This window comes from Panthera pardus, unplaced genomic scaffold (genome assembly GCF_024362965.1).
Source record: "Panthera pardus isolate Hobbes unplaced genomic scaffold, ASM2436296v1 HiC_scaffold_24, whole genome shotgun sequence".
NCBI lineage: Eukaryota > Metazoa > Chordata > Mammalia > Carnivora > Felidae > Panthera > Panthera pardus.
Window position 1 is genome coordinate 7,540,365 of NW_026526810.1, and position 72,089 is coordinate 7,612,453.

The 72,089-nt window shown below is 44.1% G+C and overlaps 1 long non-coding RNA gene across 2 annotated transcripts; it reads right to left on the reverse strand.

The window, feature by feature from the left end:
* Positions 1-2,149: 2,149 nt before the first annotated feature.
* On the reverse strand, positions 2,150-53,618 carry LOC109273369 (uncharacterized). 2 transcript variants are annotated; one of them, XR_008416987.1, is made up of 8 exons: positions 50,466-53,618; positions 49,764-49,920; positions 49,081-49,128; positions 44,426-44,582; positions 42,600-42,658; positions 42,317-42,484; positions 23,143-23,228; positions 2,150-2,995 (listed from the first exon to the last, which is right to left on the reverse strand). It is a non-coding gene; the product is annotated as an uncharacterized LOC109273369 (long non-coding RNA). The 2 variants fall into 2 exon arrangements; XR_008416986.1 differs by lacking the exon at positions 50,466-53,618 and having other exon boundaries at positions 49,764-50,448.
* Between the last annotated feature and the right edge of the window lie 18,471 nt (positions 53,619-72,089).

Sequence of the window (72,089 nt, forward strand, 5' to 3'; positions counted from 1 at the left end):
ACGGGGCTCTGTGCTGACAGTGTGGGGCCTGCTTGGGATTCTCTCCTTCTCTCCTTGCCCCTCACTCACTCATGCTCTCTCTCTCTCTTTCTCTCAAAAATAAGTTAAAATTTTTTTTAAAACAAGAAATAAGGATTGTAAGGCTCAGTTGGTTGAGCGTCTAACTCTTGACCGCCACATGGTTGTAAGAAAAGTCACAGACAGACATCTTCGGGAATATAAAGACTACATGATCATAAACTGGCTTTTTTTTTTTTTTCTCAAAAGCCTTCCACCAGGTGTCACGGGGCTAACAAAATGAACACCCCCACACAACCCTGCCCTTCGGGGCACTTACAGTCTAGTTTACACATCTAAGCATGGGCAGTTGAAAAAATACGCACGCATAGATGCAACATCGTTCTGCTACCGAATATCTTTGCAAAGGAGTCCAATATAGGCCACGCTGAAGCACAACTGAAATCATCTTTGATTCTGAACACCCTTAGATCATTTCACTGAAATCGGCATATAAAATTTTCCATCTTTAGAAAGGAGGAATAAAGAATATGGAAACCGGGTCCTGTTAAGTTCAATTCTGTATAACTCAATTTAGAATCAGGCATAACTAAAATGGATCAGAAAGATGGCCCAGATCCCAGCTTGACCGACAGAAGTCATACACCGCAACGCGGTGTAAAGGATTTGTGTTGACACAAAGTTGGGATTTTTTTTCTTCCCCCTTATCAAAAAACAGGCATATTTGGCATTTTGCCCAAAGTGCTTAAAGTGGATTATATCTACATCTGACTTCGCGGTAAGTGCAAAGACAAAAATCTCTGAAATTTATAAACAAAAGTTTCTTTCTTCCTTCAGAGTTCAAGGCAAAAAACCAGCCTTCGCGACTCTCAGGCGTAGCACAGCTTGGAAGTTACAAGGATGTCAGATATATTTATTATTGTGGTAGCTCGAAATTTCCATCCTGCTACATTTAAACACTGAGTTGGAGTTTGCAAAAAATAGCATCGGCAGCATTGCCAGCGAGATCCTCTAACCTTAGCACAGAGTAAATATGAAAGGAGAAAAGAAATGTAACCTTTTCAAAGTTCTCTCTATGCAAATATCATGCAGAAGTCACTGATTCCTGAGCGCTCTGTCGCTTTGATATCTGAACCAGCCTGTCAAACCATCACGGCAGGCGTCTTATTTTGATCTTTCACAGATTTCTTTAAATTCCCGTTCACTTTCTGTATCTACTAAAAGTAAGTTTCTTTAGCATCTACTACAGTCATAGCCACAAAATCACAAAAGAAGCTTTTTATGAAATGCCTGGGTCTGTTTATCCTTTGAGCGCAAATTGCCACTACACTCAGGCCATCTTCCAAAATGATCCATTAAAAATAAAATATACTAACAGTAGCAATGTCTGTGCTGAGACTTGGGGAGGGGGGCACAAACCCCCTGTCTTGTTATCCCATTTATTTGAATGAGTGCATGTCCCATGTTGTTGGGGGTTTGGACTAACAGAGAAAAATTTTGGACAACAGACGTCCGTGAAGGCAGGAAAAGCCAGGTACGTGGAGAAGGGTGCGGTTTTCCCAGGGCTGGAAACTCAGTCTGACGCATGAGAGAGACACTGCAGGAAGAGGCAGGGTCTATTTGGATGAAAGCCACAGGGAGACTCCGGTCCAAACTGCCACTGCCTCCAGGTTGAAGTGATAAAGTGGGACACACAGACAGAAGGACCTCCCCGCCCCACACACACTCCACTCACAGCCACTCTGACGCTCCGTGCCGAGCTGCAGGGGAGAACTGCCGAGCCCAGTGGAGCCCAGATGGAGTGATGGAAGGGACCAGGCAGGCACAGGAGGTCCTGTGGTGTCCAAGAGAGGCTCTCAAGAGCTAATTAAGGGTAATTCCACCTTATGCGTGCCCACAGCTAAGGGAGACCTACAAATATCCAAGTTCCCTTTGAGTTTCTTTATAACGTTCATGTATTTATTTTGGGAGAGAGAGAGAGAGAGAGAGAGAGCGAATCCCAAGCAGGCTCCATGCTCAGCGAGGAGCTCGACACGAGGCTTGATCCCATGACGGGGAGATCATCCCCTGAGCCGCAGTCAAGAGCGCAACGCTTAACCGACTGAGCCACCCAGGCGCCCCCCCCCCCCCCGGGTTCCCTTTGCGTATGGAATATCTAGTTGACCACATATGACCCACCTGTGAAACATAGGAGTAATATTTGCTAAGTTTAAATGTAAAATTTGAGAATCGCTGATGGAACTCTTGGCAGTAAGTTACCTAAAATGCTCATTGACCGTGTGAAGCTGAATGGGGGTAGCCTGTCCCTGTGGCTCCTTTCTCTGGGACAGGCCGTCCACCGACGCTAACATACCGCTTCCGCATATTACCAAAAACTTCTGCAACATTATCTTCGTATAGCTTCTAAGGACGCCTAATTTACAACTAAGCCATTGCTCAAGCATTAGGAGAACCCCGCTCCCTGTCTTTCAAAACGCATCAAGAATTCATAAAACCTAAATATTGTGACTCATCTTCATTTAACGATTGCTGTCCTTAATCATGGGTGTTAATACGGAAGTCTACATTTCGGCATGCGCCTTGTGATGCATAATGAAGGATGCAGAAGTGATTGCTCTCGATAAACTACTCGGACAATCTGGGTGCGGAAGCAATCAGCAATCGATGGTATAGAATGAAAAAACACTCGTGTTGCAACATCAGAAGTCACCCAGTAACGGGGCAACCCAAACAGAGGAGAAAAAGTCTGAATTCAGTCTTTCTTCCAGCTTCTGGCAGGAGCTCTGAGCAAGAGGAAATAATCGAAATACCCAAGACAGTTTTGCCTTATATGCCTGTTGGTTTGTTCTTGGTTTTTGAGGCAAGAGATCATTAGAATTTGTACCTGTAAACCTGTATGACTTTTTCCGCAGCATCACTGTCACCTTAGCAGTTAATGAAGAAGCCGTGTCTTCCCTGACTTGGATAAAACAACACCCTGATCCAAAACAAGAACAAACAAACAAACAAAAATAGAATTGTGAGCAAGTTTTGCTCAATTAGTAAATCAAGGCCTTTTCTTATTCTAGAAAGGTGCGTGGGATCAAAAGCGTGGCATTCCCTTCGACCACACAATTAAGGATTTTTGCCCAGTTGTTAATCCAAAAGCATCTTCCTGTGCAAAGAACCGAGCGATCTGACAACGGGTCCGTATTTTAGCATTTTGAAAGCGTGCCTTTGTGAAAAACATGCCACAAAGGAAACATTTAAATGCGTCAAATTCAACAATCTGCTCATGTTGGTAACATGAAACACACACAGTCTTTCACGAGGTCCAAACTTTAAGACTATTTTAAATGACCAGTGAGCAAAGAAGTTAACAAAGAGTTGGCTTCAAACTTTCCTGTTTGATAGCAGTGGTGTATTAGGGGAAAGAAAAAGCCGTCCTTGTCAAAACACCACTTTGTCTCCCCCGACCAGGTCTTCACAGGTATAACAATTGCAACCGAAGTTTTATTAAGCAGTTAAACTCCAGCCTTGATTCAAGATATTTAGTGCCGGGCCACATTTGTCCTAGAAATGTTTTCTTTCTTTCTTTTTTTATTTTTTTTAAGTTTTTGCCCAAACGAATGCATTTCTCAGCTCCATATATTTGATAGTAGACTCAGCGGATCTTGCCAAATATCATGGAAACCTTCGAAAAAAATCGCTCTTGTCAACTCGCGAGAAGCCAGAATGTGAAATGGATATTGCGTGGCAGTGGGCTCACTGTATCAAATCGGATGAGACGGTACTTTGTGAATGGTCGCCAAAGCCCCGTACGCGTGTGAAGTATTCACACTTCCGTCCCAGCTTCCTTCACCATGATGAAGGTGATGAGGACTGTGGTAATGAGAATATTAACAATGGCTATCATTTACTGAATGGTTCTTTTTTTTTGAGAGAGACAGAGAGAGACAGAGGCAAGTGAGAGCGTGAGTGCAAGAGGGACAGAGGAAGAGGGAGAGGGAGAACCTTAAGTGGACGCCACAGCCCGCTCAGAGCCCGAGCCCTACGTGGGGCTCGATCTCACGACTGTGAGATCACGACCTGAGCCGAAATCGAGTCAGACGCTTAGCCAACTGAGCCACCCGGGCACCCGCTGAGTGATTTCATTCTGTGCCAGCCACTATGCTAAGCACTCTACACGAAGTTGTTTGTTTACTACCAACAACCGTCAGTTGATATACAGAATATTATTCTCTCCACTCTACAGAGAAACACGGAGAGCTCAGAGAAGTTAAGCAAATTGCCCAAGGTCGCACAGCTCATCGGCCTACGAGCACGAAAGTAGTTCTTGGTGCCCTCATGCCAATCGAAGCGTTGGCAGAGAATTCATGAATTGGGCCACCGTGTGGTGTGCCCCAGGTAACCCAACAGATGGTCATATTACCATGTAGTCATTGAAGAAAAGGGATACACATACAACTACACCCACCACCCCCCCACACACACAAAGTTGAATTCACACAGAGTTGTTCTTGTCATGCGAAAAACGATGCGTATAAGATGTGATTTTGCTATGCAAAGGGTCTCTCTGGCACAGAGCAAGCATCCGCTAAACGTTTGCTAAATGAGCACACGCTCCCCGGTGAGGCAGTATTTACCTTACTTTCTTGGCACAGCGCTCAGAAATCCTGGGGGTGCGAATGACGAAAACTCAACCAGCTCAAAGCTAAAGGACGAGCTGATTAGTTGACATAAGCGAAGGGTCTAGAGAACTCGAGGTTCCAGCATGGCTGAGTGCAGGCACTCAGGTAAGATGCCTTAGATTCATCCCACTCTGGAGGCTGCCCAGCTCTGCCCTGTCGTCTTCACTGGCTTCCTTCTCAGCCAGGCTCTCTTTGCCAGCGGTTACGGGATTACCTATGGCTGTTCCGGGTAGGAGAGCACTTGCTCCTTTCTGTCGCCAGCCGAAGTCCCAGGGAAGCCTTGAACTGGCTTAGCCTGGATCATACACCCCTTCTCGAACAAATCATCACCTTCAGAGGGATAAGAATCCGATTGGCTAGCAGAGAAGGGGGCCGGGGAGGAAGGGAAGAAAAGAGGAGGAAGAAGGGGATGCTGGTCATATCCAGAAGCGTGACACAAGAGAGGCCTCTCCGCCCAGAGGTATCTTGCTGGGTTTTATCTTCAATCTTATCTCAAAACTTCGCTTCTAAGGCAGGGAGTGGATTACAGATCACCCCTCCTTCCTTTACAGATCACGTTATTTTATGGCTGCCTTATTTGTTATATTTAAAGGAAATGAACACAGAGCTTTGAGGACGGCAAGGCTTACTATGGGTGATGCCATTCAGGAGGGAAATTGTGTCTCCCTCTGCTTTATTATATTGGTCATAATTATGATCCGTACCATGGTGACACTTAATTACACTCTTCCAATAAATCCACATTTGTCTTCCAATTCATAAATTAACAAAAGGAGGCTACCCAGGGTGCCCCGTTACACACTTACGATTTTTTTTTTTCAGACCCTAGAGAAACGATGGGAGTTTCCTGTGGTTCTTCCTCACACAGTCACATCCTTCGGCCCCATTGCACACAAAGGTCTCATTGATTAGAACAGGACACTTCTATGCAGGGGCTGAGGGTTGGGGATCCAGGAAATTCTCAACTGGTTTTACAAGAATGAGCACCACACCTTCTTAAAACTCTACGGTGACCGAGCCACAGAAATTGAGTCTGTAATGAGAATTCTGGAAAAATTAGAGAACTGCCTTCGGGCAGTTCAGGGTCTGTGGAGATTGAGAATTCAGAGAAGAGCAAATGAGTATCTCAGGCCCTTCGGCTTCATTCTCCCGTCACGTGTTTCCTAAGCCTTCTGAACCCCACCCTCGGCAGAGAGAGAAAGAGACCCTAATGGAGAGCCTTCCACAGCCAGACAGGTGCCTGTCCTCACTCCCTGAAGCCCCCAAAGCACCACTCTTCTTAAATCCTCTCCCTTCCCGTAACTTTTCCGTCACCTTTTCTTTTTCTTTTAGACCCAGGGGCAGAACATTGAGTAAGTCATACTCCTCAACTCATTATCACTGCACGTTTGTGTATCCCCTTCCCCCTGCCATTTTCCTGTCCCCCATTCCATAAAAGCTAGTATCAGGTTTGACGATATCCTGGAATATGTATGTGTCTTCGTAAGACACGTAGTATTCTCTTGTTCTGTCTGAGTGTGTTTTCAGTTGATACGAATGATGTCCACAGACTTTGTTTTGTCTTGCTTCCTTCCTTTCTCCCTCCCTTCCCTCCCCCACTCTCTCTTTTCCTTCTTTCTTTCTCTTTCTTTCTTTCTCTTTCTTTCTTTCTTTCTCTTTCTTTCTGTCCTTCTTTCTTTCTCTTTCTTTCTTTCCTCTTTCTTTCTTTCTTTCTTTCTCTTTCTTTCTTTCTTTCTTTCTTTCTCTTTCTTTCTGTCCTTCCTTCCTTCTTTCTCTTTCTTTCTTTCCTCTTTCTTTCTTTCTTTCTTTCTTTCTTTCTTTCTTTCTTTCTTCCCTTCCTCCTTCTTTCCTTCTTTCTCTCTTTCCCAGCACAGTCTTTAAGATCTACCTCTATGACTTCACACTGTTCCATGGTGTTGCACGAGAAGCCTCCTTGGCATCCCATTATCTGTCCTGCTCCCTGATGAACCCTGAGATTCCATCATCCTCATTACCACAAACAACACTGCGATGAACCTCTTCATCCAGCCTCCCCACAGGGACCTGATCAGAGCTTCCCCGGGCTCTACACTCAGACGTGGGACACTCAGGTCATGGGGCTAAAGGATGGGTCTCCATCTGGCTCCCCTGTTCTGACTCCTTTGTGGGAAACCTACCAGGGTGACGCCATCAGGTTCATATCATGTAAAGGGGAGAGTCTGAGGCTCCAAGAGGTTACGCGATGTGTGTAACTTCATGTCGCCAGTTAAGTAGAGAGTCAGGGTTTAAAGCCAAGTTTCTCTGACTCCCAGGTTAGCACCCTTCCATTGTACTATACTGTCTTCCACAGGAATCTTTTGATTGGATGGCCTAGGCTGGAGGCAACAAGGCCTTCCCTTTGTCCGGCACCCACTCCCTCAAGCTCCCTTCAAGTCAGCAGGGAGTGGCGAGCCCACCCTGCCCCAAGGGACCAGGTTTCTTACGCTTGGCCGACAGCGATGTGTAATCAGAGGTGAGGGACAGTCCTACTGGCTAGGGACCAGGAGAGCTTAGCCTCCCCCCCCCCCCACGCACGCGCACACGCACACACACACACACACTCTCTTGACGCAAGCAGATTAACAGCTGCCATCTGGCAAGCAGAGTTTCTCCATGCAAACTGCAAACCCCCCCCCCCCCCCCGCCCCTGGGTGAATCACTAGGGCTCCCAATACCAGTCAGGCCCAATGAAAACTTTGATGGCTCTATTAATGAAGATGAAAACTCGAGATATGCCAAATACAGATTAAATGGCATCTTGGGTAACATGATTATCTCTGAATTACTAGCTGCCCGGCGAGATAGCCAAGTGACTAATCCCTGCGCAGGCTGGGCCCTTCGGAGGCGGGATCCGCTACGGGCAGCCTCCAGAGTGTCGTGCGTTGCATCAGGATGGCACTTCACCAAATGGAACACCAAGAGCGACTTCCTCTGTCGAAGCCGCACTTTTTGAGAGAAGACTTCATTTCTTAAGGTTCTGAGGTTCCAGATTTAGAGTGGTCTCTGACAAGATGCAGGGGGAGTGTGTCAGGCAGAAACAAGGAAAACACACGAGAATCTGTCTGATGCCCATGTTTACAGCACTGTTGATAAAAATGGGCAGAAGGGACAGGGTGGCGATGATAGAGAGGGGTCGCAAAGCCACAAGGCCTTCTCTCCCACTTTCTACTTCTGTCCCCCATGAGCTGTGATCCAGCAAGTTCTACATTAATGTCTTCAATACGTCAGCTACATTAGCACACGCAATTTCCACGAGGTAGGAGCTGTCGTTCTCATCTTCCGTAGGGGAAAGTTGAGGCTTACAAGTGTCAGTGACGTGTCGGAGATCCAACACCTAGTCTGGCCACACCGAAACTCAGTCTAGGGTCTTTTCACGTCCAAGGTTCGTGTACGGCCTTGCCATGCTTTGACCGCCCCGTTTTAGGGATTTCGAAAGGGCTCCAAGAATTATTCCCAACACAAATGGAACATCGGCGCAAGTAAAGAGGTTATGAAAAATTCATCTTTAAGACACAAGATTGGAGGAGGGCACCTGGCTGGCTCAGTCGGCAGAGCACGCTACTCTTGATCTCAGGGTCATGAGTTCGAGTCCCACGGTGAGGGTAGAGATTACTTTAAAAAGAAAAAAAAAAGGAGACACAAGATTGGAATTTGCCAAGTAGTTGTGTGTTGGGGGGTGGGGCTGTGTATGAAGATCTGTGAATAATTTGACGAGTAAAATGATTTGCAATTTGACTGGAATTGTGTAAAAAAAAAAAAAGTCTTCATCTGGCAGCTAGGGAATGAACTATGAAAGCTCCAGGAATCCCACTTAGCCCCCAAATGTCTCTAGATATTACAGTTTAATTATAAGAGGCCAAGGACGTGAATCGGTGGCATGGCAATATGGGTCTAATTGTGTCTTGTAATAGCTTATCTAAATACATATTGAGAAAGCCCCACACTATCTCCTCTCTCTCTTTTTTAAGTTTATTTATTTATTTATTTCGAGAGCAGGGGAGAGGCAGAAAGACAGGGAGAAAGAGAATCCCAAGCCGACCCCACGTTGTCAGTGCAGAGCCTGATGTGGGGCTTGATCTCATGACCTGAACCAAAATTAAAAGTCAAGAGGCACCCCCTCCTGTCCCTTGAAGTGAGTGTATTTCCATGCACACAAGCTACGAAGCCAACCATCGGCTCTTGAGACTTCTGATACACTCTACCTTTTCAATCAGATGCATAATCGTGGTAGGACTGCTGCTGTTTATGTGCATCCCGCTAGAGACTTTAATTTTTGGTTAAGTTCTTAAAATCCCTTTCTGGCAAAACAAATGAGATCACAGTCTCCATTCTCCCGGTTAACAGTGTCATTATCACGCACAGATCCTCAAACAATCAGCTAAATCCCATTGTCATTCTGAATTTCTTCTCTTTCTTTTGTGATGCGTTCACAAAACTTATTCAGTCTTCTGCCTTCTCAATGGAAAAAAAAATTTTATAGAAACTACCATAAACGATACATAATTGTGAATGGCTCTAAGAAGCCATATGGAAGGATGAATAATCTTCCCTTTTGTTTTCATCTTCCCTAAATACTCTTTCCGCTTTGGGTTTTGCGGTACCTTTTGCACCCAGCTTTGGTCAAAATTGTTGTTGGCCATTTGCCAGTTTGAAATGTCCTACAAAATGAATTGCTCCTTTTGTAAATAAGAACAAACTTTGAGAAATATTGCTTCAAAACACTGTGCTGGAGCTTTGGCTAGGCGGGGGCATTTTCTGTAGGGGCAAAGAGGGTGGCGAGTTTATTGTGTGTTCAGCATGTATAAATCATGATCTAGGTAATATTTTGTGCTTGCCTTCGTATCTTCTAGTGGCTGTGGTGCGGGGCATCACAAATATTCTTTCCGGAGAACAATCACCTACTTCCTATGTCAGGATGGCCTTTCACTTTGGATGAAACTTTCAAATGACACCAGCATCAGATGAAAATTGGGACAAATCTTTAACCGCCAATTTCTTGGCTGAGGCTTAACGAGGACACCATGAGTTCCAAGTGAATGAGTTCGCCCACTTTTACTGCCTTCCTTTTCTTACTTTTTACTTGAAGAAGTTAATTTATTCCTCTTACAATTTAAATGCCAAGCTCTTCTAATATTATTCTTGCAAAGTAATTTCTGATTTAGCCACTCTTCCCTTTTTCCCAGATCACCCTATGCTTTTCAGAAAAAAAAAAAAAAAAAATATATATATATATATACATATATATATATATATGGCACATCACAGACAAATATCAGAGTTGTGAGCTCATTCTTAAACCAAAGTGGTTGTCAAAGTTAACCCAATAATGCACTGTGGGCAATTCATGTAGAGGGCACATTATCATATAAATAATAATGTTTTGTAATTTTCACAAACTTAGAAATGACAATGGAAGCACACTTAAGGGAAGTTTTTAAAGCTCACATTTAGAAGAGATAAGGTTCTCTATTTTTGCCCAGTGAAATACACACACACACACACACACACACACATATATATACATATACTCACACTATGATGATATGTAGGATTATTAAAATAACTGTCCTTTCAATATTTTACTTTTGAAAATACAATTACTCTTGAGTCATGTATCTTAATATAATATTCAAAATTATGAGGACAGGACAAAAAAAACTTTACTGAGACAGTGGACTCTGTAAGGCAGAATTGGATCGACGGTAAATGAAAACTGTATCTGTTCATTTCCATTCATGATGCGGATTCTTTTTCTTCACTTCTCAAAATTAGCTGAAATAAGACACATTCTTCCCAGATCTCTGGGCAGGACATTGCCACTAGGTGTGAACAAGAGACAACCAATCTCTCCATCCTCGGTCATGTCTCTACTGAGAAGAAAAGACAACATATGCCAAAGATTCGCATATTTAGAAAAGTGCCATTTAAAATCAATTTGTGTATTGGGGCACCTGGCAGCTCAGTTATGTGTCCGACTTCGGCTCAGGTCATGATCTCACGGTTTGTGGGTTCAAGCCCCACATCAGGCTCTGTGCTGACAGCTCAGAGCCCGGAGCCCGCCTCAGATTCTGTGTCTCCCACTCCCTCTAACCCTCCCCCGCTCACACTCTGTGTGTGTGTGTGTGTGTGTGTGTGTGTGTGTCTCAAAAATGAATGAACTTCAGAAAAGTCTGGAAAAAATCCATTTGTGTACAACCTATAGAGAAGAAGTGAATCACTCAATGAATGATGTGTAAAACAACATCAAGCTTTGTTGATTTTAAGTGTCTCTCCCACAGAGTTTTTTATATGAAAAAAAATTAAGAAAAAAATCAGCTTATTAAATGTCTAATACAGAAGAGAAAAAACATATTTGGCATCTTGGCGCTCCTTAGACACACTGAAAAGAATAACAAAAGCTACTCAGGATCAATGCATATGAAACACATTATGAAATAGTAGAAATACTTCATAGCATAGTTACCAATTCATAGCCACATACCGGCTCAACAATACTCATTGTTGACGAGAGCCTGTTGAATAAGAAACACGCAGATTCTCCATCTTTCTAGATCATACCTCTATGATCTGAAAGACAACTTTCATCCTGGGAAAGACTTCATTCTAAAGACCAAGACCCAATACTCCAGCATCTTGGAGTTTAAACAGAGAATTTGGACAGCATAGTTTCAATGGAAATGTGAATGGAGACCAGCATTTACTGATGTCACTACAAATGATATACCATCTTAAAAAATATTAACTAACTCCTAGGCTTCACTGCCGTGTGTGTGTGTGTGTGTGTGTGTGTGTGTGTGTGCAAGTTTTAATACAAGTGTGTTCTTCGAATCAACTCGGCCCAAAACTCCTTCTTTCGCTATGAGTGTATTTTTGTTTTCATATGTGGCACTGAACGAATTCCTGTAGTTGTGAACAACTACATTTGATTAAAATCTGTCAGATTTATCTTTTTAGCAGGAGAAAAGAAATATGTGTTTCCCCAGAAAGGAAATCAATGTGTCTGTATGATAGATGCGGAGAGGAAAGCTGGATACTGTCACTTTAAGTGATGAAGCAGAAAGACAGGGTAGCTGTCTCGTGATCATCATTGGCTGCTGACATAATTGTTGGGAGGCAAAGCCCTGTTGAAATTTTATAATCCTTGTTTATAGGATAGACATACAGCCACTGACCTAATAGCTATCATTCCAACTGGGTACGTTACCGAGTCTCGTGTCTGAGGTGTCCACAGTTTGCTTTGTTTAAATTCTCTTAGCCATATCTTTTAGCCAGAGCTCTGCTCTGTTGCCCTTGTGCACCGTGAGAAAGAGTGATCCTTTCCCCATAGGAAGGCACCAGGTTTTCGGGGCAGACAACCGTAGCAGAGAATCTCCTTTCTCGAGGTAAACAGAAGAAAGAAACCTCAAAATCATCCCCCAGGCAATGCCAGAGACCAATGAAGCCGAGAGCATTCTCAAAGGGACAATTGGGAGACTGCTTCGTGACAAAAACCCGCCCAGAGTATTCCTCCTTTCTCTTGGGACCCACCAACCTCCCCAGGATCCCAAGTGTCTCCAGATACAGCTGTGCTAGATAGAAAAGAAAAGCTTCAGCCCTGGGATTGTGGGAGTAGAAAATTCTCCATTCAGAGGTGGTACACTTACCACAGGGTAAGAGGACACTTACCCTGTTAAGGCAGCCTAAGCAGACCAGGGTGAGCCAAGAAGTCTTTGCAGCGTGAGCCTTAGTGTCCCCATGGCTACAACCAGCAAAGCCATTTTAATGAGTTTCTTACTTTTTTAAATTTATTTATTTTTGAGAGAGAGAGAGACAGAGACAGAGCATGAGCAAGGGAGGGGCAGAGAGAGAGGGAGACACAGAATCCGAAGCGGGCTCCAGGCTCCAAGCCGCCAGCACAGAGCCCGACACGGGGCTCGAACCCACAAACCATGAGATCGTGACCTGAGCCGAAGTCAGATGCTTAACCGACTGAGCCACCCAGGCGCCCCATCCATTTTAATGAGTTTCTAAATAATTGCCAGGATCTATGAACTTACATGTCAGTTAAAATTATTATCTCTCTTGCTTCGTGAATGGCATCTGTCAGTAAAGTATTTCAAGTGTTTCTTTGCAGCCTATTTCAATAATAATGTTCTATGTATAAGCCCTTCTATTAACTAACTTTTTAAAAAATGACACGTTGTTCTTGTTCCTTTATGAACGAATGTTTCTAGAAAGCATTCCATTGATGTGAATGTGCATGTATGCGCTCTGTTTGCATATTAACCCAGACCTGACTAAACCATTAAAAGACATTGTAGGCAGAGAACCTAGCCAAGGGTTTAGAACATGGTAGGTATTCCTTAAGGGGTCATTCTTTATTTATGATTCCTCTCTTCAACTGGCATCGCTTAAAAATGAAATAAATCAGCACAAATAACTAATGCATTTGCCTAAAGCCAAATGACTCCTTCTCTTTCCCCCCAAAGTCCCCCTTCCCTCCCAGCCTCACTCCTACAATCTCCAAACTATTCAAGAATCAAAATTTAAGAATTAGACATTAACAATTCATGGGCCACCATCACATCCATTACAAGTGATTGGAAGTCTTCCCACAATTTATGTAAAATTGGAAGAGTTAAGATACATTCTTATATTCTGGCAATAGTCTCTATCTGGTAATGGTGTCATATGCTTTTGACACACTGATGGATTTGATTTGCTAATATTCTGTACATAATTCTTTATACAAATTGGTATTCAAATTCTGTACTGTCCTAAGACTCTGTCTTCAGAAAATTATTTTAGTATCTTTCCTTTTTATGGTCGAATAGATTTTATATAACACTGCAATCGATTTTCAAAACTGTAATGCAGGGTGCCTGGGTGGTTCAGTTGGTTAAGTGTCTGGCTCTTGATTTTGGCTCAGGTGATGATCTCATGGTCATGAGATCCCCCATGGGGCTCCACACTGAGTGTGGAGCCTGCTTAAGATTCTCTCCCTTCCTCCCCCTCTGCCCTTCCTGCACTTGCACGTTCATTCTCTCTCTCTCTCTCTCTCTCTCTGTTTAAAAAAAACAAACCAAAACAAAAACAAACAAATAATGTAATGAATTCACTTGTAAAACCATCTAGGTCTGGTGCCTTTTTTAGTGATAGATCTTTTTCTTTCCAATGACTTCTACAATAATTGGTCTATTCATGTTTCTTAAAATAATTACTTTAAGAATTTTTATTTTTACCAGGGCATTTTCCACTGCCTCTAGATTTCCAAATTTATTTCTACAGAATTGTACATAACATCTACCAGTAAGTTTTCTTATCTCCATCTTTGTGGTTATATTCCTTAATAATGTCGTATTTATCTTGCTTTCTCTTTATCAAGCTTGTCAAGGGTGCATCTAGTTCAACAATCTTTCAAAGAAACTAATTTTGATTTTACGTATCCCTTTTTATGTTTGTTTTCTATTTCATTAGTTTTAGGTTTTATCTTATTAATTCCCTCCTTCTACATTCTTATTTTATTATGCTACTTTGGATTTGAGTTTTCTAAAATTTACTCTGAATCCTTATTGTGTCAAACAATAAGGGATCCCAATTTTGGGATACAAGTTATTTCCTGAATAAAGTTTGCTTCAATGTCTCATGTAGTAAGTGTATACTCACACTATATTATAAATTTTTAATGTTTATTTTTTTTTGAGGGAGAGAGAGACAGAGCATGAGCAGGGGAGGGGCAGAGAGAGAGGGAGATACGGAATCTGAAGCAAGCTCCAGACTTGAGCTGTCAGCACAGATCCAAATGCAGGGGTCAGACCCAGGAACCACGAGATCATGACCTAAGCCACAGTCAGATACCCAACCGAATGAGCACCCAGGCATCCCACTCATAATATATTATAACTACACTTTTGTAGCTGAACATCACACCTCCACAGTTGCCACCTTTGTATTATAAATTTTATGTATATATATATATATATATATATATATCTCACAAAGGTTAGGACATCTTCCTCTTTAAATAATTCTTTGTGTCCCCAGATTACTCAGTACAGCTTTTTGCCCGTGGTAGAATTAAAATGTTATGGAAAATTTTTTAAGTCGTGGAAAGCAAAAACACTTGCTAGAGCATTTAACTCGGGGAAATCTATGTACGCCTACCATTTACCTTTTAAGGATCAGGTGATGCTGGAAAAATGGACACTCAGTGCAGGTGATTCTGGTGCATTGGATGATGAGAAGATCTAGCATCAGATTTAAGCAAGATAGAGATGGGCTCCAACTCCACCTTATCCGTTTACCAGCTAAGTGATGTACCTTCTCAGAACCTCAATTTATTCCGATATAAAGTAGGTCTTAAAAAAATAGCTCCTTCCGCGGAGGGCTCTTATGAGGATTCAATGAGATAATGCATGAATGTGCCTGGCACATAATGAGAGCTCCATAATTGTGAGTTCCCAGCATTATTGTTATTAATATTATCATTTCAGTCGGGGCAGGGTACTGAGGTGGTAAACAGTTGGGCAGAAGCAAGGTAAGGGGAAGAGGAGCTGGGGAAAGGACAAGAAACAGAGAACCTTAGCTCAGTCTTAACTCAGTGGTCCTGGAACCAACGATTATTTAAGGAACGTTTAAATCGTTTCCCAATAATGGTGACATTTCTACAGGCTGGGTCTGTATCTTGTTTCCACTTCGCTAAATAACGTTCCACCAATCCTCTCAAAACAGTGCCCTTCCCACCCAATTCACCCCAAAGAGGGCCACAGGGATGGCGTGTGTCAGACGAGGTGAAATGACGCAGCAGTAATGGTACCACCAGCTGACCACTGAGCGCCCGTGATTGGAAAACTTCAGCATTCAGGGCCATTCTTGTGGAGAAAGGAAGCACCTCTTTTGTTTTTATTTTGTGGGTGAAATGAAGTCAGTGCAGGAGCAGCTGCAACTTATCACTGTCCCACGTGGCCAGAGATCTCTTCGAGGCAGCATGGGTTCCAGCCATATGGCTGGGTCCTAACCCCACTCCTGCCATTGACTGGCTGTGTGGCCTTAGACAAAGTGCTTAACCTCTCTGTGTCTCAGTGAAAGGCGGACTTTCTCTACAAACAATTATGGCACTATTTTAAGCGTTTTACCTATGTTAACCTATTTAATCTTTCCAGCAAGCAGAAGAGCCAGGTCTGATAGGGTGTGGTGAGGAATAAATGGTGAATATATTTAAAGTACTTACAGTCCCTGTTTGGCATAAAAAGTGCTGTGAAAGTACGAGCTGGTATCGTCATCATTAATGTAAATGCTCTACTTTAGCTGTCACCGTCACCACCATTATCATCATCATCACCACCATTATCACCATCATCATCACCATCACCACTACACTACCATCATCATCATCATCACCACCATCACCACCGTCGTCATCACCATCACCACCATTATCATCACCATCATCATCATCAACCATCACCACCATCGTCATCACCATCACCACCATTATCATCACCATCACCGCCATTATCATCATCACCACCATTCTACCATCATCATCAACCATCACCACCATCACCACCATCATCATCACCATCACCATTATCACCATCATCATCACCATCACCACTACACTACCATCATCATCATCATCATCACCACCATCACCACCATTATCATCACCATCATCATCATCATCAACCATCACCACCATCATCATCACCATCATCATCACCACTACACTACCATCATCATCATCATCACCACCATTATCATCACCATCATCATCATCACCATCACCACCATCGTCATCACCATCACCACCATCACCACCATTATCATCACCATCACCGCCATTATCATCATCACCACCATTCTACCATCATCATCATCAACCATCACCACCATCACCACCATCATCATCACCATCACCACCATTATCATCACCATCATCATCACCACCACCACCACCATCATCATCATCACTATCATTGGGTTCAGTTACAGTACCGCACTCGGAGACGATACCAAATCCTCTCCCCATTTCTCAGGCACACAGAATCATTTTAGTATCTCCTTCACACTCTTATCCTCTCCTCCTCCCCATCTTCCATTTACCCTCCTCTTGTTCTGAGACCCTACTTCTTCCCACCAACTTAAAAGAATGCCAACTCTTGACAAGTATAATGTTAGGTGTTACCACCTACATACAGCCTGGACTCAAGGAGTCATGACCAGCCCAGTCAGAAAGCTGAGATTCAAACACCTGTCCATTGGTCTCCAAAGTCTACTCCTTGTCCTATTATAACCACATCATTGTAAAATATCCACCCCACTTTCTAAACATTTTTTTCAAGTTTTTATGTATTTTAAGTAATCTCTACACTTAACGTAGGGTTTGAACTCATGACCTCAAGATCAAGATTCACATGTTCTTCTCACTGAGCCAGCCAGGTGCCCCCAAACATTTTTTTACCTATCATTTTCAAACACTGAACTGGTTTGTTCACAAGGCATATCATCCAAGTTTTTAAAATAAAGACTCATGCTGGGGCGCCTGGGTGGCTCAATAGGTTAAGCATCCGACTTCAGCTCAGGTCATGATCTCACGGTTCACGGGTTCGAGCCCAACATCGGGCTCTGTGCTGACAGCTCAGATCCTGGAGCCTGCTTCAGATCCTGTGTCTCCCTCTCTCTCTGCCTGTATACATGCTCTGTTTCTCTGTCTCTCTCTCAAAAATGAACAAACATTAAAAACTTAAAATAAAGACTCATGTTAACTTGATGTACTCATATCTTATTCTCAGTCTTCTATAGGTCCCAAATTTTTTAAAAAAGATACATGAACTGATTTGTAGCACACAATATGCCTTCTCAACAAACAATAGTTTCTTAGTCAAGTACATCAACCTCTTGAGATGATTATGCCAATCAAGATGTCTTACTACATACATTTTAGACCAATATGTTGACAGGGAGAAAAGTTAGGAATGACCTGAATGTTGCAGCACCTGGGTGGCTCAGTCAGCTAAGTGTCCAACTCTTGGTTTTGGCTCAGGTCATGATCTCACGGTTCGTGAGTTCAAGCCTCACATCAGGCTCCATACTGACTGTGCGGAGCCTGCTTGGGATTCTCTCTCTCCCTCTCTTTCTGTCCCACCCCTGTTCACTCTCTCTGTCTCTCTCTCAACAATGAGTAAACCTAAAAAATAATTTTAAACAGGAAATGACCGGAATGTTTAATAAAAGTGAATTGTTAAATACACATTAGTAAATCCAGAAAATGGAATCGTTTGAAGCCATAAAATAATACCAAATAAATAGATCTGTGTATGTGGAACAGGATATGATTTTATGTACTGAAAGGATATATACGAATGGGATCACAACAGCTGATTTGTTGTTTTTTTTAATGTTTATTTATTTTTGAAGGAGAGAGAGACAGAGCATGGGCGGGGAAGGGGCAGAGAGAGAGGGAGACACAGAATCTGAAGCAGGCTCCAGGCTCCGAGCTGTCAGCACAGAGCCCGACGCGGGGCTGGAACTCACAAACCGCGAGCTCATGACCTGAGCCAAAGTTGGACGCTCAACCGACTGAGCCACCCAGGCGTCCCCCCAACAGCCTATTTGTAATGGAAAGGAAAACTCATTTTAAGGATGTTCTTAGTTTTGCTCTTTACATATTCTAAGTTTTCTCTGTAACAAGTATACATGGCTTTCCTAATATCAAAAACAATAGAAGAACCTAGATTCTGGTGGAAAACACAGCTGCACCTATCTCAACCAGCTCAAACTGTCCCCACTTAAGCTTTTAATCTTCTGTCTCATCAGGCTGTGCGTTTGTCTGATAGATGGCTGAGTTGCCTCCGGCCTGTCACTGTTATTTGTTTTGAACTCTACACATCTGGGTGGCAAAGTCGGTGGCTGTTTAATATTGGGGGGGGGGGGTTAGTGTTTGAATACATAGAAAAAATACATTAAAATTCTTCAGATCATCAGCATGGAATTAAGAACAACTAGTCCTACCCATTAAAGGCAAAATCAGCCGCATAAGCTCAGTGCAAGAAGAGGAACAAAGATTGACCCACATCACGCTCCTGTGTCCCCTTCCAGGGGCATCCGACACAGCACAGGACACTGAGTGCCCTTAGCAGTGTTGGAAACAATCACACATGCAGGTTCCTTACCCGCCTGCTGCATTTTCTTCCTGGCATAACTGGAGTTCTCCTATGCAAACTGCCCCTATGCTTCAATATAGTTAACTGTGCTCATTAACGGTTTTTAAAGTTCTCATTTTCCTTACCATTCCAAACGTGCACTTTATATATCAATGAAAATGAACACGTGTTCAGGAAATAGTAAAGATCCGCATTTAGATTTTTTATTGAATTTATATTTTATATGTATATTTTCTGATTAAAAATCAGAAGGATGGGGCGCCTGGCTGGCTCAGCCAGTCGAGCGTCCGACTCCCGATTTGGGCCCAGGTCACCATCCCAGCCAGGGTCGTGGGACTGAGCCCTGCGTCGAGCTCCACACTGAGCGTGGAATCTGCTTAAGATTCTCTCTCTCTCTCTCTCTCTCTCTCTCTCTCTCTCTCTCTTTATCTGCCCCTCTCCCCCGCTCGTCATCTTTCTCTCACTTTCTAACATATATAAAAAAAAATCAGGATAGTTGGTATTTTGTTGACTTTTACAGGAGAGAAAGAGAGGGGTTGTGGCTGCTCAAAACCAAAAATGTATCTGAAAAACCAAACTTTCAGTTCAACATCCAGATACTCTATCTTCCTCACGTCAAAAACATAAAGAATTGGGTTTGGGGGATTTTTTTTTAATTTTTATTTAGCCAATTGGCATTGTGTAGAATGCCATAGTGGAACTGAAAAACTCTCCTGTATTTCAAAAACCGGAATAAAATGCATTGATTTTTTTTTCTTGTATCTTTCTCAGAGCTTTTTGGAAAACCTGAAGAGCGTAGGTAAAAAGTATTAAGAGCCACGTATTTGTATATAAGAGCTGTAAGACGGACATAGCTGAATATTAAGAAGTACTCAAGAGCCAAAGACACTGGAGAAAAATTAGCCTGGAAAAGAGAAGGCTGGGAGTGATTTAACAATCAGTTTCAAATAAATAACAGGATGGGAGAAAGAAGAGAGTAACCATCTTCTGCCAGTCCCACTTAAAGACAAATATGAGAATTGGCTTTCAACCCTGTTATGTGTTAGACCAGACATAGCTCAAGGCTGGGCACATGATGAATATCCTTCAATACATTCTATTCAATACATCTCCCATATGCAGGCCCATGTGACCTTGTGAGACAGGGAGACAGATCTGTGCTATGCCACCTACCATAGAGGCGAATCCAGAATATTCCAATAGGAGCCACTAATAACCGAGGCAAGCTTCAAGAAAGGGCAGCTGTGTGGAAGAGAAAGGCATCAACTGTCTGAGTTGAGTTTGATGGGTGAAGACACAAGGATTCCAGGGAGAGGGAGCTATACGTTCAAAGGTAGTAATGTCCCATCATGTGGTCAGGGGACACGCTTCCATGTGACTACAGAGCAGGATATGTGGCAAGAGGTGGCCCTGGAGAATCTGGCCCAGCCCACATTTGCAAGAGTCGTCCTTTGGCCATGTTAAAAAGTTTGGGTTTTGTCTCCAAGGCAATTGTAGTACTCTTGCAGCAAGGGCCTTTTAGGATAAACTTTTTTTAAAGGTTATTTATCTTTGAAAGAGAGAGAGAGAGAGAGAGAGAGAGTAGGGGAGGGGCAGAGAGAGAAGGAGTCACAGAATCCGAAGCAGGCTCCAGGCTCTGAGCTTTAGGCACAAAGCACGTCATGGGGCTCGAACTCACGAACTGCAAGATCATTCCCTGAGCCAAAGTCGGCGCTTTACTGACTGAGCCACCCAGGCGTCCCAGGAAGGACCTTTTACAAGGAAATGCCAGAATGATGTTAGCATTTTATGTTAACGATACCATTCTGGCAACAGTATGAAAACTGGATTGGTAAGAAAGCATTACTGGAGGCTGGTGCAATATTCCAGACAAATATATACATACATATGTATACGTATGAATGAAGATGGGGTGGGGTGCCTGGGTGGCTCTGTCAGTTAAGCGTCCGACTCGATACCAGCTCGGTTCATGATCTCTTGGCCCAGCCCGTTGAGTTCCAGCCCTGCATCAGGCTCTATACTGACAGCACGGAGACTTCTTGGGATCCTCACCTCCCTCTCTCTCTGCCCCTCCCCTGCTTGTTTTCTCTCTGTCTCAAAGTAAATAAATATTTTTTAAAAAAAAATTTTTTTAAAGAACCTAATTAAGGGTGTTACCATTAGGGATGGAAAAAAGGAAGCAGAGTCAAACAGTGGTAGGTCGTTAGCACGGACAGAGCTTGTGGGTTGCTCTGGTGAAGAGGAAAGATGAAGAGAAGAGCCTAGGATCATCCTGGGTTTTTGCCTGGAACAACTGGGTGGCACATTTTCCCAAACTGGGGCATACGGGAGGAGAAACAGATTTTTAGAAGGGAGGTAATTAGGGGAGATGGCACATTTAGGTTTCTAGCATGGCGTTCGTGGTGTCTATAAGATGTCTAGGGAAAAAGTTGCACTTACTAGAATGTAAGATCCATGAGGCAGGGACCTTGTTGGTTTAGTTCAACCCATCAAACAACGTGGCTTTCAGCATAATCATTGCTTACTTAGCACAACACGTGGCAGATGATAAATGCTCAGTAAATGCCAGCTGAATAGGTGCTCTTGGATGAACTTGTGGGTCTGGATCTCAGGACAGCCTTCTAGGCAATTATTCAACGCTCTTTGGTGTCCTTGCGTAGAGAATTCTAGAACCTCCTTTGATGTTCACCAAGACCATTTTCCACCTTGAAATATTGTGATTCTGGTCCACTCCCAAAGGACTGAATTACAAAAATGCTGCTAAGGTTCCTAGCGGCCCTATTCCTCTTTGTTTACAAATATAAGCAAGGTGGTTTTTAACTGACGGAAGAGGACAAATTGCGAAATAAATTTTGGAAGTGGTCAGATTGAGCGAAATCAGTGGTAAAGTCACAGCATTGGAGTGAGCCTCTGGTATTTTTTTTTTTTTTTAATCAGACATATGGCTTTCAAGTTCCTATTGAAAAGGCCAGGACAACCAAGGAGAATTGTTGAGGATGGCTGTGATCCACATATACTAACTCTAAAGGAGATTCTTGCATGAGAATAAGTAGCAAGGAGAAGTGCGTAGCTCCAGCAGAAATCTGGAAAAGACTTTAAGAAAGAAGAAAACAAATCCCCCTAGTAAATGGCTCTGTTTCTTGGAGGAGTTGGAACAAATCTTCCTTGCCAGAGAAGCTTGAATTACCTGCCTATCCCTTTAAGCATTTTCACGTACAAATCAAACACAGATGGCCCATTACGTTTATGACCTCCTGTCAATTACTCTAGATGGAGCATGCATTAATTATTGAAATATTTTCATAGTATACAAGTTTTTAGTGGTTCCATTGCCTCAGATAATTTCAACTTTCTGATTAGAAGCCGGTATAAACTATTTTATTTATGAAAATTAATCTCTTGAATGTAGTAAAAGCTACAAATACAGTAGTAGATTTTTTTTTCCACTTAACAAAGCCAAACTAAAAATCCTGGCCTCTATCTTTGGAAGTCGGCGTTATGTTAGCAGGGTATGCAATCCATAAACTCTGCCAAAATCTATTACAATTGTAGTAAATTTTGATTACTGGAGTTGTTTGTTATTTATGTCTAGAAGATAAAGATAATATTGGGAATAGCCCTCTTCTATTCGATGTATAAATTACATCCATAAAATACCTTGTTTTGTAAACAGTAAAATAAAAAAAACGAAGCCTAAACTTGGTGGAAGCTTCAAATATTTGCATCTACTTTCTTTGAATCAATAAACATTTTGGAGGATGTGAAACTCCACGGAATGTTTAGACTTTTAACTATGCCACTAGTGTTGGTCTGGCACGGTAAACAAAATACTGGGGCCATTTGACTGCTAGAGAACAATAAGAATATTCCGACGAAGCATCACTTTGAGAGAATGTGAAGAAAGTTGAGAAGGGAACTCAGAAAAAGGCTTACGTATTTTCCGTCACTCTGGAAGGAAGCTAGTCTTTCAGTAAACATCCAACACCTACTATGTGCAGAGAACCTCTCTGGGCACTTGGAGGACACTGGGGAACCAAACAAATATTTCTGCTCCTATCAGTATAGATTCTAATAGAATCGATTGCCTCCTTTAATCCTCACTGTACAGAGAAGAAAGCAGAAGCCCAGAGAGGCAAGCTAACTCACCTAACATCACCCAGCAAGAAGGCCCAGAGAGGTAAGCTAACTTATGTACCATCACCCAGCAAGAAAGTTAGAATAAGAGCCCAGGCCATTGGAGCCCATCTTCTTAACCCATCCTATCTTTCAGGCCTTTACCGTTTCCAACTGACCTTTTTCTGGGTCCTTGAGAAGTTAATCCTTGCATGTAATTAGCTGGACTCTCTTCAGTAGATGTCTTCAGCTAGAGAGACTCACCCTAAAAAAAAAAAAAAGAAACTTTTTTTTTAATTTAAAAAATTAGTTGTCTGTGTTTCTTCTCTCTGAAATCCACTGATGTTTAGGCAAAGAATGTTATAAATGAGATACCATCACAGGAATGCTGATTTCACAGACCAGTGGGAGAAGGTGGCCCTAGAGGCAGCGAAGTTAACACATAATCATTGACTTCTTTTTCTGGCCAAAGCCAAAGAGGGATTGAAAACGGGAACTCTAGGTCAAACACAAATGGAGGGTGCCATTGGCACTGTGCTGTCACAATGGGCTTACGCAACATGAAAGAGAGCGATCTCTACATACGATGGTGGCAACTTGGGCCAAAAAATATGGTCCCCAGCTAGAATCTTGCATAGGGGGAATCTAGCCTATGTGTCAGGTGAAAACGATGCTTATCTATTGGATTCCTCTTGTAGGCATTCACCAAAAACACAGCCAATGGAGAGAAGTCACGGAAATATTAATGATATTAATTAAATGCTGCTCAATTAATTTGGCGTGTTAATTTTGTCAATTAAAAAAATATATTTTCCGACCATGAATACCAAAAAAAAAAAAACACAGTTTTTTAGCACTTCATATTTTCTATAACCTTCTCGCTATTGGTGACACAAAGTCACTTGTGCCTGAGGTCACATCAGATCTGACAGAGAACAGCCTACAACCCAAGATTCCTGATTTGTAACATCAAGCTCTGGATACTCTTTCGGGCTTCTTCTGATTTGGTCCTCGTCAAAGTAGATAGAGAAAGTATTATCATGGCCATTGGCCACATGAGCCTCTGAAGCTCAGGGACACAGCACAAGTCAATGCCCGACTCGGTTCAGAGAGAAGTAACGGCATACAAAGTCCATTAAGGGTCGGCAAGAAGGAGGGTATGTATAGGAGAAGCTGAATCGCTCAAAACTGAAAGATGAATTATGCAGTAATAAAAGTACGTACAAGATAAAGAAGTTGTACAGAGGTAGACGTAATTCATTTCATCAAAGATTGAGTAATAGTCTAACCAGTTAGAAATATACCTAAGTGGCTGTAATCAAAACTATAACGATATTGTAACTTGCTAGGCAGTGTCGAAAGCTGTTGTTTCTTAGGAGAGAACATCATAATTGAAAAACTGCAGTCTCGTGCTTAATGAATTAGCACCTTTGGACCTACAGCATAGGAATCTGGTTTTTAACAAGCCATATTTGGGGCCCACGGTCTAGAGCCTTGCTACTCAGAGTATGGTCTCTGGGCCAGCAGCCTTTTAGGAATGAGAAATCTTGGGCACTCTGATTCAGAATATGCATCTTACCAATCCTTAAGCGACTTCCTCCACACATTGCAGGTTTTTTTTAAGTCGATTTATTTATTTTAAGAGAGAGAGAGAGACAGAAGGGGAGGGAGACAGAAAATCCAAAGCGGGCTGTCTGTTGTCAACACAGCCCGATGCGAGGCTCGAACTCATGAACTTCGAGGTCATGACCTGAGCCGAAGTCAGACGCTTAACTAACTGAGCCACCCAGGTGCCCCTACACATCACAGTTTGAAGAGTACTGGTCTATAACATCCCTCGCCTGCTATGTATTCACCTTATCAGAAAAAATAAGTCAGCTTGACATAGAGTGTTCTCAGTGAACCCATGTGGGACCCACATGATCTCTGCTTCTATCCCCAACTCCCTTCCCAGCCTGACGTTCTAAATCTCCTTCACCCTCTGATAAAAAAATTACCAAACATCCAATTAAGATTTTCTCCTAAATCCTGTTGAAACTCCGCATCTAATTCATGGGCTATCGAGTGTTTCAAGCATTTCCCAAAGTCACCTGTGAAATATTTTGGAAAGTAAATCACCACTTGCAGATCTCTCAATTTCCAGTAAATCTCCCATTTTCTACAGTTCCTTGAAGACTAGTCAGGCACTCTGGCAATCCCATCTGCTAGTTTTCTTTGCCCCCCCACCCCACAAGATAATCAATCCATCAAGATCAGGAGACAAGGGTGTGTTTATAGTAGCTGGGGAAGATATGACGAATCCTACCCTTGTGCTGAAGCATCAGGTTCCTCTTACAAGTGTTTGTTTAAACCAGTCTCCTTAAGGAGAATTGGTACAGTTTCTCCTTGTTTGTAAGGGCAACGCGTCCTCTGCCCTACTTAGGAGAAAGCCGTCGCCATTCTGGGATAACAGAGGAAGGAATCCTCTCCCTCCAGCCCAGGGGGGCCCCACAATACAGCTGGTGCAATGCTTGGATTTTGATATCCACTCAGTATTTCATTCTAGGAAATAAATTGTTAAAGAAATAAAATTACTTGCAACTCTACCACGCTGGCAAAGTTCATGGGCGATCTGCATCTAGAGTTAGGTTCCCATATGGGTTTGCCATTTCACTGTCCTTAAGGGTATGTCAAAAAGAGTTTTCAATATTGTTACGGCCTTCACAGCAATTTCAGTGTTGATCTGCTATGTGTATGTCACCAGTCTACTCCTCTTGGACATACAGTTGGCTTCTAATTTTTCATCATTAGAAATAAGTTGCAACAGCTAGTTTTTAGAGACCCAATCCCAATAATTGCCAATTATCTTTAAAGAAAAGAAAAGTTGGTCCGTGGCCAGGATTTACGTGGCTAACTTCCATTAGGCTACTCCTAAGTATATATACCATTAGTTAGATGGGGGGGAACAGGAAGAAAAGTATGAAGAAAATGATATAAAATCAATGCTCTTTATCTTAAAAATCAACCGAAAGTATACGTTCTACTAAGCGACCCCAAAGTATCGTTTTCGTCCGTGAATTACTATACATAATATAGACTAAACATGTTATTCATATCCATTGGGTAAGCTCCTCTGCGGTACATAGGAGGCCATTTCCTGGTTAGATGCTTGCACTAAGGTAGCACTGAATAGAAACGCTGTAGCCTAACATTTTCATTCAGCTATAATTTCATTACATTCTCACTTTCTGCTGTAGGCTGTAGAATTGAAAACACATAGGGGCACCCGGGTGGCTCAGTCAGTTGACCGTCCGACTCTTAATTTCGGCTCAGGTCACGATCTCACAGTTCGTGGTCTGGAGCCCCGCGTTGGGCTCTGCCCTCTCTCTCAAAGTAAATGAACTTAAAAAAGAGAGAGAGAGAGAGAGAGAAAACACATTGCCATCCATCACGTAGAATCTGCTTAACCTTTGTTGAGATTATACTCAGTCCAGCCATTTTACGTAGTACTAACCCAACATCCAATTTCTGTTTTCCCTTCCTTGTGCTAATACCTGTGGCTGTCCCCCCAGACAATGGTGACACTGGTTTTGTGGGACATGGGGAAGATGGCACAAGCCACATCGAGTCACCCACTTTGAGGACAAGGTCTCCTCTGGAGTTCAGGGAATGGCATCCCAGGTCAGGGGAAGAGCAGGAAGGGAGCAAGGTTGAAGGAATCATGATCATTCTGTTTTGCTAAGCTGAAGATAGAGAAAGGAGGAGAAAATACGTTTTAAAAGACTGATCTGGGGACAAATCATGGAGGACCTTGAGCAGTAGAATAAGGAGTCTGAATAATAAGCAAATATTGTAAAGGTGCCTGGGTGGCTCAGTCAGCTAATCGCCCGACTTCAGCCTAGGTCACGATCTCGGCTTTCCTGAGTTCGAGCCCTGCATCGGGCTCTGTGCTGATGGCTCAGAGCCTGGAGCCTGCTTCGGATTCTGTGCCTCCCTCTCTCTCTGCCCCTCCCCACCTCAAAAATAAATAAACATTAAAAAATATATAAAGAAAAGAAAATATTGTAAACAAGAACTAATCTGAACTAGATTTGTGTTTCATGGATTTAACGGATGCAATGCATGGAAAAAAGGAGGGTGTGCTGGGGTAAATACAGACCTACCATATTGTTTAAAGAGCTGGTGGGGATGGGGAGGGTCTGAAGAGGCAGCAATGAAGATGGAGAGGAGAACATGGGCATGAGGTACTGCAGAGAGGAACAGAAATTCACTGAGTGAAAGGGACAAGGAAAGTTGTTCTTGGCAGCTTGTTCCAGAACAATGTCCCTCCCAGGCCGTAAGTCCTGAGCAAACACCACCTTTGTCGCAAGGCTGTCTCCTCAAACGCTAAACACCTGCAGTCCTTAAGTATGAATTATCCGAAACAATTGTTTGATTTGGGCATCAATGTCATGGTTGAAATAGAAACATGTGATTGACTTTCCGAACCCATTTGAAAAGGATTCATAGTGGGTTCAGTTTGGTCTGGTGCTGTGACCCATGCTGCACAATCCCTGACTAGCCGGCCACCTCAGTGGGCCTGAAAAGCCCAATTTCTAGACATCTGGCAGGTGACTGGGCTGCCCCGCCCAACTTGCCCTGGCACGAGGACAACTCGGTGAGAAAGCTCTTTAGATGGTCTCCATCTTCTTGAAGAAGCAAAGGCAACATTTTTTTTAATTTTTTTTTAACGTTTTATTTATTTTTGAGACAGAGAGAGACAGAGCATGAACGGGGGAGGGGCAGAGAGAGAGGGAGACACAGAATCGGAAGCAGGCTCCAGGCTCTGAGCCATCAGCCCAGAGCCCGACACGGGGCTCGAACCCACAGACCGCGAGATCGTGACCTGAGCCGAAGTCGGATGCTTAACCGACGGAGCCACGCAGGCGCCCCAAAGGCAACATTTTTAAACAAAGAACGAGAGTGACCAAGTGGCATGTAGGCTTGAGTAGAATTGAGTGGAATCGGAGATTCTAGGAGGACTTTCATTTAGAATTGCTAGGTAGTTTGGCAGTAGGAAAATAAAATATACATCCCCAGCAATTCCACGTTAGGTGCCCATGCTCAGAAAATACTGACAGCATATGAGCATTAGGAGTGTTACGCATGGAAGCATATGGGAAATACTTGAGTACATAAGGAAGTATGTCCAAGCATATTCAGTGTAACACAGTAGAAGGATATGTGTACAGCGTATGGGAATAACTCAATGAGCGTTGATGGGCATTGGTATATCGTACCCTGGAAAATTCCTGAAGCACTTGGAAAGAATGGTGTATATCTCTTTCTCCTCACAACGCCCAAACCTCCCAGACACTGATGAGTGAAAATAGCCAGTGCACAATGAGACGTTGCCGATTATGATACACTCTTTAGGGCTTCTCTGGCTGGAAAGACAAAAGCAAGCCTTTGCTAACATAGGTCACATCAAGAAAGCTGGAGAAAACGACTCAGGTTGCAGGTAGTGGCAGGGAGAGCGTTAGCCTTATGCTCTAAACTCTAGTATTTACAAGGACAGTAAGTGTATAGTAATTGCTCTGAGCTTCAAAATTCGTTTAAAAATGTTAAATACCTTAGCCCAGAGGAATTGCGCTTTTTTCCCCCCACCAAATATCTGCTCTTATGCCAAAGATATCTTTCCTCTAAAATGATGCCTTTTTTTTTTCCTTTCTGAAGTGAAGGAGGGGACACCTGGGGGCTCAGTCGATGAAGTGTCCAACGCTAGATTTCAGCTCAGGTCATGATCACGCGGTTTGTGGGATAGAGCCCCACATCGGGCTCTGTGCTGACAGTGCGGAGCCTGCTTGGGATTATCTCTCTCTCCCTCTCTCTCTGCCCATCCTGTCCCCCTCTCTCTCTCTCTCAAAATAAATAAATTTTTAAAAATTAAAAAAAAATAAAGTCAGTGAAGCACTGGTTTAATCCAAGAGTTAAGGGTTGACTAGCAATGGAAAGATAGATAGATAGATGATTGATAGATAGATAGATAGATAGATAGATAGATAGATAGATATAGATAAGTGATAGATGATAGGTAGATAGATAGATGATTGATAGATAGATAGATAGATAGATAATAGGTAGATAGATGATTGATAGATAGATAGATAGATAGATAATAGATAGGTAGATAGATGATAGATAGATAGATAGATAGATAGATAGATAGATAGATATAGATAAGTGATAGATGATAGATAGATAGATAGATGATAGATAGATATATAATAGGTAGATAGATGATAGATAGATAGATAGATAGATAGATAACAGATAGGTAGATGGATGATAGATAGATAGATAGATAGATAGATAGATAGATAGATAGATATAGATAGGTGATAGATGATAGATAGGTAGATAGATAGATGATAGATAGATAGATAGATAGATAGATAGATAGGTAGATAGGTAGATAGACAATAGACATGCAAACCTCCACTGGCCAATCTCCTTTAGAGCTACCAATTTCATCCAGGATTCCCAAGGCAACTCTGGTCAATGTAATCGTGCGGTCCCCACAGCTTAAATAACACGGCAAAATAAATACCAATGGCACGCCACTGAATTGCCAATGCAGAGACATCCCTGTGTATGTCACATTTAAAAGGGGATGTGAAACACCTGTCTTCCCGGAAATGAGATCCATGCACAGAGCTGATTTAAAATCAGAACTAAATAATCTCGATGGGAATTTATTCACTGGAATATTTCTCTAGGTTCAGAAATAAGTGGAAGCAAATTATTTTCTAAATTAGAAACTATGTCTACAGTACCTTTATATGACTTCCAATCTTTGAGGACAAGTAGAGCTGATACAACTTTAATATGGTTTAGCAGATAGTGATTCCTGCAAAACCGTCGTCTGCTCCCTCAGGATTTTTTTTTCGCTTCAGAACCTGATGGTGTTTGGGGTAAAGTGTTCTAAGAGGGATTCAAGCACATGACAGAAAAGAAAACATTAACCCACCATGTAGCCAAGAGCTGGATTAATCTTTTAAGCAATTCAGAAGAGAATCCCACCATGAACCCTAAAAGACCATTCAAATAATCTGGAAAATGCTAAGCTATCTCCGCTTGTAAGAGACCACAGTGATGGGTTTTTCCGTTATTTGAGGCATAACTTTGACTCCTTGATTCAGAAGTAAGCTTTAGTGTAAGTTGTTTTAGTTTTCATGTGTTTGGAAGTAATAACCACCGGACATTTCTTTGAGCCTAAAGCTGGACACAGTCTGCCACCCCGGGCACATGAGAGTCACTCTGAGAAAAGGGTGTTTAATGAGTAACTCTGCAGTAAAAGTCCTCGAAAAACTTCTTGTAAACATTAGACCCCGTACTTTCTTTCTGAAATACATTAACAGCCTCCAGAAGGTTCAGAGATGCTGTGGCAGCCCTGTTAGTCAGACTTCAGAAGTCCCTGATATCTCAAGTGAGTCGAAAGGTTTGTGCACACTCCCCACCCCTCCCCACCCCATCCCTGCTCTCTGCCCACCCCCCCAAGCCCACCCCCTCCACCCCCCAGCCAGTGTCTGGAGATCGCGTTGACTGCAGTTCTCCCGGAGAGAAAGATTGATAAAGCAAAGCAATCGGAGTTATTTCCTATGCATGAAATTGATTAAATGCTTCACTAAATGGCTTATAAATTTGCTTCTCATATTTCTGTCACCGCTGAAAAGATTACAGAATCTCTGCATATAACCATGTTGTATACAATACCAAATTACTAAAGGTTGTAAAAACTAATGTTTTGTTTAAAGTTTTGAGCAGGACCATATGCCTCCAGTGACCTTGAGTAAGCTATTTTAATTCAAACCATTTCAAAGAATAGAAAGGGGAGAAATATTCCACTCCGTAACGAACCAGACAAGTTGGTGGGTAAACCTCAGTTAACTACGCTGAACCCCTGCTCTTTCCTGCGAGGGTGTGGAGTGAATCCTCTCCAGCAAAGGCCTTGCGTCTCCAAAGCTGGGAAACACATGTGGTGTCAACAGGGATATATTTACAAAGGAGATGAAAATAAGGGCTTTGAGACCTCCCAAAGCTGAATTTGCCCCATTATTTTTCATTCAGAGACATCTCCTAATGAGTTCTGAGTCTTGCGCGGACTTGCGGGACCGTGTTGAAAAAAGACGACAAATATTAGCACGGGGGGTGGGGTTGTCTTATGTTTAGGGTTTTTGTTTGTTTACTTTTCATCTTTGCACATCTCGCAAATGCCGGTTAAGTCCCATTCTTCCTTCCATGTGAGAATTGCTTCCAAGGCTGGTATAACAATCGAGGCGGGGGGCGGGGGGGGGAGGCGGGTTAGCAAAGAAGTAATTTATAGGCCAGCACGTGACCCGCGGATGTTACTTGGGAAACGAATCCCATTCTTACCCTGCCCTTCAAAGCACCTTCACTTCTACGGGAAAAATGATATTCTTTCATAACATTTATTAGACATTACGTCCCCAGCAAGAATTAACATTTGGCATGAACAGGCAGCTCTGTAAGAACTTCGAGAGAGGAAGGTTTACAACCAAGGATGTGCTTAAGATCTCCACTGGGCTGACCTCCGTTAGTGCCCTTTCCCCAACCACCTATCACCTTCAGGAAGAGCCAGTGTGGAAACCAAGGTGGACCCATAGCCACAGCCATCTGGAACCCAGGGAGGCGGAAACTATCAGGGCAATACTGTCCAAGGGGAACAGAAGGGCTCGCCAGGATCAGGCGAGGTTCACATCTCCTTTCGTGTGGAGTTTCTGGGGTCCATACGGGGAGTAGCCATGGAATTAGCTCTCATTTGTGAAAACGCAATGGAATCTCACCAGTAAAATCCAGATTTTTTTTTTCTCTCTCTCTCTGTCTCTCTGTCTCTCTCTCTCTCTTTTTAAATCAGTACCTGTTCTGGGAGATATGCCAAAAGTTCAGGGATAATTTAACCTGACCATCAACAGCTGGACAACTTATTTAACTCTTTGGTGATGGTTACGTGAACTTTCTCGTTGGCTTTAAGCCACCACGTAATTAACATTGATGTCAGACACAGAGGGTTTAATAAATCATAACAAAGAAAGCGGTCCATTATTGTCCAACACAGAGAATAACTACCTTGTGCCCACAGGTGTTTGCCATCTTAAAACATTTGAATCCATGCTTCCTAAAGTTTACTCCTTGAAACGCTAATTCTCTAAGATTATCCTTCGCGAAAGGGTTTTGTCGATCAAATCCATTGGGCAACGCTGTCCTGGAGACTTACAGTGCGTGGTAACGTGTTAGAGGCCTCTGCTGCAAACCATCCGGCTTGATTCAGTTTAACCTAGAGTTTTTCGCTTGACCCGGACTTCTTTTTGTATTAATGTTTCGAACGTCGGAACTGTTCTGTAAAACATACTCAGGGTAAGATATTTAAACCTACTGCCTGTCTGGCTGACTAGCCCACCTCTTTGGAAAGTTCAGCAAGCTCTGGGCTGCCCCTTCTGTAAGATTCTCAGCCAAGATAAGAGAAATACTCCAGGGGTGTCTGAGTGGTTCGGCCGGTTAAGAGTCCAACTCTTGCTTTCGGCTCAGGTCACCATCTCACGGCTAGTGGGTTCGAGTCCCATGTCGGGCTCGGCACCATTGGTGCCTGGGATTCTCTCTCTCTCTCTACCCCTCCCCTGCTCTCTCTCTCTCTCTCTCTCTCTCAAAAATAAGAGAATGGCATTGAATGCCCAGATGAGTATTATTTCCATTTGTAAGTGAATGTTCCACATACATTGATTTTTTTTTTCTTACGGATTATTTTTGGCCTATGAGGATTATTCACAAAGTCACTTCTCCTTTCTATTTTATTTTTTTAAACACTTTTCTAACATTTATTCATTTTTGAGAGAGAGAGAGAGAGAGAGACAGAGTGCAAGCGGGGGAGGGGCACAGAGAGAGAGGGAGACACAGAATCCGAAACAGGCTCCAGGCTCCGAGCTGTCAGCACGGAGCCCAACGCGGGGCTCGAACTCACGAACCGTGAGATCGTGACCTGAGCCAAAGTCAGATGCTTAACCGACTGAGCCAGCCAGGCGCCCCTCCTCTCTATTGCAAATAATAGATTTCAAAAGCCATGTTTCTTCTTCCGTTTCTAGAATCAAAGTCACTCATGCATCAAGATCGTTCAAGAAAACCTGTGCGAGCGTAGGAGAGTGACGTAATTCTAGAGATAAGCCGGGATTTACCTTCATTTAATTTTTTAAGGAAATCATTTATTTGCACACTTCTGCCTCTTAACTTGTTTGAGTAACAAAGGCATCATGTGGTGCATCAGGGGTGACAGAGGACAGCATAAGCCCTGGTGAGGATCTTTGGCTCGAAGTTGTACTTCGATTCCCAAACCTGTAAGGTGCCTCAGGGTCCCCCAGAGGCCGTGTTGGGAGCACAGACCTCCGAGGCCCCGCGCCCAGAGCTCCTGCTTTGGTCAGCTTGGAGAGGGCCCTGAGAATCTGCATTTCCAACAAGCTCCCAGGAGATGAGGCCTGCCCCAGGCCTCTTCAAAGCGCAGGAAGGCTGAGGACCCGGGGATGCCTCATCCAATAACTTGTCCAGTAATTGGTATATTGATTGCTAATGTCACCATGTTTTAGTACCTATAAACCCCTCACTCTATTACACAGCCCCCAACAATCCAAAAAGTCATTGTTTATTCATTGTGACTCCCAAACTGGCCCTTGTCAGTTCCTGCTGGAAGGCTTGCTGATAAAAATCAGCAGATGATTGGACGCACACATTCTTAACATGACTGACCCATGACATCTCCGAGGGCAGTCAGGGAGCCTGTCATTATAGTACAATACTTCTCTTTCTTCCTCCTTATCTAGCCCCAGATGACTTTGAGATTTTTATTAACTCATTAATGACTGAAGATGTCATTAGAGCCACGAGAAGGTTCCCCCTCACCCCCGCCACCACTTCTCTTTCTTCTTCCTTTTTTTTTTAATAGGAATCAGCATACAATTTGCTCATGGTGGGGGGGGGGGGCAGCCAAGACAAACCAAATGGAGGGACCCTTTCACTTTATTAGAATTTGAAATCTGATTGATGGGTACTAGGATTGAAAATCTGCACCCGGAAATACCAAGTTGTTCCAGAAATACGGTGGGCAAGAAAAACAGGGCAGTTCAAAAAAGAAACAGCAACCCATAAAATTCAGCAGTTTCTATCATGTTGCAGGCTCAGTCTTTCCAACCTAACCGCTAAATTAAAAAAAAAAATAAAAATTCAGAGGAAGGCCACTGAAACCTCTAAATGTTTCTTACCTACACATTCATTAAAACGTATCTTGTTTCTGCGTGCCTTTAATTTTCACATCTGCAGAATTGCTTTTAAAAATCAAATTAGATCTTTTGAAGCCACTTAAATTGCAACAGCCTTATGTTTTTTTATATGTTCCCCGGGTTTCAGCCTTTTTATCTGGGTTGTGTGTCCAATTAATGGCCTATCTCAAGGAAGTGCTAATCATTTCGAAAACTTGAGAATATAAAAAGCAAGCAGATTATTTTCATTAGAACTGATTGGATTGAGAATAAGCTACAGAGGAAATGCTCAATAATCATAACTTTTTTTAGATGAGATCACCAAAAAGGTCAGTCACAGAAGGTGCTTTTCATTGCAGTCAAGTCTTTGAAGACCTGTTTTAGTTGTTTGGTTTTTTGTTTAAGTTTATTTATTTATTTTGAGAGAGAGGGAGAGAGCGAGCACAAGCGGGGGTGGGGCAGAGAGAGAGAGAGAGAGAGGGAGAGAAAGAGAATCTCACGCAGGCTCCACGCTGCCAGGACAGAGCCTGACCAGACTTGATTCCACAAACCGTGAGATCATGACCTGAGCCAAAATCAAGAGGCAGACGCTTAACTGACTGAGCCATCCAGCTGCCCCCAAAGACCTGTTTTCATTCCATTCCTCTTGGGGGTTCAGCTGTGGGCATGTCAGGAGGCCGGGTGGAGAGTGGGTTTACACTGATTTTATCAGGCCAGATCATTCACTTGGCAAAGAAAATGTCTGTTACTAGATGTATCTCATATGTTATTAAGTGTTTACAAAACTTTACTATTGTCAAAACACATTGTAAATTCACAGATCCTCATAATACATGGAGACTCTACTCCCTGAAAGAAAAAAAAAAAAAGAGTGTCCAAAGACCTAAAAAGATTTTGGCCCAAGGAAACTGCTGTCGATAAACTATGACCAAGATTGAAACATGCCTCAAGCTAAGTTTTTTCTTAAATCACCTAATTACATCTTTCTCTCGGTATTTACTGGCCTGGTGGAAAAATTTTCTTCATTAAATGTTATGTGAAATAGAATAATTAGTTAATATTTGCAGATTAACTGAATATAAAAATTGTGTCTAATTCAGCAGTAATAGCATTAAATTCTTTTTCCCCCTTTCTGTCCATGATGCCAACCACCAGATAAATAAGAGTCAAAAACCCAGATGTTTTTAAAGCTCCAGATGTTTGCTGTCATATAGACATGGTCTTAATCTGCTCAGTCATAATCACAACGTTCTTTAATATCATTTGCCAATATTTGAGGCCCTTCCCCACCAAATTATGTCTAACAGTCCTGTTTAATTCATTCATAGGGGAAAACACAAAGATATTTTCTTCAGAAAATACTGAGTCCTCAACGGACTCAAAATACAGGAACACCAGCCAGAACGGTGCCCAAGTCTTTAGGTTGAAGAAAGTTTCCTATCTGCATTTTTTAATGATGAAAAATAATACAGCTTAAATGGATGGAATTTTAATTGACATGTGCGTGCTAACTTCGACTCTGGTAAGTCGTTGAGAATAACCAGCTCTCAAATGCAAATGGCGGCCATCTTTTCAACCGGCTCCTTCCCCAAACTCACTCCCTTGCTGCCAGGTCCCATAAGAGATGACACATTGGGAACAATTTCTGCTCTGGTGACTTTGGGTCAGAGAAGCACTAGCAAGGTAAAGCCTTGGTGAGCCTCAGCACCTTCGTGTTCTGTGTGACCCTGAGTTTGTCACTTAAGCACTGAGCCTCGATTTTTACCTCTTTAAAACGGGAATAATAACCCTGCCCCCAATAAAGCTGAGGATCTCATGAAAGAACTCTGGAACCACAACTGCAAATGCACATGATCATCAACATTTAAAATATTTTACCAGGGGCGCCTGGGTGGCTCAGTCGGTTAAGCGTCTGGCTTCGGCTCAGGTCACGATCTCACGGTCCGTGAGTTCGAGCCCCGCGTCGGGCTCTGTGCTGACGGCTCAGAGCCTGGAGCCTGTTTCAGATTCTGTGTCTCCCTCTCTCTCTGACCCTCCCCCGTTCATACTCTGTCTCTCTCTGTCTCAAAAATAAATAAAACATTAAAAAAATTTTTTTAATAAAATATTTTACCATGAAGTTTACATATTATTGTTTAAATATTATTACATAAAAGTATCGTGACTGTTAATGTGGAATCCAGGGGCACAAGAGAGACAGCCACACTCAAAAAAGATCTGGCCAGCTAGGATCGCTTGGGTGGCTCAGTCGGTTAAACATCCACCTCTTGATCTCAGCTCGGGTCAGATCTCACAGTTCTTGAGTTCGAGCCCCTCATCGGGCTCTGCACTGATGGCATGGAACCTGTTGGGGATTCGGACTCTCCTTCTCTCTGCTCCTCCCCCATTTGTGTGCGTGCGCGTGCTAGAGCTCTCTCTCTCGCTCTCAAATAAATTAATTAAAAAAAAAAAAAGATCTGGCCAGCAATTTACTGTTTACAAATTGGACACAGGAATGACCATAACCCCTGGGTGTGCAAAACAATGCCAGATTCTCCTCCCCTGTGTTCCTGTGTCCTTCCTGAACTTCACCTGGTTGAACTGAGAAATCGTTTTAGTACTACTCTCTCTATGGTCACTAAATAGATGACTCATAGATCCCACTGGCTGGGTCTGTATTACAATTAGGGCACTTCTGCCAATCGGGAACCATAACCTTGATGAACTGTTGGCCTTAACTTTGAGGCAGCTCACACACCCTCTTGGCCAATGGCAAAGACTCCAGCCTTTGCATATGGCAGTTTCGCGTCCTGCCGAATATTCAGACAGACCTCACGGTTTCTATCAAGGAACATTGCTCTCATGTTTTGTTTTGTCTTTTACTATTAACAAAGCGTATGTCCTGGGAAGTTGTCACGGAAAAACACGTCAACCTTCCTCCCAACAACGCAAGAGCGTGTCTAAGTGAGAAATCAGCTCCCACCCCTGTAAAATGCTAAGCACTAAAACACCTTTCCAGCATTTCAATCTTACACCTTTTTGTCATAGCTCCAAGATCTTTGGAAAATACCTCTAATTTTGAATTCTACTTTTAAGATATCAAAAGCTTTCCACAGGATAAAACAAAACAAAACAAACAAACAAATGGGAACAAAACGAATGAAAGGAAGGCGATGCGGTTCATTTAAAATTTGTAACGTATCTGCGGTGTCAGAATGCTCCGGTAAAACGAAAGCTCCCATATTAAGAAATGTCTTGAAAAGTTTAGTCTAACTTTGTGCTCAATTACATGACCGCTGGGCGGGCGGGGGGATGACCGATCGAGTTTTCGTTTCTTCGCCTTTTTGAAGTCACAAATCACCCATTAGCATGTTGCTGTATTCGAGTGCTCGCTTCGGAGAGCCAGGAGTCAATACAAAAGGAAACAATAATAGGAAAGGGAAAGATTGTACCGTCATAATAGGGAAAGGTGTGTGAGCTGGAAGAAAGTACAGTAGAGAAGCTCATGACAAGTCATGATAAATGGGTCGTTATAAAATTCATGTTTAGGCAGCACCAGGCCGGGGATAATGCCATTCGTCATGGCAACACTAGGCCGCTAATGAGCCCTCATTGCATATTCATGTTTGCTGTGGTTCTTTTCTCCCTCCCACCCTGAGCTAGTGCCTGGAAATACCTCCACCTCAAGCTGAAGCTCCACTAGGCCTTCTTCGTCTTCTCCTCCTTCTTCTTCTTCTTCCTTTTTTTTTTTTTTTGTATTTGTTATTGTTGTAGCAATTACACTGTAAAAGTGCTGCCCAAGATTGATTGCTCTGATCTGTAGTTCAATTGTAAATTAGAATACACATCCCCCCAGGGACACACGGCCCCTATTTGTGATTAAGAAAAAAGCCCCATAATAGACTAATAGCTAAAGTTCTCTCTCTTTTACTTTCAGGCAATTAGCTTGATGAAATGGCCTCTTTTTGTGTACCCTGGAAGTATAAACCGATATCATAATGAAGTATATGATGTTTATTCTATCATTTTCACCTTGCAGGGTCTGCAGGAATGCATAAGTAATGGCCGCTTTGTCTAGTGCGTTTACTGATTCACAAGTAAACTATTTCTTAAAGATGCAGTGTGTGCATTTTGAGGCTCGACCTAAGTAACCCCTCCCTGTGGGCTCACCTCCCAAGGCAAAAGACTGTCTACTAAAGAGGCAAAAAACCGAATTGCTCAAGTCAGAGTAAAAGCCAGCTTGTGATATTCAAGAGCCATCCAACTACTGGACCGCTCTGGGGTGGATGAGGTGGCTGGCGCTCAGGATCAGTAAAGACCCCCGGGGCACTGTAGCAAAGTGCCCCGTGGCGACGCTGTGCCCCCCCGGGAGCCCCCGTGGTCAGCTGACCATAATGTAGCCCTTCAGCTCCAAGAGTCGGTGGCGGAACACCAACTCGATTTCTCCTCTTGGGTGGCCGAAGGCAGCCCTACAATGTACTGGCCATTTTTAAACGTGTCGCACCCTCCCCCACTCCAAACATCTTGTCTTTTCAAGATCCAAAACTTTGATCTCCCAAGTCGACAAGAAAGCATTCCTTAGCTTCCTACATGCACCAGCTGACGGAGGTATTGACCAGCAAGCCAATGAATACAACCACTTGTAGTTGGTCCATTTCCAAAGCCACTTGTGTTGTTCCTCTATAGTCTTTTAATATTTGTTTTCATTTCATTCATGAGGGTCTCAAGAGTAAAGGGGGGGGGAGTGTTCCAACTGGCATGATAGAAATAGGAAAGAAGGAAAAACAGAAGAGAACAAAACAAATCTACCTTGGTCTAAAATGGTTTATGGTTTTATACTTCTCCAGATGTTAATTATGGTTCCAATTCCATAGTCTAATTCCCAGTCACTCATCAATAAGCCAGTTTGTACTACCCACCAAACGTTTTCTGGGCTTGTGTTGTCTGAATAAATTCATCCCTGTCCTCTTTAATACGAACCCGATCTGAGTCTCTAGAAAGTCATTTTTTTATAGCAAAAAGATCTCACTAATGTTTTTCGTACTGACCTGGATGTGCATTTTTAGATTTGTCAGATTGTAAAACTGATGTCTGAGAGCGAGTCTTCTGTTACAGATAAAATGTGTTTGCATTTCTTCCCAGTTACGCGAGCTACTTCCTGGTTAAATAAAACTTTTTGAGAAAGTTTATTACTATATCCCGAAAAGTGATTCTAATGTTATATCATTTCCAAACATGCTACAAAAATGAGCTACCCAGGAATATCCCAGCAAAATTCACTTTGATATCTTTCTTGCTATAAATCACAAGGTTTTACCAGTCTTTATTTGGGGACTGACTTTCTCGTTCGCAATATTTATACATTGAATTGCTTGCCACGTAAATGATAAACCTGCAACATAATGTAAATTTCCATTGCTTTCAGAAATGTTTGAACGTCGGGCTGTTACATTGCCACCATATTTGAAATACGTTATTGTAAACTTTCAAGTGACGTTGAGCCTGGAAGGGTCTCGCCCACACTTACAGCACCTACTTCCAGTAACCAGTAACATTTTTTAAGGATACACTTATTGTACAACAATAATGCCTGATATTGACCAAGTGCCTTATAATTTTTGAATCTCTTTCAAACAGATCCCCTCACATGCATACTTTCATGAGACAAATGAGGCAAATAATTTAATTGTCACCCCAGAGTTGGAAGGGAGGACACTGAGGCTCAGAGAGGTTAAGTGACTTGCCCAAAGTCACAAGTCAGCAATCGCAAAGTTGAACCTTGTCCCCAGGCATTTAACTCCAAACTCTGACCTCCTTCTGGCTGGCCATGTTGCCTTTATACTAGCTACACATTCACCATTGGGAGTAACCCTCCAGAATCTCAAAGCTTTTATGAAAAACAAATCTTGTGATCTTCATTTATATCTGGGCAAGATAGACAAATAAATGTAAAGATCCGTGCGTGCGCACACACACACACACACACACACACACACACACACACACCTTGATAAAAGCCTACAAGGAAAGGAGGGAAGGGATGGAATTCACACAGATTGTTACCTACCTACCTAAATATAAGATAAAGAATCTACATTTGATTACTAACATATGCCTAGACTAGGTAGGTACTAGCCACAAAATTGAAGAAATTATCTAGAGAACTCAACTTTGAGGGACAGGGGGAAGACCACTCTTTTCAAGAGACATGGGTTTGTATCCTAATTTTCCAGAGGCTTGGTTCAGCCTTCTTATCAGACTTATCTCCAGGACCTTTACACACACCACTGCCTCTGCCTCACCCTTACCTCCTGTCACATATTCCCATAGAACTAATTCAAATCTGACCATCAATCTAGAATTAGCTCAAAGATCATTCCTCCATGGAGATGGTCCCTGGCTTCTCTCTCTCTCTCTCTCTCCCTGTTCCACATACCTCTTAGATTTGATCCACAAGTGAGCCTCCTTCGTCCCCATCCATAATGACCTTTTCCATCCTGAAGCCAGTGAAGACAGGATTTGGATCTAGAATCCAGCTACCGACTCTTCCAAGGGTGTGCTGGACCTGTCTGTTGAAATGTCCCCACTGTCAAGATCACCAACATATCAAAGTGCCATGCTCAGAGAGCCCTGAGATCAGCAAAGAAGCTCCGGGCCATTCTTTGCCAATGAATGGCCATGACATTGATGAGGAATGGCCACTCCTTTGTTGGCGTGGCCTTGAAATGACCAGATAAAACACACAAAACAGAATCCACTGGAATTGGCCAAACCGGAGACCAAATCACCTCAGCCATGATTTCCTACGAAAAGCTATTCCTGCCTGAACATGAGAAAGACCTCAGAAGTGAACCCAAAACAAATGATCCCCAAACAAAGAGTTTATAAATATGTTTATAAATATGTCCAAATCCCAGATGGGACATTCTTTAAACTTAAGGGAGAAAGGAGGGGCCGTATCATTATGTCATTCATTCATCTATCCCTCCATTCAATAAATCATTCAACAAATACTTATTGAACGTTGAGGAGATAATCACAACAGTAGACATCATCCTTGCCCTCACGGAACTCACAGTGTAATAGGGGAGACAGATATGTAATTGTATCATCGAATATAAGATTATATATGTAATGCATGCAAGAGGCATCAGTACAGATAAAATGAGACTCTTGGTGGCAACTTCATAGAGACAGACGCTTCAGTATAGAAAGTCTTACAATACAAGCCTGAAGAATGAGGTTACAGATGAAGGTACAAGGGGGAAGCATGGGCAAAGGCCCAGGAGCGGAACACGGGTTAGCAAGTTAAAGGGCCATTAAACAGTCCAGCGAGACTGGATCCCTGGGACCTGGAAGCAAAGTGGAATGTGACCAGCCCGGGGACATAGGAAGGTTGGGCCAGACCATGCAGGGCCTTTTAGGCCACAGTAAGAATTTTGGATGCCACCTGGAGCCCAGCGCAAGTCAACTGAGGGGCTTCTGAGCGGGAAACGCCCAGAATCACATTGGTAATAGGCTAGCTGATGATAGTATGGTGACAGTCTGGATGAGGAACCTAGATGTTTAAAGCGTACAATGGTTTTCTTTTTCTGGCACGGTGTACCATCCCCGCTCTAGGGAACCACATCCCCCTTACCGCTAGAGAACAGACCTCTCTCCACCCCCTGTTCTGTGCGAGCCCAGCTCCGGGCCTCCCAGCGTTGAGCAGGGAAGATCTGGCGTATCGGGCATGACATCAAAGAGCATCCGAGTCAGTTCTAAGAAACAATGACCGCTCTTTTGGTAGCAAGCCCTCCGTTCACAGGCAACAGCCAGAGCTAGGAGATGCCATATAGGCTCTGAATGAAGCAGGCTGTCCAAAGATCCTGTAAGCGGTCATTCTCAACATCTTGAAAAGCGGGTCACAGGACATGCTCCTGAGTCACTTTCCCGCACCCTTTGACCAGGTCAGGACCTACTCACTTTGAGCTCCCCGCCCTGTGGTAGAACCTCTGCTGCCATCACTTGTTAAGGGTCTTGTCTTCTCCACTCGACAGTAAGAGCCACAGAACGGGAGGTATGCCTCTTAATCCCTTTATGACTAATGTACCTGTTAGTGCTCAGTAATGGGGGGCTGTTTCATTTGCTCTGTGGTATACAACTCTGTGTTGATTCTTTTTCTGTCTCCTTCTGGGAGTTCCTTGAGAGCAGAGTCAATGCCTCCAACTTTGTGTCCCCAGTTGGTACTTGCTATAGGATTGATTATTTTCTTAGTCAACTAATACACGGATAAGGGGTCCTCGTTAAGACAACCAATCCTACCTCCCCTTGAGTCAGCCACAGGCTATGCAAAACCACATCATCTGAGGATATTTTACACCATCAATACTTACCAGTGAGAGATGTTCCTTAACACTGATGGTCAATGCATTTCTCCATATTAATATAGACCCTAAAAGAGAATGCATAAAAAAAACTGTTTAAGTCCAAATAAGGTCTATAGCTGCGATAACACTGCTGAATCAATTTCCTAATGTCAACAAGGTACTATGGTTGTATGAGATGCTATCCTAGGGGGAAATTGGGTAAAGAGGACAGAGGATCCCTCTGAATTATTTTTACAACTTCTTGTGAGTCTTAAAACTTTTCAAATAAAATAACTTTTTTAAAAACACATTTTTATTTTTTGTTCTTATATTCATACGCCTTCATATTTTTATTTATATATATATTTTTTTTTAGTTTCATATGTATTTGTAGAACAGCAAAGAACCATCGTAAGGATTAAATGATGCTATCCTGCACGACACTAGCATAGAGGAAAGGCAATGCCCTAATTCTGGGCATTGTTCTCCTGGTCTGATCAGGCTGGCATGTCAAATATGCTGGAAGGAGAGGGAGGTACATTACTTTTGTCTGATTCAAGCTCATCCTCAAAATGATGTTTTCATAAACAAAGCGCCCACGGCTATGATCTTATCTTCTCTTTTCCTTTTATCCTAATTCAGGTCAATAACAGGTATTTCTGCTGTCTTCTGCAGATTCCAGGTTTTGGAAGAGAGAGAGCTATTATAAGCTACAGGGAAGTGTTAGTGAAAAACTCACAAGAAGCCAGCGTGCCTTTAAAGTTCTTTCTACCTTAACATGTCTTTAAAAAAAATTAAGGCCAATTTTATGTATTTTTTAAAAAAAATATTTATTTATTTTGAGAGAGAGAGAGAGAGAGTGCAAGCGGGGGAGGGCAGAGAGAGGGAAACAGAGAATCCCAAGCAGGTTCCACATCATCAGCACAGAGCCTGACACAGGAGTCAAACTCACAAACTGTGAGATCATGACCTGAGCCAAAATCAAGAGACAGCCGTTTAACCAACGTAGCCACTCGGGTGCCCCAGTTTTCCTTTTTTTACTTTTTATTTTTAAGAGAGAGCTAGAGAGTGAGCGGGGGAGGGGCAGCGAGAGAGGGAGACAGAATTCTAAGCAGGCTTTGCATTGTCAGCACAGAGCCCGACGTTGGGCTCGAACTCACAAGCCGAGAGATCGTGACCTGAGCCGAAATCAAGAGTCAGATGCTTAACCATTAAAGTGTCATTTTAAAAAGAGATGCTTCAAACAAATAAGGCTGGTGTTTGTGCTCCGACCGTGTTCCTGGAGTTTTTTTTTTTTTTTTTTTTTTAATTTTTTTTAACGTTTATTTATTTTTGAGACAGAGAGAGACAAAGCATGAACAGGGGAGGGTCAGAGAGAGAGGGAGACACAGAATTCGAAGCAGGCTCCAGGCTCCGAGCCATCAGCACAGAGCCCGACGTGGGGCTTGAAGTCACAAACTGCGAGATCATGACCTGAGCCAAAGTCGGCCGCCCAACCGACTGAGCCACCCAGGCGCCCCATGGAGTTTTTACATCACACGTTCAAGAACCCGCGGTGGGTTACGCGCATAACAATGTGGGTCATTGGATCAAAACTCTTCTGAAGCATAGTAGGCAGTTTTTCTACAATTGAGAGATCCGAGAACCACCCACGGGAAATTCCTATGCACGGAGATCGAGGTAAAAGTTCAGTTTGGCTTCAACATGGAAATTTAAAAAGGACTCCCTCGGCGTAAGAAGCTGCCATTTATAATACTGTTCGGTTTATAAGCTTCCGGTAGTCCATACCGCGAGAATTACCCCCTCGTTTTGTGATCACGTGCTTAAATTAAGTTCCGCTCGAGGTGTGATACCGTAGCCGCATCTTAGTGACCCACAGGCTTGCGCAGAAAAGATTTAGCAGGATACTGTATGCCAACCAGGTGCAGGAAAAGAACGCCTGTCCGGTTGCTAAAAAAGCTCATCCGAGAAGGCCATCCATCTTTACTTCTTCAGGATAATATCCAGAAGCTGTAAAGACAGAGTTTCCCTTAATTAAAAAAAAAAAAAAAAAAAAAGGAGAAAAAATGCAGAACTGTTTTTACCATTTGCCTTATTGATGCGGGAACCAAAGAAAACACACACGCACACACACACACACACACACAATCACCTGTGGCTCCGCCAGAACTGAGCGATTTCTTCCGCACAACCTTTTCAGGAGCAAGAACAAAGCTTTCCTCCAAAGAAAATCCACTTTAAAATACCCACAAGATTCTGCAGCTCTTTAATGCTTGCCATGGGCCAAATCGTCCAATTAGAATCAGTCACTTTAAGTGCTAAAGTCATATAATGCTAATAGATCACTTTATAATGTGAGCAGTTTTTAAAAGTCGTATTTAATTTTCCATTATTACTGTACTGAATGCTAGCTGCGTCCGTCCATTCAGTCATAGATTCTTAAGTCCAGAGAGGGAGGGGACAGGATGCCGCTGGCCGAGGCATTGCTCGATTCTGGTTTTAATTCTCAGAGAATTAAGAACTCCAAACAGGCCCGATTTCAACCCTCTTCCTAAACGTGTTTGTTGTTATTTCTGAACCAAAGGATGGGGGCTCCTTTTGGTTTCGTGATTATTTTATTTCCAAACATACAGATCGGGGCAAAAGCCTCACTGATGTGTGTGTGTGTGTGTGTGTGTGTGTGTGTGTGTGTGTGAGCGTGTGCACACACGTGTGTGGTTTTCTTTAAGAAAATGAAATGAAGCATAAAATAGCCCCTTAACGGTAACCTAAGGAATAAAACAAAATCATTTACAACACACGGGATTGTTGCAGGATATGTCAAGATTAGATGGTTTAAGGGCACTATCCCGAATGTGGAAGCAATTATAATGAAATTCACGACTCATTAGCAAACATTCCATATTGTGTTTCTCATTTCTGGGTCAATGTTACCGGGAAATATAGACTTAAGATTGAGATGTTTCATTGACTTCGCCGCTAGATTATACAGTTGGACCACGCAGTGACACAAAGCAAAGACTCCACGATGAAGTTCCTCGTTTCTCAGACGCTGGCAATTTGGTCCTCGAGCCAAGTATGAACAAACTAACCTCGAGAGCATATTGGGAAGAATTAAGTTGGTGATAGAAGGGTTGACTAGCGTGAGACAAATACGAACCGGCGGATGGTGGGGGTGGGGGGGTCGATTTCGCATGCACACTGCTTGGTATGCAAAATGCCTGGTGAACTCAAGTACCCAATACTGTACGTAATGGGAACCAGATGTCTAGCAGAGAGAGAAAAATATTTTATGGCAATAAATGTGACATTGGCTCTTAAAAGGTTTGCCGCTTTTAAACAACTTCCCCGTCTTACTTTCCCTCATGTTTCCAAAGAGCTTCGAGTGGATTGTGTAAAGAGATGATTTGCCTATTTGAAAAAAGAAAAAGAAAAAAAAAGAGTGTTTCACCTGCCGCGGACTTCTCAAATAAATGCATATGTAAGGAGAAATGATCTGAAAGCGATAATTTGGGAACGCATTCGTTCACGAAAGCACTGTGCTCGGCGATGCAAAAAGGAAATTGAGGCAACTAAAGCAAAACTCCCCCTGCCCCTTGCGAACTTAAACTCTACAGGCTGCCGCGAGGTGCGCAAAGCTGCCATGAGGTCGTGGCACGAGGGAGCCCGGGGAAAGAGACACAGAGCGTTTTGAGAATTCACAGGAGGAAGAGGAAACTCCTGTGCTGGCAGATCCCACGGAGGAAGGTCTAACTCCATGTATCCCCCATCCACCCCCTTCTCTGCACCGCACGGACGCTGCTCGGTGCGGCCCTCCCGCTCTCCTGCCGGCCACGGCAGCGGACAGGCACTAAGCCCCCCTGCTCTGTCTGTCGGCCTCTCCTACCCACTCCCAAAGCAAGCCTGCCTTGGCTGCCGGGGTAGTGGTTCTGAAGCACGGATGCCATCTGGGAGTCAAGCGGTGGGCTCTGTAGTCAGGCCTGAGGTCCCCTTCCTGCTCTGCCAACTGACTGGTTGTGACCTTGGGGAAGTCACTTAAGCAACCTCCTTCTATCCGTCTTTCCTCATCTGTAAGGCGAGGGGAATAAAAGCACACGTCTCCTGGGCTCGGTGTCAGGACGTAATGAGGTTCTGCACATATCGTACTCTGCAAGGTGCCACCATTGAGGTCAGGGCACTGTTAGTAGGCACTCTTTGTAGCTATTCTTTGATCAGTCACCAGCTCCAGTTCTAATAGCAAAAAAAAATCCAAATTCCTTACTTTGGCATGCCTCCCCAGCTCTTTTCTCTCGGTCCCTTCCTTCGAATATCCAACTCCTCTCCCGTCCCATCTGTTCGTCACCACCCAAGCAGGCCTCTGTGCCCAAGCCCCAGTACCTTTGCACATGCTATTCTGCTCGCCATGGGTGGTCCACCCTCTGCCTGAGCAACTTCTTGCTTACCCTGCAGCCCTCCTTTCTAGCACAGCTCTCTGGGGAAGCATAAAGGCCCCTTAACTAGGCCTGTGGTCATAAGCCCCTGGCTCATCCAGATAGCAAATGTGGTGGGGACAGTGCTAAAAAAGAGAACCCAAGCCCTGGCTAACGGATCAGCCACTCCTCACTGCTGCCGGGGTAAAATGAGGGCTCGGAATTACCAATACTTCCATTTTCTTGTTTGTTTGTTTCCAAAGGGAGACAGAAATCTCCAGTTGTTAACTGCTGGCCACTAAAAATGTTTTAAGTGCTGTAGCTTTGGACCAACCAACACCCTCTGGAGACCATCAGGCTAACCGTGCGGACCTTGGCTCGGGAATTTCCTTACGCGGAACCTCCTCCATTCTGGCAAATTTAACTTGGACCTAGAATTGTGTGTACATCTGCTTGTCCAACAGACAATGCTCCTTGAAGACAAGGAGGCTGTTGGGTTTTCTCAGCACAGTGGATGGCTCAAAGAAGCATCTCACGGGATCTCATGTGGATATTTCCTGAGCCAGGAAGCCAAGGAAGGGTCTACAGGTGGATCATCCCCAGCAGGTCAAGGGATCAAGGGGTTCTTATTTCCAATATTCTTATTTCTAGAGAGGAAAGACTGCCTAGGGATCATTCAGCCCTGGTCAGTATCTGACTTCCTTAGAACAGTCTAGAACTCTTCCTCAAAGCTCCAAAGCCCACTCCGTAGTTAGCAGGAGTCAGCTCTGAGAATATAAACCGATCCTTTAAGCCTAGTTTATACACAAACTTAATCTGCACCTGGCATGTGAGCGCATAACTGAACGAGTGAGTGAAATCTACTCGGAAGAGCCTCCATTTAAGTGTCCGATGTAAAAATCAACAAGTAAGTAAATAAATAAAAGAAATGTCAGATGTGACCCGGTTTTCATTTTGTTGGAAGCTGAGCGTACAACAGATCCTGGACCCAGAAAGAGACACACTGTCTCTGAAACTGTGGACAAGAAAAACATGGGAAAGCCTGGGGTGTAGACAACTTAGATGATTCAGCAAAAGCAGTGACAGTTCTGAACTCTTCAATGTCCATCATCTGTGGTCTGAAGATGCAACTTCCAGCACTTTTCTCAAGAAAATCATGCATGGGGCGCCTGGGTGGCTCAGTCGGTAAAGCGGCCGACTTCGGCTCAGGTCACAATCTCGCGGTTCGCGAGTTCGAGCCCCGCGTCGGGCTCTGTGCTGACAGCTCAGAGCCTGGAGCGTGCTTCAGATTCTGTGTCTCCCTCTCTCTCTGCCTCTCTCCTGCTCGCTCCCTGTCTCTCTCTCAAGAATAAATAAACATTTTTTTTTAATTTTTAATAAGTAAATAAACAAATGAAAGAAAAGCATGCGTAAATATTTGGGGATCTTCATTACAGCTTTGATTATAATGCTGAAAAACTGGGGGGTCGTTTCATGAGTAATTACAGACAATTTAGGATTTTGATCATTCGTACAACCATCCGCAAAAATCTACTGAAGGCTTACTTGTGTGGCAGATTGTGTCCTGGGGATGTTTGATACATTACATCACTTGACCATATTGTTATATCCATGTTACGGATGCGGACTCTGAGACACAGAGTGTTTAAGTAATTTGCCCAAATCACATACCAAACTAAGTGGCAAAGCAGGCAGGACTTAGTGCTACCTAACGCCAGAGTTTGAGTAGGATGGTCCACTTTCCCCATAAATATTCAAACATCCACAGCTGTCCCAAATTTATAATCTGGAAGAATGGATAACGACACCCCCCCCAAAAAAAAGCTTATGAACCATGATTAAGTGAAAAGAGCAGGTGGCCAAGGAGTGTCCCCTCTCTCAACTATTGTTAGGTGGAAATACCAGAATCCCACAGATACAGCTCCCCCAATGAGGAAGGATGTCAGATACGAATAAAAGACCAGGGCACAAAATTCCCCGCGGGAGTGAGTGCCAGGATCAAAGCAAAGCCTGTCAGCAACTGTCTTCTCTACTTGTCTCTTGCAAACCACCTTCTCCAATAAAGCTTTAGGCTTCCAAGTGAAAATTCCAATTCCCACCTTGATGTGCTGTTATGGCTCCAGATCCTAATATCATCTGGTTTCATCCTAAGGCGAGAGCAGATGGCCACAGAGGTTCAATTAGCTGGGGCCCGAGACTGTAGATGTGTAACAGTTGAGTCTACAAACCGGGGGCGCCTGGGGGGGGGGGGCTCGGTGGGTTAAGCGTCTGACTTCACCTCAGGGCACGATCTCATCGTTCATGGGTCCGAGCCCCGCATCGGACTCTGCACTGACAGTGCAGAGCCTGCTTGGGATTCTCTCTTCCCCTCGCTTACTGCCCCTCCCCTGCTCAAAATGAATAAACTGAAATAGTTTGTAATGAATAAATACACATTTAAAAAAAGAGAAAACAGTTGAATCTGTAAAACAGCAAACCACCCGAAGGAAGGCACTGCCCACTACGTAGATGATAGTGGTTCTTTTTTGTTGCAAATCAAAATGCTGAGTATGGAGGGGTCAACAATGTTGATGTCTACGACGTTTGTTTCCTTATGGTGTTTTTGCGGGTTCTAGGTTTTCCACAGCAGGTATGTATCGCTTTTATACGAAGAGGAGGAAAGGATCCCAGTCTGCATGAGGATTAAAAGTGAATGTCTATAGTGGATAATATTTGGAGACCAGAGACCAAGACGAGGGGGGAAACATGTCTTTAGGGGTGATGGGACATAAGACACTCTTACCAGACAAAGGTGGGCAGCTGAGCAACATATCCCGCCTGGAAGTCCGTGGGTGTGGACGAGGCCTCACCGCGAAGATGTCAAAACTGTATCTGACAGAGATGCTGGGCGTTGGGCACACCAGGGGCCATGGCCCTGCGACACGCCAGACAGACGGCACCTAAGATAAGACAAGTCAGACAGAGAAGAAAGGCATGAGCTACATGGACGGAAGTCACGGCGATAGAAGGCAACAGACAACGGCCCCAAGGAGGGAGCCCTCAATGAAAATACAGATTTGCAAGCGGGCAGGTGAGTGGGACGGAGAAGGGCAGGGAGAGCTACTGGTCTGACAAGGGCAGCGGAGAAGCCAAACTCGAGGGAGAGGAAGGGGGTGGTGCGTCTTTTCCACGCACAGAAAGTATAAGGTGATGACCAAGGGAGAGAAAGTGATGGAGACAGCTTTTGGATCACAGAAGAATAACGTGGTTGAAAGCAGGGATGGTTGGTTGGAATGCAGGTGAGGCAGGGGGAGAGAAAACAGGTCACAAGATAACAAGGTATCAAGAACAAACACGAGGGCTTGGATAAAGCGAGCTGGAACACCCACTCCAGAGTTAGGGGATGTTAGCCGCAGCCATCTGATTCGCCCGCAAAGCCCTCCCGAAGATAAGAGGCCATTGCCCCCCCCCAGTGCCTCAGGCCTCTCCACATGCAAGAGCTGACCTTGTACCCCACTTGGTGCATATCCCTCTACCGCCCCACCCTTCTGGAGCCTGGATATTTCATTCGTTTGCGAGGATCACTGGGTTGACTTTCAGAGCTCCAGCTAGACAAGAAGGTTTGAAGGTCGAGAACAGGGGACGTCGTGACTGGACATCTTGGCGGTTTTCAGCCACAGCCACAGCTTCTGGAACACTCCTCAGATCCAGAGGAAGTGTCTGCGTGCCTTCTCCTTGAATCTGAGCTGAGCTTCCTCACTCGTGGACCCACAAAGTATTGCCTGGGCCGGGCCAGAGAGGAAGGTTCAGCTTCCACCTTGCTCCCCTTGGGTTACTCGCCTTGGAGCCCCCAGTAGACCAGGAGAGAAGCACAGGGATGAGATGTGGTGAGAAGTGAGCAGGACCCAGCCGAGGCTGCGGCGAGGGCCAGCGTCAGTCCTCGCGTGCCGGTGGGGAAGCCTTACGGGCGACCCCAGCCTGGGCCACCAGCGGACCTCATCGTATCTCCCGATACGTTTTCTCTCTGTCTCACCCTCCACAATTTTACGTTCCTTAGTCAGGTTTTTCTTGTCTTCCAGTCTCTGCCTCACCCTGTTTTCCGTCTCTCTCTCTCTCTCTTCAAATCCAGAATTCTCCCCCTTTTCTTTTAATTTTTTTTTGAATGTTTCTTTATTTTTGAGAGAGAGAGAGAGAGAGAGGCAGAGCACGAGCAGGGGAGGGGGAGAGAGAGGGAGACACAGAATCCGAAGCAGGCTCCAGGCTCTGAGCTGTCAGCAGAGAGCTCAAAGCGGGGCTCAAATTCACGAGCCGTGAGATCATGACCTGAGCTGAAGTCGGACGTTCAACCGACAGCCACCCAGGCGCCCCAACTCCCCTTTTTTTTTAATGGCCAGGGGACTTGTGGAAGAGAGCACCACATTCTCTTATACCTATAGAAGGCTTCTGTTTTCTCTTTTTTGGCATACATAAGCTCAGATCCTTTAAAAAATAACCGTTCCCATTTTTGTTGTCCTTTGCTGCTACTATCCCTCCTTCCTGAAGGATCTCTGGGCCTCGGGCGTACTTTTTGGGTTGTAAAAACTATATGAACAAGGGGTGCCTGGGGGGCTCAGTCAGTTGAGCCTCTGACTCTTTTTTTTAAGTTTATTTTTACTTATTTCGATAGAGATATAGGAAGCAAGCAGGGGAAGGGCAGAGAGAGAAGCAGACAGAATCCCAAGTAGGCACGGGGCTGTCAGCACACAGACTGATGCGGGCCTCGAACTCACACCCTGTGCAGATCATGACCTGAGCCAAAATCGCGAGTCAGACGCCTAACCGACGGAGCCACCCACGTGCCCCCCGGGGGCTTCTGACTCTCTATCTCGGCTCGGGTCATGATCTCACACTCGTGAGCTTGAACCCTGAGTGGGGCACCCAGCTCCGCACGGAGCCCGCTTGGGATTCTCCCTCTCTCTTTCTCTTTCTCTCCCCCTCCCTCCACTCATGCTCGCTCTCTCTTTCAAAAAACAAAACAAAAACAAACATCAACGACCACAACTGTGAACGAGATACTCTCCCCAGTGATGATATTATCTAGCCTCTTCTGGAAAGCACCGTTGTTCGGGCCACCCTCTGATCTTCCGGTCGCTGTCCCGCCCACCTGCTGTGGGGGAGTCCTGACTCGCTTTCCCCAGTCGGGACAGGGGTGTGCAGGCTGCAGCTGATCAGAAGCTTGAGTGGGAAGACAGCAGGGTGGGGGGCGGGGGGAGGGGGTCAGGATCACTGTGAGGACGCCCCAAGTGCAGCTCCAAATGAGACCTCCTAGGAGGGGTGCAGAGACCACCCGGTCACCTTGCTCAGAGAGGGTGTGACGCCCAGAACGGTCACCGAGCGGCTGGTTGAGCAATGGAGGCTGAGGGATGGGGCAAACACCGGACCAGGACACGTCCCGCTCACTGAGTGGAAGGGAACGTCTCCCACCGACGCTGCCCCCAAGGGTAGCCTGAGCCACCACCTCGAAATGCCACCTAGGTGGGTGCACGTGGACAGATTCAGGCGCTTGCACAGATGCCCAGAACTCTGGAGGGGCACAGCACCCCCCCCAGCAATGGCAGGCACGTGGCTCAGAGGACCGCGTGCGGGCCTGGCCGAGCGCACCCCTGGCAGGAAAAGTAATACCATCTCAGGTCAAGGAGAAAGCCCCGCAGCCCAAAATAGCCGCCCTTCCCAGTTGCCACACGGTCTAAAATTATACCATTGAAGATTTATTCCTTTGCACACCTCGCTTCCATGGGGGCCCGGCCTGGAGCCGGAGGGGAGAACCCATAAAATGTCTTCACGTTAAGGTGTAAAAGGCCCGGCTGTCCCACAGAGTTCTGTAGGGGCGGGAACGGAGGGAGGTGTTGAAAGGAGAGGAAGAAGGCAAAGGACACGTGGGTGAGGGAAACCAAAAGGGCACTTCTCCCATTTCAGGGCTTCTCCCGGAAGGAGCCTGGCAGACTGCTACCTCGTAAACCCGAGGCCCGCGCACTTTGCCAGTAAATTTGAACCGTGCGTGCAAACAATGCTAATAATTGATTCCTTGAAAATGCCTTTCTAATACATTATCGTGCAAAGCTGCATGGGCCTCTCCTTCGAATTGCCTACATGGGAAAAAACTAAAAGTGAATTAAGGGGCAATTAGAAAGAATAAACGCTGTATGCCTATCATATTCTGGAACACGGAAGGAAGCTACAAGCAGGCAATCAGGTCATTTTAACCAAAGCCTCCGTTTTCTGTGGGGGAAGGATTGCCTCAGAAATTCAGGCAAAGCCCCTGTCTTTCTAGAAGTTTGGTTAATCTGACCCCAGAAGACCCAGCAGTAACCAAAATAAAAGCAAGCAACCGCTGTTGGAAATATACCTCCAGTCCCGTTTCAGCTGGCAAAAGTGCCATCCGATTCCATGTTTCAAGTCCTTAAGAAATAGACAACATTTCAGGGGTGCCTGGGTGGCTGGCTCAGTCAGTTAGGTGGCCACCTGTTGATTTCGGCTCAGGTCACGATCTCCCAACTGTGAGATCAAGACCCACGTCGGGGCTCTGCACTGACGGCTCGGAATCTGCTTAGGATTTTCTGTCTCTCTCTGCCCCTCCCCTCCTCGTGCTCGCTCTCTCTCAAAATACATAAATAAACTTAAAAAAGAAAAGAAAAGAAAAAGACAGTATTTCAGAAAAGTAACCACGGCCCTCCCAACCCCTGTGCCACCCTCACCTAAGTCACTTAGCGGAAAGCTAAGCGCCACGGGGGCCACCGATGAGTTTTAGGCAGAGGCAGGGACAAAAACAGGGAACTGAGAAAACAAGGAAGGAGACAGGAAAGAGAGAAGAAAGGGGGTGCAGGGCTGAGGAGGAGAGACCAGGTGACTTCCCCAAGGTCATCCAAGGGAGGTGGCTGGGGACACGGCAAAGTGCTTCACACCCACTGGTGTCTAACTAAGTTCCCTGGGTTTTTTTCTACTCTGACGGTCTTTGGAGTTACAGAATGTCGGGATTCAAGAAGTGTAACTCCTGGGTCTGTGGGAACTTACTGGACGATTTCTATAACTAAGGCTTCCCTTCTCCACCTCCATTCATTCACTCACCCAACAACTAAGGATGGAGTCTTACCTCCTGCCAGGCATTGTCTGGGAGCGTGGGTTCACCTTCATGGAGATTTCACACAGATGCTTGCTTGAGGGCCAGCTCAACCGGCCCCTTTTCAGAGAGTTACTCCCTGACCGTGCAATCTCATGGGGCCCCTTCCATCCTCTGCCAACCACTCTTCTCTAATTTTCCCGTAGTACTTAAGACGACTGGAGACCATGTCTTTCACCTTTATTCACTATGTCGCTGCTCGTCTTCTCTAGGAAATTGGGTCCTTCAAACAAGGACCCTGTCTCATTCAACGCTGTCCCTCCAATACTTACAATGATTCCTGCACGCAGTAGGTACTCAAAAAAAAAAAAAGCTGTCCAATAAGTGGAATGAATACCAAGGAGAGCTTTTTTCCGATGCCTACTACGTGCCAAAGCCATATGAGACTATTCACATCAATCATCTCATTTAATCAAGATCGGATACACCAAAACAGAAAATACCTGACGAAGGCACAGTTCTAATGATGGCGAAGCGCTTGGAAAAATTAAAGCAGAACTTGAAATGCCCGGACCCCGGGCCCCTTCATGCAAGAACAAGGGCCATCCTGTGACGTTAAAAGGTAACAAATTTAAAATGAAAAAAAAAAGGAAATACTTCTTAAAACAGCGTATAATCTACCTGTGGAATTCACTGCCGCAGGGTATTATTGAGGCAAATAGTCTAGCAAGATTCAAGAAAGGATTAGACATTTATATGAATAGAAATAATATTGGCAGTTACACTAACTAGGTTAAAAAGTTACAAGGCATGGCCGTCCTGGGCTCCAGGGCATAACTGTTCACCAGCTGGGGTGAGGAAGGAATTTCCCCTCGCGACGGAGCATTGCATAATTGGCCAGATGCATGATGGCTCGGATTTTTGCCGTCTTCCGTAACATGGGCAGAGACGACTGCCCAGGGAAAGCTCCTGGAGAAGGCAGCCCAACGACTTCTTCCCATGGCGTTTCCGACTCCATGCTGCACAATCCCGGATAAGAGGTAGGGAGTCCGCAGAAAGTCCTTTGGGGGATTCACACCCGAAAATGTTTCCACTTCCGAACAACAGAAACGGTGCAAAATAATTTTCTTCATCCTGATGATGAAAATATTTCATGGGCTGTTATCGGGCCCCGGCTGTAATCTTATTAGCGCCCAGAGGCTGTATGGGCATCTCTAAACCTCAGCCCATCAGAGTCCTGGGAGAATCTTCTACAAAGGCATCACCCACCCATTTGTCACATCCGTCTAACACTGTGCCTTACGCACCCGCGCTTGGCAAAGGTGTGTCTAACGGAAGTGCCTTTCTGCAGGTGCGCTAAGGAAAGCTATTCATAATGCCGTCCACTCGCATTCCAAAGCTTTTCTCGATTACACTGCCAGGCACAGACATGGATTCTTGGTGATGTGTGTCGTGCATTTTTTTTTTCACCCTACCATGGAAAATCCAGAAGGCAGTCGTGAGCCTTGCGTCCAAATCCAAGCATTCACGGCAACACATTGCAACTAAATTCCTCATGAGACTCGACTGACTTCACAAACCTTAGTGTCGCAGGTGTAGACGAGGCTCCGAAGAAACCGTAGGGGCGTCTGGAGCACCAGCGAAACAACACCCCCCACCCCACGTCGGGGGACAAAGAACATTCTGCAAGCCAAAACACAAGGGGACATTTTGATTTAAACCTTCAACCCAGCCACAACCCTGAAAGCTTTCAAAAGTAAACAGATATATAACAAAACGCGACACAGATGTACACGTACGTTTTTCCCCCCCCGGAATCAGACACCACAGTTGCCACCAACATTGTTGAATGCATTCTCGCACAAAATAAGTTAAGAACTGCCATTCTAGGGCCTGGTCCTCAAGAGAATTCTCAAGTCTCTTTGGACGAAGTCTTTCCCACCTAAATGCAAGATTTGCTTCCTTGTAAAATTTACTTCCTTAAATTGGCAGAATACTATTAATTGGATTCTCTCAGTGAAAGAGAGAATTAATTCCCATCCAGAGAAAAGACTTAAACAGTAACTGTTGCTTCAGATACCCACCTGGCATGTTATTGGCTGGTCGCCGATGAGCTTTTTCAACTTTGGCGCGTTCTCTTGGTCTAAGCTTTGCTACGTACTTTTCAGTGTGATTACCAGAAGAGCAAAGTTTGGCAGATTTGTGTGTGTTGGTGCTGGCTTGTTTGGGGTTTGGAGTTTGGGGGCTTCTTTCCAGGGTCTGTTGGGGGGGGGGGGTTGGGTGGCTAATATATGTTCTTTACTTAAAATTATCCGCATAAAGGATGCGTGGGTGGCTCAGTCGATTAAGCGTCCCGACTTTTGATTTCAGCTCAGGTCATGATTTCATGGTTCGTGGGATCGAGCCCCACGTAGGGCTCTGTGCTGACGGTGGGAGGCTGCTTGGGATTCTCTCTCTCCGCTCCTTATCCGCGTACACATGGGTGCACGCTCTCTCTTGTTCTCTCAAGATAAATCAATAAGCATTAAAAAAATAAAATTATCCACACGTCATGAGGAATGATAAGATAAGAGTGTAAACTCTGTCGTCAACCAGGATGGGGTTCAATTCTCACCCCAGCAGTCCGACCTCAGATAATCCAGTGAAACTTCCTCTTTATCTGTAAAATGGAGACCAAAAAAATCTGGCTTAATCTGGCGAGCACACCCAAGGAGGCAGTGATTACAAAGGATCTGACACATCGCCTGTCATATATTAAGGAGACAATAAATGTTATCCATTATGATGACTGAGCATATCTTGCCCACATATCTGTAATCATCAGGAGTACACATCCTATCCCGATGTTATGACATCATTTGCCAACCAACATCAAGAAAACATTTGATAGTTCCATGTCCCATATTCTCAGGTTTACATTAAGATTCTAAGTACTGTAAACAGTAGTTTAAAGAACATCTTGGAGGGGCACCTGGTTGGCTCAGTCCGGTGGAGCATGTGACTCTGGATCTCGGGCTTGTGAGTTCGAACCCCATGCGGGGTGTAGAAATTCCTTAAATAAATAAAACTTTTGAAAAATTAAAATTAAAAAAAAAAGTAAAGAACACCTTTGAGCAGTTGTTGTTGTTGGTACTGAGATGGATTCCCAGGAGTAAAATCATTTGCTCAAGGGTTACGAAAAATTTTTATGGTCTTGACATACTGCCAAATGAGTTTCCAAAAAGGGTTTTGATAATATACCCCAGCTATATTGGACTCCCCCTTTTTTTTTAAATAACTCCAAGTGTGGGTCTATTTTTTTTAATCTTTATTTTCGAGGGAGAGAGAGACAGAGTGCGAGTGGGGGAGGAACAGAGAGAGAGAGGGAGACACAGAATCCGAAGCAGGCTCCAGGCTCCGAGCTGTCAGCACAGATCCCGACGCGGGGCTCGAACTCACGCACCCGTGAGATCATGACCTGAGCCAAAGTCAGCCGCTCAACCGACTGAGACACCCAGGCGCCCCTGTAGGACTCACTTTTGACCACTGCCCTGTAAACAATGGGAATCACCATTACCAGGAATAAAAAGGGGGGGGGGATAAATAAATAACAGAAAGACCGTGTACAAGTAAGCTTTTGTGTTTCCAGATCTAGAAAAAAATGCTGTGAATGGTACAAATTTCCATTCCCTCAACATCTGTCAGTTTCCTTCCAAGCCCTTTCTCCAAATATCCTACTCAACCTCTCAGCAATGTCTCATCCGACGGGCAAACACCTCGTAGTTTTCCGGCTAAGCGAAGTCACGGCTTCCTGTTTTCTGCCAGATGTCCAGTGGTCCCGTGAAGGCCAGCGATTCGACTGCCCGCCCCTGGCATGAAGACAGCCTGCTCAGAAGCAATCCCAGAGGAAACGAGACCTGGTGAGGCCCACATAGAAATATTTTCTTTGCAAGTTGGAGTCACAAACGATGACACAGCCCACATCTGACCACAAAACATGGAAGGTGTAACCCGAGGAGACATATCGCCTGAGCTCTGGAAGGCATAATCTGAGGAGGGACAGTTGGTCTGTGCAGCTTTGCAAGAGACCTAAATAATACCTGGTTTTGTGGGAAGAAAACAAGAGAGAAAGAGAACCCTTTGGTCTTCGTGAGTGAATTTAGCACACGTGAAAGGTGAGGGCTTGACAAGGTCGAAATGGAAATTTTCTAACGTGAGGCAACCAGAAAGAGGCTTCTCCTCACCCTTTCCACACCAACGTCCTGGTGACCCCCTTCTTCCTCTTGAAACCAGTCCTGAGGAGCCCCAAAACTTCATCTGAAGCCTGCGTGGGCATTTTTCTAATGAGGGGACATCTGACCCCCGCTCATCCCCATAAAACTCTCCAAGGAGAAATCTCTCCTGGGTTGCTATCTCTTATAAGGAGCATTCAGCCGCTTCTCCTGGCTCCGTCACAATGGCGTAGGGCACACGTCACAGCTGGACTCTTTCGACGCTTCTGGATGGCGCGTGGCACCCTTTGCTAAATTCCAGAACCTGGCGTTAGTTAAACAGGCTAGTGAAGACTAGTTACTCCAATGATGGGGATCGTCGGCATGGCCTTTTTGCCTGGTTCCATGGATGCCTGCACGGCTGGGTATGAAACCCCCCTACAGGCAGGCCCCAGGGTTGGAGAAATAAAGACTCAGCCTCCTATCGCTTACTACCCGTGTGACCCAACGCGAGCAGTGAACCGGTCTGAGCCTCCGCTGCCTCCACGTTAACGGGAAATAGTAACACCCGCCTTGCACAGTTATTGTGGGGGAAGTCCCTGTTCCTGGTACACAGAGGTTGTTATGTCCACACACACACACACACACACACACACGCACGCACGACGCATATGCAAATACAGGTGCGTGCACTTGAGTTTTTGAAAATCAATTACTCCTCTCCATTTTTATAGCTCACAAGGTGATTTTTGAAAAGTCAATCAAGAAAGGAAGGAAAGAAACAGATTTCCCTCTCCAACAAGGAAAAGCAATTAAACGTCAAATATTAACTGTTCCTGGGAGTAAATTTTTTTAATGGGTTAAAGGCCTGGCCATTACAGGCCTCCACTATGTAATTTCTAAGAAAGGACCAGGTAATATTTTTAAAAATTAAGTGGAAGATAAAATGCTAGAACCAGCGCATCTATTCAGAAACCACTTTTTTATCCATTTTCAGGGGCTTCCCAATTGCATCATGCCTTTTAAGAGACCCAATCTGTTTAAGAGCACTTTATTTCAAACCTTCACTTGCGAGAAGCATTGATTTATGATAGGGCTGATTAAAGCAATGGTGTCTTAAGCAATAATGATTTCAATTATAGGACTTTTCACCAATGTGCATTATTCTGGTTTGCTCTCCACATGTCTATTCACTAAGGGAGGGAGTAGAGGTAGGTGTAATTTTGAAAAGTCCCTGGACAAATTTAATACCAGAAAGGAATGTAGAGACAGGTGGACTGATGTATCCTTTTTGATGATGTGAATGTATTGTATTTTAATATGCTCTGACAAACTTGAACAATTCCCTGATGGGCTCCTACCCGATATCATTAGGGTTATTTAGAGCTCCAATTCTGCTCTATTCCCATGGGGGTATATTCAAGTCGTAGGAATGTGCCCACTACAAAATCCCTCCAAGCACAGTACGTAAGAGTCTCCAGTCTCGGGCTGGAGAAAACCATTAAGCTCAAGGTTAGAGCTTTAACTCATTCACATCTGACATCAATAGAACACATACCAGGGGCGCCTGGGTGGCTCAGTCGGGTAAGCGTCCGACTCTTGATTTCAGCCCAGGTCATGATCTCGAGGTTTCATGCGTTAGAGCCCCGTGTGCGATTTTCTCTCTCCCCCTCTCTCTCTGCCCTTCCCCAGCTCATGTGCTCTCTCTCTCTCTCTCAAAATAAATAAATGAACTTTTAAAAAAAGGGAAAAAGTATAACACATACCAAATATCCTCCCCTTATCTGAGTGTCTATCCCATGGACCAGCCTGGTAGGTAAGAAAGTGAAGTCATCCTAGAGTCAAATGGTTAAATGGCAATAGGAAGGAGCCCGGTCTAATGGGGGCACCTGCTCTTGGGTCCCAGCTAATTGTCACCATATATAACTGTGGAACAAATAGTGCCACACCCTCAGAACTGTCAAAAGAATCCAGAAATCCATATTGTTTTTGTGAAGTTCAAGTCTTCCGATTTTTAAAATTTAGACAAACTCTGGTTAATTGATCTAGTAACTGGGGGGGGGGGGGGGGGAGATGGCATGACATCTTTTTGTTTAATTAACAAAGTATTTGGGGGCACCTGGGTGGCTCAGACAGTTGAGAGGCTGACTTTGGCTCAGGTCATGATCTCACAGTTCGTGAGTTCGAGCCCCGTGTCGGCTGGCTGCCCGCTTCGGATCCTCTGTTTCCCTGTTCTCTCTCTCTCTCTCTCTCTCTCAAAAATAAATTAAAAAAAAAATTTTTAAGAAAATATTTTGATGCTGCTACTTCATAAACATTTAATAAAAATCTAATATCGTGCTAAGAACCATGTGCCAGGCATTGGGAAAGCAAAAATGAATATCCATTTTCTCCCATCAAGTAACTAACAGTCTTGGGGCACGTGGGTGGCTCAGTTGGTTAAGCATCTGACTCGATCTGGGCTCAGGTCATGATCTCCATCTGTGAGTTCGAGCCCTGTGCCGACAGCTTGGAATTTTGTCTCTCCCTCCCTCTGCCGCTCCCCTGCTCACTCTCTCCCTTTGTCTCTCAAAATAAATTTAAAAACTTAAAAGAGAGAGAGAGAGAGAACTGATAGCCTAGCACTTAGTATAAGAAGTATGAGGGATTTCATGTTCAAAAAATTTAGGAGAAGTGCAACCTAACATTGAGATTCAATCTATTACTTTTTTTTATAGTAAGTTTCTCCTTTGCTATTCTTCAGGTCAGTTAGTTTGTCCTTTGGCTCAGCTTTGAAGCTCCATTTTAATTTGAGAGCTAGTCCCGTGAATACTAAAATTCAGGTAGGATATATTCCCTGCAAGGGAAAATTCAGATCACACCTTGACAGTGTTCTTCCCTCTGTCAAATCAACTTTACAGGTTTCTTAATTCTGTGCTATTAATTGGACTCTCACGCAATTTCAATCTAGCTCTTAATCTCCACTATTCTGTGATGCTGTGGGCTTGATGAGCGCTGACCAGCACAATGCTTTATGCATTAATCCCTCTTCAAAATCACCTTAATACATTTTTTAACTTCTTTTTTTTTTGGAATTATAGAAGTCCCACGAGATGCAAATGAAAGGGTTTGGGTCCAGCCGTTAGAATTTTCAGCTTAGCACTTGAAAAACGATGAGCCTAATTGCTTCACAGAAGAAAATCAGATCAAAGTTAAGATTCTTTCTTTTTAAACTTCATAATTATTTCTCAGACACCTCCTTGAAATGCCTTAAAAATACTTCCATTGAAATGTATATGGGCTTCTTCCCTGTTCTTTTCAAATATGCTCAGTCGTGACTTTGCTGGGTCGCCTTCCACTGCCCCTCTTTGATGGAACTGCCTGAAAGGAAAGTTCTCAAACATCACCACCACTGGCTAGGTATAGAGACAGACAAAACAGGTGGTTCGCTGTGCTAACAACTAGGCATCGCACCGTTTTAAACACAGCATTTGATACATTCTGTAGCTCAGAAACAGGCAATTACAGGAGACCTCATCTCCTTCTTTGCATAAAATTTCAGCCAACGCTTAGCACACAGATCTCCTTTCTGTCCCGTCCTTCCCAGCCCAGCCCCGTAGCAAACCCGTGTCCTGCTTCCCAGGAGCATTAAATCACAGCTAATACACTTCAACTGCTCTGGGCACTGGCTGTTGGGGGAACATCTGAACCTTCTCGTTTGCTTTACATAGCAGCCAATTCTTGCAAGGTTAGAAGCTACCTTGGTGATTCTTCTCCAACCCCTTTATTGGACAAACGAAAGGGGAAAGACCCAAGGAGAGAAAGTGACTTGCCCAGGCTCACACAGCGGGACCCTGTGACTTTCCTTCCGGTGCTGTTCCCACGTCCACTCCCAGCCATTGTGCCAGACCAAGAAACGGTTCTCAAAACTGGGATTTTACACAGGCATCGCCATGAAAATGGATTTATTATAAAAGCATTGATGGGCCCCTATTTTGTGCCAAGTGCTGTGTTCGTCTCCAGAGACTCGATAAACCATGCAAAGCATTCTAATACTGATTCGATCACCCGCTAATGATCCCTCCTCACTGAGCTCATGCACAGAGCTCCTACTGACTGCACGTTGCACACGGGGTGAAAGCTGGGAGGAACCTTAGAACTTTCATCCTGACTTCTTGTTTTATAGGGGAGGAAACTGTGACCCTGAGAGGCCTTAGAGTCAGTTCATGTCCCAGGCAGGTGGAGGGCCGGATGGTGTCAGAGGCAGGTCTAGAACCCACGATGCTGATCACTAAAGTCACATTCGCTTTGCTTCAGGACATTCATTTCGTTCATACCTTCAACCTAACATGGGGGCTCAACCTATCACATTTATCATAAACATCATCTTTGTTACCGGTGCCTATGCTGTGCCCTGAAGCTCCATTTTAATTTGAGGACTTCTCTATGAGTACAAAAGACCATGTAGGATATTCCCATTACAATCCCCACCAGCGGGGTGCCTGGAGGCGCAGTCAGGTAAGCAAGCATTGGCCTGTTCATCTTGGCTCAGGGCATGATCTCACAGTTCCTGAGTTCGAGCCCCACCTCGGGCTCTGAACTGATTGTGCATTGCCTGCTTGAGATTCTGTCTCTCCTTCTCTCTGCCCCTCCCCGGCTTGTTCTCTCTCTCTCAAAATAAATACACAGACTGAAAAAAAATGGGGAGCACTTGGGTGGCGCAGTCGGTTAAGCACCTGACTCTTGGTTTTGGCTCAGGTCATGATCTTACAGTTTGTGAGTTCGAGCCCCATGTGGAGCCTGCTTGGGATTTTCTCTCTCTCTCTCTCTCTCTCTCTCTCTTTCTACCTCTGTCTCTGTCCCTCCTCTACTTGTTCACTCTCTCTCTCTCTCAAAATAAATAAATAAACTTTAAAAAAATATATATTTTATTATAAATAAATATTTTTAAAATTATAAATAAATAAATAAATAAATAAATAAATAAAATCCCACCAGCAACTGGACAGTGGTCCCTGGGACCCAGAGTTTAGCTAAAACCTGTGCAGTAGAACTATAGTGACTTTCACGGTATGCATGGGAACGGCATACACCCATTCCTCTAATCCCTTCTAGATAAATCCAAAGGACTGGTGTGATGAGCCAGATCAACAGAAACACTAAGGGTAGTGTTTGCACCGGCACCATACTAATGGAATTGTTAGCATTACCATAGACCTATTTAAAATAGTCACGGCAGTTTATATATATTTCCAATAATCTTGTAAATCAACAGTGTTCAATAATCTTAGCTGACGCTATAAATGCTATCCGGACCCATTAAAGAAGAAATAAGTTAGAACTTCTATCTTTTTTTTTTTTTTTTTTAATGTGGTCTTCCAGGAAGCTGCCTCTGGACATAACTACAGAAAATTAACACAATAAGTAAAGCATTATAGAAGAGCTATTAAATGATTACGCTAATAAAAACCAAATGGGGGCCTTAATTCTGCCCCTCTGGGAGAGAAGGACAGATAAAATAAACAACAGAAAAAGAACACGGAGTAAAGGATAATTGACTTTAAACAATAATAATACAGAAACCTCCCACCAAGCAACCAAAAAAAAAAAAAAAAAAAAAAAAGTCCAGATTGTTACCTTCACTTGGGGAAACATCGAAGAGAAACTTCATTCCGCCTTGTTAAGACCTCAGTTTGATACTGATCAGGGTGCTTTCCAGGCCAACAAACTGGAAAAATTAAGGCGGGCTAACAAGGACGTTCTTAAATGCCAGGCACCTGGCCACAACGACTATTTTGCCCTCATATCGAAATGAGGAGCCCTTCCTGTCCCGCTCAGAGGCACTCAAAATCTAAACATTCAGAGCTCATGCTCGATCAGGCGGGGACGGCAGGTGGGGTCCAGTGATGTCTGGCCTCCATGGAAAGGGCCAACCCAGGCAGAGGAGAAGAGGAAGGCAGGGACTGGAAACCCCGAGAACCCACCCGGTGCACAGCACTGCCTATCGGCTAAACCCTGAAATCCTCGAGCGTGCTTGCAATTAACTCTGTGTAGCAGAGAAAGGCCTTTTCTTTCCATTTTGTTAGCTATAACATGGCCTGTGCCCCTGCCTTCAAACCTGCCCAGAAGCTTACACTTTGTCTCCATAAATGCCTGGTAGGTACCAAGTGTCCAGATGCTTTACACACATTGTCTGTCGTCCTAACGTTTTACCGGTAATGACCCCCAATTTAGAATCGCAGAAATGCAGTCTCAGAATAATACGGAGACCATGCGTTCAGCTTCCCAAGGCTGTCGGGCCCGACCCTCTCCAAAGCGCTCAACCCTTCCCTCGCCACATAGGTGACCCCAACTATGAGTAACCGTTGCTCTCACTTTTTCCCAGTCTCCCCCGTGGAACCGACCCTCCTCGCACGGCAGCCGCGAAATCCCAGGTCATTGTTACTTTTCGCCGGGAAAAAAAGTCAGCAAACGCAAATGAAACGGTTCCTACGTGAGACAACAGTGGAGCGTTTTCTCAAAATGCAACCATTAAAAAAAAAAAAAAAAATCTTCCACAAGACGCTAACTTTGAAGGTGGCGGAAAATAGCCTGGCCGTCTCATATGCTGTGCTAAGCAAAACGATAGCAGTTCAGGTTTGCCATGAGTGTGGTGGTCTGAGAATTGATCTCCCCCAGAGGAATGTGGGTTTTTAGAAAAGAAGTTTCAGGAGGTAAGTGATGAGGTTGTCTGTATAGAGATAGAAAGTCTTTGCATCCGAAAAGGGTAAGACTTGTTCAGTGCTGGGCAGGGAGGGATGGGAGTCATCCAAGGGGACCAGTGAACAGAAGGCTGACGAGGGGGATTGCCATTTGAAGCCAAAAGCACTTTCCAAAAGCCAGAGTTCTTCAAAACTGCCATGTATTCAAGCCATCACATTTAATAGTCAAATATCAGAGGCATTTCAAATAAAGAATGTTTTTAAATAATCTGAAAGTTCTAATCATTTGCAATACGACAGGAAAAAATGAAAAAATGACATAATTTGTTGGAAGAGAGCAAAATTAGCTCTATTTGCAGATAATAGTTACCTATATGCTCCAAAAGAATCGATTAGCGGGGGTACCTGGGTGGCTCAGTCAGTTGAGCGGCTGACTTCGGCTCAAGTCATGATCTTGTGGTTCGTGAGTCCGAGCCCCGCGTTGGGGTCTGTGCTGATAGCTCAGAGCCTGGAGCCTGCTTTGGGTTCTGTGTCCCCCTCTCTGTCCACCCCACCCCTGCTTGTGCTCTGTCTCTCTCCGTCTTTCAACAATGAATAAACATTAATTTTTTTTTTTTTTTAAAGAATCAATTGGGGGGTGCCTGGGTGGCTCAGTTGGTTAAGCATCCAACTTCGGCTCAGGTCATGATCTCGCGGTCCATGAGTTCAAGCCCCATGTCAGGCTCTGTGCTGACTGCTCAGAGCCTGGAGCCTGTTTCAGATTCTGTGTCTCCCTCTCTCTCAGACCCTCCCCTGCTCAAGCTCTGTCTCTCTCTGTCTCAAAAATAAATAAACGTTAAAAAAATTAATAAAAAAAAAAAGAATCAATTGGCAAACTCTCTAAATAAAAAACAGAAGAGTGGTTGGGGCACCTGGGTGGCGCAGTCGGTTAAGCATCCGACTTCAGCTCAGGTCATGATGTCACAGTTTGTGGGTTCAAGCCCCACATCGGACTTGGCACTGATTGTGCAGAGCCTGCTTCGGATTCGGTGTCTCCCTCTCTCTGCCCTCCCCTGCTCTCTCTCTGTCTCTCAAAAAAAAAAAAATTTAAGCAGTGAAGTGGCAAATAGCAAATAAAAATATGTAAGTAAGTAACGTTCCTCTGCAGTGGTGAAATTTAATAGAGAAATTGTATTCATAACAACACTGAATAAACCTGAGACTGTAGTGAGAAGTTACACATGGAAGCTACAACTTGGCAGGAATCCGGAGGAAAAGATAAATGGTAGATGAGAAAACTCAGAATTAAAGACTTCAAGTCCCCACACATTAATGCGTAACTTGTGCTCACATTTTGAACTGGATGAGTTCGTGCGGAATAACAAAGAGGGGGGCATAACCCAGAAATTAATTGTAGGGATGACAAATTGTATTGCTGGACATGAAAGCATATTCTTTTTTTAATGTTTATTTTTGAGAGAGAGAGACAGTGTGTGAGCAGGGGAGGGGCCGAGAGAGAGGGAGACACAGAATCCGAAGCAGGCTCCAGGTTCCGAGCTGTCAGCACAGAGCCCGACACGGGGCTCGAACCGTGAAATCATGACCCAAGACGAAGTGGGATGCTTAACTGACTGAGCCACCCAGGCGTCTCTATGAAATACTCTTAAATTGCAATCAGAAAAAGGGAGAGTTTTGGCCGAAGTAGTGGAGGCGTACAGATAATGCAATAAAATTTTAAAAATACAGAAAAAGACCCAATAGCATTCAAGATTTAGATCAGTAAGCAAATGAGGTTTCAGTACCTAGATTCTTACCACACAGACCAAAATAAATTCCAACAACTGAGAGATTTAAACACTTTTTTTAAAAAAATAAAAAGAGGGGCGCCTGGGTGGCTCAGTCGGTTAAGCATCCGACTTCAGCTCAGGTCACGATCTCACGGTCCGTGAGTTCGAGCCCCGCGTCGGGCTCTGGGCTGATGGCTCGGAGCCTGGAGCCTGCTTCCCGTTCTGTGTCTCCCTCTCTCTCTGCCCCTCCCCCGTTCATGCTCTGTCTCTCTCTGTCTCAAAAATAAATAAACGTTAAAAAAATAAAAAGAGCCACAAAAATACCAGTAGAAAATGTAGATTAATATCTCTCTGACCCTGGGATGTGCAAGGTCTTTCTGAACATAAAAGCAGAGGAAGGAAGAACAAAGAAAAATATTTATGTACTTGGATTTATAAACGCACACCTTAAGAATCCATTAACAATTAAAAATCAAATGATAAAACGGATAAAATGTTTGCAGTGCCTGATAGTGAAAGAGTTAATAAGCCATGCGAAGAAGGTTTCCAATTTAACAGAAACTCAATTTCATAAATTTTTAAATACGTAAAAGTGGAAATGACAGACAAATCACATACACACAAAACAAGCCAAGCAGCCAAGAAACATGAAGAAAGTTAGCATCACAAATAATCAAAGAAATACAAACCATAATTGGATTCTAAATTTCTTATCTTAGTTTGGGGAGACTTAATGATGGTTGGTGAATTCTGCATTCTCGTTCACTGCAGGTGGGAGTATAAATTGGCATAAATACTTTGGGCTCTGCAAATCTTAGTCCAAAAAAAAGGCTTCGACCCAGGAATTTTGCCTACAGTCATTTCTAAAGGAAATGGAGATGTATACAAAGATTTTATAAAAGCAAAAAGTGATAAACAATATGAATATCTAACGGGAGGTCAATTGAGTCACGATACCTACAAATGAGGAAACAGGGCGCCAACCTAAAAGTCATGTTTTACAATGGTTTTAACCACATGAGCAAATACTATGACTTGTCCGATGGGAAAGCCAGATGACAAACTAACGGATGATAGCAAGGAGTCAATCTTGCTGTTCAAACATACACATGCATGCACGTAAAAAAGTAGAGTTAGAAGATTAGAAAAGTATGGGGGCACCTGGGTGGCTCAGATGGTTGAGCTCCGGACTTGATCGGCTGGGGTCACGATCTCGAGATTCGTGAGCTCGATCGAGCCCCAACATCAGCGCGGAGCCTGCCTCAGATCCTCTGTCCGCCCCCCCACCCCCCGACCTTCCCCAGGTCTCAAAATTAAAAATAAAACCAAAAAAAAAAAAAAAATGCTAAAAGAAAAAAAAAAAAACATACCAAAGCGTTGGCAATGATTTTACTCAAGCGATGGGTCCATAGGTCATTTTCATTTTACTTCTACCTGTGTTTCCATAATTTCCAAAGGTTCTACAACGGACTTGCATTATTTTTGCAATGGAGGCGGTAACATTTTTTTCTTGTGTGTTTTCCACTCTAGTCGGCCGGAATCGTGGAAGCCTCAGGTCAAGATGCTGCAGGAGAATAAAGCGGGACCTGGTCTGCAGCCTGCTCAAGCGTGTGAGTCCTGTGGCTTCACCTTATTCCGGCTGGTGTGTTTGTTTGTTTGTGGTGGATCTTTTTAAATCTGTTCACAAACAGCGTGCAATTTCTGACACTGTTTCATTTGCTCCTCCCGCGAGTAACAGAGCAGAGTGTCCCAACAATACTCAGTGTATTTCGCGTCAGGGGCCCGTGGGTCAGCAAGGTTATTAATAAACATAGCCTCTCGTTCTAATTTAGCTCCCTTCTCTCCTTCGTGTCACTCCTCCTGCCCTGCTTTTCCCTGCGCTGGTCTGTCTGACCCTCTTCCCTTTCTCCCTGATAGAAAGGATTCTGCCTTCCTTTTTGCTCAACTTCTGGCGCTTTTCCCAAAAGCGCTTTTCTGATGCTCTTGTTGGTCCTGTTAAGTTTTCACGGGGAATTTAATTTTTGCGGAAATGCATAGTGTCCTAAATGGATTCCAGACGGGCCGATGCGATACCACGACCTGCCACGCCTCGCTGAGTGCAAGATTGAGACAAAATGTGGACGAGCCACGAGGGCCACCTTGTTTTGCGAAACTGAAGTCTATTCAACGAGATTCCCAGACACAAAATTAGATAGACGCAAGAGGCCGCCACGGTCAGCCCTACATAAAAGGAAATGAAGTTGAAAGGCACAAGGCAGCTTTGAATTTTATTATTTTTCTATTGTCTTTTTAAAATTATTTTTTAAATATTTATTCTTGAAAGAGAGATCGAGCACAGGCAGGGCAGTGGGGGAGGTGGGTGGGTAGGGGCAGAGAGAGAGGGACACACAGAACCCCAAGCAGACTTCAGGCTCCGAGCCGTCAGCACAGAGCCCGACGCCGGGCTTGAACCCACGAACCGTGGGATCATGACCTGAGCCAAAGTCAGATGCGTAACCAACTGAGCCGCCCAGGCACCCCTGTTACCTTTGATGAGACAAAGAGCATTTACAGAGTTGATTGTGTATATTTGGAGTGTGTGTATCAATTTTATTTTCTGTTTAGATCATAATGTACTACCTAAACTTATATTTATTTTTATTTTTGCTGTTTTATTTTTGCTGATGTTATTACACAGGTAGGAGTGGCTGCAGGGTCGTCTTGACTTACCGAATTTTTGGCCACGTGCCCTACAAATCCTCTGGTCTTTGTACAAATCCTGTTCCAATTTTTTTCACTGTCAACATTTCCTAGCTACAACTTCAAACCATAGAAGATTACTCTGTGAACTGAAAAGAGTCAGGTACTGCACACACACACACACACACGAACACACGCACACGCGCGTGTACAAACGTCTTTCCACATGTATTGAACTTCAATGGTTACTTTATTCTAATAAACACAATATCGCATCTCCTGTCAGAGACCTCAGGAAGTCACATGTACCAACGGGGAGTTTGCTTAACAATGACAAAGCAACAGCTTGATATGGGAAAATACGTAAAAAGAAATGCATGGTTCTGCGTTGAATTATTCATACTTTTCAAATTAACCTATTGCACTTCTTCCTGTTCGAGAACACAGTAGTGTTTGAATATGACCTAGACTACCTTTTCTCGAATAAGTGAAAGTCTTTTACAGTGATGCAATTTTTTAACACATGATTAATTCCACTCCCAACGAGGGTCCTCATCTTGAAGAAATGAGAACCGAAAAATGAAGAAATGACAGAGAAGCGAAATTTATTCCGGAGAAAGATAGTTTTCTATGTCCAAATTCATTATCAGGAAGCATACCACTTTTATAGCATTAGTAGGATTGCGCCCGACTTTTGGTCTTTCCCAAACTAAGGAAGAAAATCTCTGTGCCCTTTGAATGAATCACGCATTCAACGTTCAACTTCTTAAAATGGTCTCCCTTCACCACTGCACATTGATAGAGAGGCAAGGCTCCTATACTCAGCTAAAATAGCCACTGGAAGTAGTCATTAATCGCGCTTGACTGAATGTCTAGTTCGGTCCCTTTTTATTTTTTCCTTTTCCTTTTAAATAGATCATTCTCATCTGCCCTCTAACAACCATCAAAGGAGGAGCATGGCTTTAAATGTGTCCTGGTACATGTATGGCCATTTGTCATTCATGGAATTCTATTTAAGTTATTTTCTTTAAAGGCAGTATTTTTCTTAACATACATAGGCTTGCGTGAGCGTTAAATTATTATTAGACCGTGGTGGGGAAAAAGAGGAAAAAGGAGGAGGAGGAAGAGGAGGAGTTGACCGAGTGCCTACTTTGTACCATACAGTGTGACAGCTGCATCCATTCATTCAGTGGAACTTTTATGTTGTGCTGAGTGCTTCCGCATAACCTTTTCTGGTGTTGTCTACACAGCACCACAATGAAGAAGATATGGGTCACCTCAGGAGGCAGATGAGAAGACTGGGGTTTAGAGAGGTCAAGCAACATACCCCACACGCACGCGCAGGGCGACACGGAGCAGGGACTCGAGCCGAGGCTCTCCTCGCCAAACTCCAGCCTTTTCAACGATTGGGGGTAGCCGACTTCCTCGTTGACAGTGGCAGGTACTCAGGGTAGAAATGAAATCCTGGAGTTGACCGCATTCTGGGCTTGAGGTCAGTGACACATGATGGTTTCTAAGGGGTGATGTGGGCACGTCTGGAAGAGCAAGAAAGAGGTCCCCGAGAATCACTGTAGATACCATGGTGGACAGCATCATGAAAGGGCTAACACGGTAATTCTCATGGGAGCATGACAACACGTCTGTTCCTATATCAGAACACCCATGACTGGGGTGCCTGGGTGGCTCAGTCGGTTACATGTCCGACTTCGGCTCAGGTCATGATCTCGCCGTCCGTGAGTTCGAGCCCCGCGTCGGGCTCTGTGCTGACAGCTCCGAGCCTGGAGCCTGTTTCAGATTCTGTGTCTCCCTCTCTCTCTGACCCTCCCCCGTTCATGCTGTGTCTCTCTCTGTCTCAAAAATAAATAAACGTTAAAAAAAAAAAAAAAGAACACCCATGACCCTGTGGGACTCGAGTGGACGAACTGGCAAATTTCAAAACCTGGGCATCTTTGTGCCCTTGCTTTAGGTATTTTAAGTACTCTGTGTTAAAGAGGGTCATTGGTTCCAAGGTGTTCCTTTACGTTTTGATAAATAAATGTTCTGAGGACCGCCTATGGGGAATTCTTCCCTCGCATAATAAGGTTGGATGCAAACGTCTGCCCTGTAGCAGATCTTTTGTGCGTTGTTTTTTTTTTTTTAGGTTTTCTTTTGCTTCAAAGTCTTTTCTTTTGTTTTTTTTTTGTTGTTGTTGTTGTTGTTGTTGTTGTTGTTTTTGTGTGTTTTTGTTTTTTTATGCCCACTCTGCGTTAGCTTCCTCCGACTCCCAGCCTGGGCTCGGCAGGCTGTAGGACGAGGAGAGGGTGGTGCGTGTCGGGCTACAGTTCTGAATGCTCCGGGGCTAAGATTTCTTATGAAAACCGGCAGCTTTTTTGTTCTTCCTCGGCCTTTTCTCATACACGGCCAGGTGTCTCTCTGTGTAGCTGCGCCCGCCGTGGCTGCGGCTGTCCCGGGCTAAATTTTATGCCGCTGACAAGTGCCATTGAAGTGCCATCGGTGGCACAGAGTCAGTGGGAGTTGTGTGTATGTAAGCACAGGCCGACTTTGGCCCGCTGAGTGTAATAGCATATCTGCCTTGGGAGATTATGGGGATGATATGGGCGAGGCGTAATGGAGAGGGCAGTCTGTGTACAAATTTCAAATGACTTGCTACACCCCTCCAGGATGGTTGCTGTCAAGAGTATTAGCACTTTAGACACACAACAACTGCGTATCATATTA